The sequence below is a fragment of the Paramormyrops kingsleyae genome, chromosome 8 (genome assembly GCF_048594095.1).
Source record: "Paramormyrops kingsleyae isolate MSU_618 chromosome 8, PKINGS_0.4, whole genome shotgun sequence".
NCBI lineage: Eukaryota > Metazoa > Chordata > Actinopteri > Osteoglossiformes > Mormyridae > Paramormyrops > Paramormyrops kingsleyae.
Window position 1 is genome coordinate 18,805,069 of NC_132804.1, and position 70,286 is coordinate 18,875,354.

Here is a 70,286-nt window from a genome sequence, read left to right on the forward strand (position 1 = left end):
ACCTCTCCCCATCTTCACTGCACAGAGCGGTGAACCTCTCCCCATCTTCACTGCACAGAGCGGTGAACCTCTCCCCATCTTCACTGCACAGAGCGGTGAACCTCTCCCCATCTTCACTGCACAGAGCGGTGAACCTCTCCCCATCTTCACTGCACAGAGCGGTGAACCTCTCCCCATCTTCACTGCACAGAGCGGTGAACCTCTCCCCATCTTCACTGCACAGAGACTCTGCCTCTCTGGGAGGTTCTTTTTATACCCAATCATCTTACTGACCTGTTGTCATTTAATCTAATTAATTGTGAGATATTCAACCAGGTGTTTTGTTTTAGCATTACACAACTTTTCCAGTCTTTTGTTGCCCCTGTTCCAACTTTTTTTAAATGTGTTGCTGTTATCAAAATCAAAGTGAGCATATAATTGTCATAGAATGATAAAAATTCTCAGTTTCAACACTTTAAATCTTGTCGTTCTGTTTTCAATTAAATATGGGTTTATGTGATTTGCAAATCAATGCATTCTGTTTTTACTTACATTTTACACGGCGTCCAAACGGAAATGGGGGTTGTATTCTGCAGGTTTATTTTAACTGTTATTTTAATTTTATTCTTATTTAGTCTTATATTTTTACATTATTATTGTTATGCATTATGTATTTCCATTCCAGCACAATGCTGGAAGCAGGTGGAAAAAGCATATCATTACAAGATTAGCCATACAGTTTATGTTTGTGTCTTTCTGTGTAAGAACTAAAACTTGAAACTACTGTACCTTGTAAGCTACTCACACAGCATTCCTTTGTTATGTGTTGCATTTTTAAGCAACGTTAATGTTTATTTTGTGACCAGGTTTACTGGATTTTTCTTTTTTTCAGGTTCCCCAGGTGCTCTGACTTGGCAGCCAGTGACACTTTGTCTCAGATGGGGGGTGGGGGGGCGGTGCTGGGGGTGACACTCATCTAGGGCCCCGCATTGGCTAGAACCAGCCTTTTTTTTTGCAGTCACAGTTACTTTTTTTTTTTTTTTAAAAGTACAAGCTGCCAACCCAGAATGATGACGGTAAATGTTGCCTCAACTTATTCTTTTGCGTCCACTGTGCAGCCGAGATAAATGTTGTCGTCCGAGATAAATTCAAATACACATTTATACGAAAAACACACACAAAAAATACCCTCCAATTTCTACTTAGTGGTACGTTGGATGCTCATCAGCAGCCTGCAGTGTGTATATGGTCACTGATCCTGCTTCCCATCTTATCAGTGGGGCATGCATGGATGCAGGAGGCATGGCTGTAAACAGTATGAAAACGGCCACAAAGGGAAGAAATAATAATGCTTGGCAGTTGGCTAAGTATTATGTCATGAAAAAATAGACATGCAGATCACCTGTCATTAAGCAGCTGGTGTTTTATTTATAAAGGTAAAAGTAATTTCATTATTTTCAGTGGTAATTTATGCAATACTTGTCATCCAATAGATAGGTCAAGCATAGAGTAGCTAGAATAAAGATTGGAAATCTTAGCAATATAATATAAATAAAACAGTATTAAATATATATATTTGCTGGATTTTCTGCCCAGCTGGCCCTTTTTTGTCTAAAAGCTTATAAGTTCATTTTGAGTCAGGTACTCATTGCTAAGGATTACAGTTTGTGTGTCAGACTGCTGAGTCCGGACATGACATACATTTACAGTTTACTTATTTAGCAGAAACCACTTAACCTTGCAGCAAATCGTCTTCATGGAGGCCTGGGCTTCAAAATGAACTTTAAGCAAAGGGTGAGTTTTGGAATCGGTTTGGCAAGTCGTATCATGCAAGTTTAAAGGTCAGATGACAAGATGATAGACCACTGCAGGTGGGTGGGGTTGACAAACGTTGACTTTGTAAAGCTGGGAGCCTTTCAGCACCTATGCAGAAACTTGCGATGAAAGGGATGAAGTATGCGGACGAGCCTGTGAGTTTAGTACCTGCCCTACAAAGGGATTGAATACATTGAATATTCTTGACTCAAAGTAACTTCAGTCATGAATGAAGCATTAATGTGGTTCAATATGACATATCCTCATAATGATTAACAGACAGAAATATTGTTTTTAAGAAGGTAATTACTTTCTAATAAATCGCAATGGGGTATATTCATTGTAGGTCCTATGTGCGTCCTTTGTACTTCCATGAGGCACTACCCATTCGCTGGAATGCCACAATCAAGATGTTTAGCAAAACAGGACATTAACCTGCAAAGGACTTTCAGGCTCAAATAAAACTGTGCGGACCTTTAATGGAGAAAAAACCCTAAAAGATGTCACAGTGAAACGGCAGGTATGCGAGTGCATTCTTCAGCAATTAGGGTCAATCGAATCCATGAATGTGTCAGGTCCAAGGTTTCTAAATATGTCACTGTCCTTGGGTGGTAGGCGTGAAGTAATCAAGTTACAGTGGGATTATGTATGTCATTCTCCACACCCAGATCTATCAAGCTTCTCAGGAAAGAATAGCAAAGAATAGCTAATCTGCGTGGTATGACATTCAAAAAAAGACCTCTTAGTCTGCTGGCAAATTGCCTTGTCAAATAACAAGAGCAGGGGGAAAAATGCACAATGAAATTAACTTAAATTCAGTAAAAACACTGCAACATACTGTCATGGGAACAATTTAGTTATGTTTGCCCCTTTCATACTGTAATTACAAAACTCACACTATGGAAAGATGGAAAGTAGTTATGTTTTGAGTTTAAAGAATTATCTTGGGGTCCACAAGAAGGGAAAAGATGGGGCTAGGGTTTGACTATTCTATAAAATCAACCTGGGAAAGGTCACTGCATTGGTGCTAATTTCACCCAGCTAAGGTTTAGTGTTGTGCTTTATGTTCAAGAGGAGCATGAGTAATTTACATTTGCATGCAGGGATGGAAGAAGCAGGAGAGGAGTGTCTGTCAGCAGAACTCTACCCATCTTCACATATGCTGGCGTACTGCTTTTGTAATTAAGATAGCGAGGCCTTTCATAACATGGCATTCCTGGTACTTGTGTAGTTAGTAATGATCTGTTCCCCTCTGCTCGCTGAACATTATAGAATTTCTTGCATAGCGTCCATGGTATTTGTCTCAGCAGCAGACGGCTCGATGGGCTGAACACCAGGTGTGACCGAGCTTCATTCTGCTACAGCACATGAACCTTCACTTTTTACCCCATCGGCCAAAAACAAGTAACGTGCTAGTAAGCTCTGCCCAAACCTGTCTGGCTTGTGGGGCCTCAGCCAGACCCTGATGCTTCACCTGCTGAAGATCGTATCTCTGTACTGGGAGGGGAAAAAAATGAAGATCGTTTTCTAAGTTCAATTTTTCTAACGAGAGCAGTGCTGAAGTAACAAATTTTGGCTTGGAGCTGCATCTCCAAGATACATCACAGCACTGGAAAATACAGTTTACATCTGCTGCACTGCCACTTTAAGCATGGACCGTACTTCCATGCATTCATTTAATAATGTTATGTTATGTTAAAAATATAGGCAGTAGTTTTCTCTCTGTCTCACTTCCCATTAAATTATTGATAATTAAATAATTTTGGTTTTTTTTTTCTAAATTATTTCAAAACTGTCTTTAGCGCTGTAAAGTCTGCTCTGTCATGAATGTTGAGCCATGGGTGCAGGAGGAACGATATTATGCTAACACTTCACTGACTACGAAACAATGCATGCAGCCCCGTTCATCCTAAGCTCTGACCAAAAGATCTAGATCAAAAATACGTGGACCACAACTGAGTGAAAAAAAAATTAAAGAGGCTGTTTATTACTACCAATTCAAAAACACCCTTTCATCAATCCTTAACTGAAAAATAGTGGAAATGCTCTTCACGGTGTAACCACCTTCCTGGCTCTCTAGTGAGTCATTTGATTCATCTCTCTTTACACATGCTACCTTCTTTCCATTCATTCAATCAGAATGTTTGGCTGTTTTAAGATGGATTTTTATTTATTAGAGCCGTCACGATCACTCAATTAAACTCCATTACTCGATTACAAAAAAGTATTGATTAAAATTTTCCTTCTCGATTACTCGACAATATGGTGGAAGGGAGACAGCACATAGTGGATGAAGGTTAAATAAAGAGTGAAAATCATCAGTTTTGTGGATACACTTCACATTAAAAGTGAATGAAAATGCAGTCGTCTGTCAGGATTGCAAAGCAGAACATGAATATCATCACAGAATGACTGCAATGCAAATACATCTTAAAGAAGACTCATCCAATAATGCAAGGTCAACCATAGATATGTGCAGTTTAGAATCTCGAAGTAGGTCTGTCGTTGTCATCACGTGCACTTAAATTATTATTTTGCTTAATTTATTTCTACGATTCCTCTATGTCAAAAAATTAATAATTGCTGCTAAAACAAACATTTAACCCTGTCATTTTGCCACATCATGTTACATACTATGGTATATATTAACCATATAAATAATTTTTGTGAACATATTGTGTGTTTTGAGTAGGGCTGAATGATATTTGATGTTTTCACGACATTTAAAAGTTGAGAATCAACTATATAACCAAATTGAACTTATCTACCAACAAAGTCTGTCAAATAAGTTGGCGGTATTACCGTTAGTTGTGCGAACAGATACAAAGCAGTGCTGACAATCACTTGGTTTTGCTCAAAATGGTCTCTATGAAATACAAAATATTTCTATACAGTGGAAGACGAACTGTCTTTTTCTGACCAGTTCTTGTTGGCTCCAATCCTCTCCATTTTTAATTTCGCATGAACGCACCGCATGGTCTATAAGTGAGTCAAACAGCAGGACGAGAATGATTATGATTCTCAGAGCGCACATGCAGAGCTCATGCAAAAGTGGTAAACTTCAGACGTATTTTTTAAACATTTACTAAATAATCTTGAAAAGGATCGTTAGAATTGCAAAGTTTGCTAAATTCTGTTTCCTATGACTGACCAAAAATGTTTTAGCGTAACATATTAATGGTGTGAACCCAGCAGACTCCTGCGGTCCTTGCGATGTGACAATTGCATGTGCATGAAATGCCATGCCGAAATTAACATCGCACATCATGCAAGCCGGTTAGCGCTGTTTGCGCTGTTGCTGCACACTGCTGCTTTGTGTGTGTGGAGTTTGGACGATCACCCCATGTGGGTGTGGCTTTTAGGCAAAGTCTACAGATTCCTTCCACTATTCAGAAACATGGAACTTAAATGCCTTAAATTGACCATATGAGTGACCCTGCAATAGCTGGTAGGATTCAGCCTTGCGCGAAATGCAATATAGCTATTATATTATATTATATTGTGAATGATTACTCAATGATTCGTCAGATTAATCGGTGGATTACTCGAATATTGATATAATCGATAGTGAAAGCCCTAATATTTATATGGGCAACAAGAAAATCAAATGCTGATCCAGTTACCAGTTTCCCATATACCGCTTTCTACACTGGATCTCACTGGAACCTCCTCTCCATAATCTTTCTCTCCCACTGACACTTAATATTTAAACCATTTTAAAAAATCAATGAAGTTTTAAGTCAAAGTAATTTTTTCAGGCATTCTCATGACAAACAGGTCGTTCACAGGAATTATCAGTGTCCCAAGCACAGATTAATTAGCACTGAAAAGCATTCTTTACAGGCCATAGTAATTGATCTGAAAAAAAAAGCTCCGCCCCGAGTTGTGGCTCAGGGACGTGTACCAGCGTCCTGCCGGTTCCAAAACCAAGAAAAGAAAAGACCTGTAAAAGATCTACGGGCACAACACCAATGTAGTGCTTACAAACAGGTGTGGCTGGGTCCAGATGCCTGAGTGGCGACGCTGCGGGATCAGTTCAGAGTTTGTGAATAAATACGCAGCACCTTGCAGTTCTGCAAAACAAAAAAATAGAAATTTGAAATTTCAAGCAAAAGAGAAACTTCTATAAAAGCTTCCATAGTGCTGTTACATTCCTGCTCATTCAGATGATTGTATTCTTAATATTATGTACCATTTCTAAGCACATTTAATTAAAATGCACAAAGAACCATTGCACAAGAGAAAATGAGTATCAAAAAAAGGAATTTTCAGAAAGGCACCATCCTTGCCCTTACAATAGCCCCGGGTGAGGCCGACACCTGACAGCCCTGGACTGACTCAATTTACTGTGCACCTGCAGGGCAAGTAAGAGGAGGAGATAAATTTGGTGGGCGGAACAAGTAAATGGGCGCAAACATGTTCAGGAAAGGCCACGCCCACTTTAGAGCAGGAGATTTAAAGCGGTGGATCTGAGCTGATACCCACACAGAGGGACTCGTCTTCTCTTTGTGAGCCAGCTCACTGGGCACTCCTCCTGCTCTCAGCTCTTCAGTTTGCTACATCGCTCATACTTTCTTTTTTTACTGTCACCCTTAGAAAGAAACAACATTATAATGATCCAGACAGGTTTCAAGAGCGGAATGAGCATGAGTGGGGGACGCAGCTCAGGCGGGACGGTCCGGCAGAGCTTCTCCAGCTACTCTGCACATGCTGCGCCAGGGGGCTCCGCCCGTATGAGCACCAGTGTCAGACGCTCTGTAGTCGGTGGCAGCAGCGGGGCATTCGGTGGCAGCAGCGGGGCATTCGGTGGCAGCAGCGGGGCATTCGGCGCAAGAAGCAGCTTCGGAGGCGCCAACTTCGGAGGCGGCATGGATGCCGGCTTCTATGGAGGCAGCTTTGGTAGCAGTGCTGCCTTCGGTGGTGGTGCTGGTTTTGCAAGCCCCCCCATCACAGCTGTCACTGTGAACCAAAGCCTCCTCGCCCCCCTCAACCTTGAGATCGACCCCAACATCCAGGTCGTCCGCACTCAGGAGAAGGAGCAGATCAAAACCCTCAACAACCGCTTTGCCTCTTTCATCGATAAGGTTTGTCCTTTTCTGTGCTTCTCTAAATATCCTTTATTGACTGTATAAAAATTGTAGATTGCAAGACACTTGAATGACCAGAGTTTTGGTCCTTAGACTAAGTCATTTTAAATCCCATCACTGATGTGGCAATTGTCTCCCTTCTTTGTACAGTTTGGAAGTTGTTGAGTACTTGAGTGACCACCAAATTGCAATACGTAAAATTAAATGAATGAATGAAATACTATGTTGTGCCATATCAAGGGTGTACATTTGTCTATAGACGGTAGGGATATATCCCTACCAATATTGTAGAAGTACTGTGGTCCCAATCGTTGCTGAAACCAAACCCACGTCCTTGTACCACATTGGTAGAGGACTTTCCCCTACTGTTGTAATGTCCCTCTTCCCCCTTTACAACTTTGAAACACAGCTTAACATAAAAATCCCCACTTTTCATAAAGCTATTATTAAATATCATTTATCCCTCGATTCCTCTTGGTCCTCATCACTGTTCTGTTACATACCCCATGCAATGCTAATCCTCTCACTCCCAAATAGGTACGCTTCCTGGAGCAGCAGAACAAGATGCTGGAGACCAAGTGGAGCCTGTTGCAAGAGCAGACAACCACACGCTCCAATATCGATGGAATGTACGATGCCTACATCGCAAACCTGCGCAGGCAGCTTGATGGCCTGGGCAACGAGAAGGTCAAACTGGAGAGCGAACTGAAAAACATGCAGGGACTGGTAGAGGACTTCAAGAGAAAGTGAGCTTTGACTTACCTGGTGTAAATGTCCACCATCACTGTACCTGGCTAGTAGGAGACCTCCTCTCTTACATATCTGTATGTTCTTCTTTGTTTCCAGGTATGAAGACGAAGTCAACAAACGTGCCACAGCCGAAAATGAATTTGTCCTGCTGAAGAAAGTGAGTGTGTAAAATGTCTGCAAAAAAACTTTGCTATAAGCACAAAAATAACATACCATGCTCACTAAAAAAACTTTTCTCTCCTGTTGGACAGGATGTTGATGCTGCCTACTTGGGCAAGGTGGAACTTGAAGCTAAGGTTGATTCTCTTCAGGATGAAATCAATTTCTTGAGGACGATCTATGAAGCGGTGAGGCCCATCTACGATCTTCCAGATTGTGGCACAAATATTTAGGACAAACCAATATTAATAAGGGTTTAAATAGTAATATCCTTCTTTTGAACAAACATTTTTGTTCCCACCATCAGGAGCTTATGGAGCTCCAGGGCCAGATCAAGGACACCTCAGTGGTTGTAGAGATGGACAACAGCCGTAATTTGGACATGGATGCCATCGTGGCTGAAGTGCGTGCCCAGTATGAGGACATTGCCAGCCGCAGCCGAGCTGAAGCGGAGACATGGTACAAGCAGAAGGTGGGTTTGACTAAGAACCAAAATCCTTTATTTTCCTTTACTGTCACCTTTGGTAAGGTCTGATGAATGGCACTACAACAAAGGAATGGTTTTGAATTTTTATTCTGAACAATCTGCCCAATATATTACTAGTTTGAAGAGATGCAGACCTCAGCTGGGCAGTACGGTGAAGACCTGCGTAGCACCAAAACTGAGATCGCTGAGCTGAACCGTGCAATCAGCCGTCTGCAGAACGAGATTGAGGCTATCAAGTCACAGGTGAGGTGATGTTCTCACATTCTGGTTATCTGAGATCTTATACTGCCTGGATTTACCAGGTTTTCCTTTGTAACAAGTAATATACTGAAGAATACATTGAGGTTTCATCTTCATTCCCAGCGCGCTGCACTGGAGGCACAGATCGCTGAGGCAGAGGAACGTGGAGAGCTGGCAGTCAAGGATGCCAAACTGCGCCTTAAGGACCTGGAGGAGGCCCTGCAGAGAGCCAAGCAGGACATGGCACGCCAGGTTCGCGAGTACCAGGAGCTCATGAATGTCAAGCTGGCCCTGGACATTGAGATCGCCACCTACAGGAAGCTGCTGGAAGGAGAGGAGACCAGGTGAGTAAATACATTTAGAAACAAGAACCCTGAAAGAATTAGTGTGGGTTACTATACTCATTTAACTATGTCCACCACTCCAGAGTCTGATAACACTGGGAGAGTATTTTGTGGTTGATCAGCTACCAACCATGTAAAGTCTCATAGCATCAGAAACACCAACAAGAATTCTGGACACTTCAGTCCTGGGTGGAGATGGATCTTCTTCATGAAGAGTTATGATGCTGTCTGGCAAAAGCTGAGAGTCTCAAAGAAGCCATGAGGCCAACTTTCTACTGGGGTTATTAAGATCAAATGATGATTTGAAACCTCTCCACAGGATTTCTTCTGGTGGTGGAGCCGCAAGAATCCACGTGCAATCCTCTGGGGGCAGTGGTGAGTAATGACACATTCACACATTTTAACCAACTTCCCTCTCATTCTCCAGTCTGTAAAGTGCAGCTTTGGTAAACTTTAGGTACTAGACCAGCAACTCAAAACAAGTTGAGTTCATAGAAATGCTGCAGCAAGCTGTACAGAATATAAAGATGGCTTTCATAGGATAAATCGATATCATTGTGATGATATCCCTTATGTGTTCTCCTCTGTGTTCTTATGGTCGATGACAGCAGCAAGCTCAAGTGGGTTCAGCTCTGCTGGTGGATTTGGCTACGGCGGCGGCCTGTCCATGGGCGTGGGGGGCTCAGGAGGAGGAAGCTCATCCATCAGCAGGTCTTCGATGGTCACCACAAGCAGCGCCCGCAGAGTCTTCTAAAAAAGAGCATCTTCCATCTACACCTTATCACAATGGCTAACTACAGATACTTAAATGGTCAAACCCAAGCTGCTGTCCTTTGTATGAGCACCTCTAGTTTTCCAGGTTCTCAAAATTTCCCAGTTTCTGGAAGAACACCCCCAGGTTTTCTTCATTTAAGACACATGGTGAGAGAATCAGCTGATGTGCACAGTAAGCAGCACCAGAGGTCTAAAATCGCAAGACTAACATTTTCAAAGACAACAGGAGAATAACAGCTGGAGAGAATCATAAACGCTGTTCTCCATGATTGTCCATAATGCGTACTGCTCTGACTCAGTAGATTTCTCTCATTCTCACACTCACATTTTCTTGCATTCAGTTAAAGTCCAGCTACTGCAGGATGCCCAGATTTTAACTTCCAGTCTATCAAACAGATATCCCATAGGCATATGGTGAAAGTGAAAACAAGCGGATGTCGAAACAGACATACCAAACACAAAGAATGTATTTCATTTCCTTCTGTTGCACATAGGATAAAATAGCTATTGTGGAATTCTACTGCTTTTAAAGAAGAGCGGTCATATTATTCTCATCTTAGTTGATCTGTTAGGTGAATTTTCTGCTCTGCAATGAAAACAAACCTTGGATTTTCAATCCTTTCCAGTCCTGGATAAGGCATTTCTCACGGAGGTTATGAAATCATTTTCTCAGTTTGGTTTTGTGTTGTTTCAGTGTAAAACCCTGTCGTGACCAGATTTATTGACAACTGAAATTGTAACACCAAACATGTTAATAAATCTGAGATCTGAATTCATTGTATGTGGTTTCTTGTCTATTCTCCACCTGTCTTTTCAGGATTCAATTCACATTAGAAGTGACATGATGTAGTGAATGGGATCCACACAAACAGGAGTAGTGGGTGAAATGGGGCTAAAAAATCTAATTCCATTTTGACGGCACAGAAAATTGTGATAGAAACAAATGACAATCATTCAACAAACAAATTTCATGGATTAATTGGACATGATCATTCACATAATGTCATTCAGTAGTGCAATGTACCACCTACTGGTGCATGCAGGTATTTACAGAAAAACAAGCTTTAAATTACAAAATGTATTTATTACTGCAAGATTTGCGGATTCAAGGGTTCTAAGGGTTTCCCACTATTTGTCACATGCAAGGTATGTAATCCAACAATAATCTGCAGTGAAATGGTAAACTTTGCCATAATAAAAATAATGAAAACCAGAATACATAAAAGTAACAATAAAATAATTATGAAATAAATAAAGTAAAGTAATACTGAAAGGGGAGAAACAACAGAGGAAAAACCAGAGATGTGCAACATAGTTCCATTAAAGTGCATGATGCGTAAATTAGGCCAACTCTGACAATAACGTGAACTTTTCAAAAATAACCTCACTGAGTAAATTATTAAGAATTGCCTCCAAAGTTCAAATATTCACCCAAAATGTAAGAATAATTAATACCAATAAATGTTTTATATTTTATATTATTTTGGGATTCCTTAGTTTAAATGCTTAATTCACTTTCGTGTAGTACATTTTAAGTAGCTAACTCTCTTTGCCTGATCTCTGAAATGTGATCTCCTATTAGCTATTACATGCCTTGTTTTGATTCAGTCTAGCGCTGATCTCTCGGTGCTCTTCATAAGGCTACATGACACTGACATAATCCCTTCGTGACAGCTTACATATCTGGAGAATAAAAGCATTTATTAAGGTTCGTTCCAACTTTTTGTCATTAATTCTGACTCTGGTGTCAAGTTGACATATCACCTATGTGATATAAAAAGTTATAAGACCCACACTTCAGTAATTATGAGTGACATAGAGTGACATTATTTGTCATGTACAGCCAGCTGTAAAACAGAAGGTGAATACTTTTTAAAGGAGTGTTACACATGGCCACAAAGGAACAGCAGCATAGCTTCACACCTCCAGAGGCAGGTGGTTTCTATCTTGCCTGTGTGTGTCTGTGGTTCTGCGTGTGCAGAGGGTACATGTTCTTCCTGTGTTTGTGGTGGGTTCGTATCTCATCCCTGGTTCTGGGTGTGCAGATCTTACATGTTCTTCCTGTGTTTGTGGTGGGTTCGTATCTCATCCCTGGTTCTGGGTGTGCAGAGCTTACATGTTCTTCCTGTGTTTGTGGTGGGTTTGTATCTCATCCCTGGTTCTGGGTGTGCAGAGCTTACATGTTCTTCCTGTGTCTGTGGTGGTTTGTATCTGATCCCTGGTTGTGTGTGTGCAGAGCTTACATGTTCTTCCTGTGACTGTGGTGGCTCTACTCCAGGGTCTCTTGTTTCCTCCCATGGACGAGATTATGAACAATCGGCAATGGTAAAAAAAATGTGTTCCAGGCAACAACACAGAAGCTTTCCTGGACTTTCCTGGTCACCCATGCAATGCACCTACATGCATCAGAAGGTATAGGGCTGCCGCAATGACTTGACGTAGTCAATGACATTGATGCTGAAAATGGGTCGACATCAATATTTTAAAGCAATGCATCATTTTAAAACATTTTACCTTTATGATTTCTAAAATCATATTCATTATAAGAAATCTTTTATCACAGTGGTTTTTCCACTGTGCAAAGCTCGATGGCATACCTCAGTGGCACAAGCACTATGCGTGAGCACTTGAAGAGAAAACACACAGACACTATTCTGAATGATGGACCACCAGAGTAGGTTTAACCATGTTTATTGAATTACCATTAGCAGAGAGAGCTTTTTAATATCTTTTGTCCTTGTAGCTGCTAAATACACTCATTATGAAAGTGATAAATGTGTCTGCCTTCTACATTTGAATCTCCATTGAATAAGTGTTTGTGAAAATGTTTAGGCTAAAATCTGTGCTTATTCTACAGTATGTTGATTGATGATGCCTGTGTGTTCGTGCATGTTGGACTTGTAGGGTCCAGTGTTATTATTGTAAACTAAAACTGAAATGAAAACGGACGCTCAATAAAATAATTTGTGAACTGAAAACACGTCGGACATTAAGTAAAGTATTACCGATCTCTGTCGTGGAGCTGTACATGCTTTGGCTCTCACCTGTTTGTTTTGCTGTAATATTAAAGTTTAAATTCACTTTTATGTCATGAAACATATTACATTACCTTTCTGTTTTCCACTATAACTTCTACTTGTACCACCTTGTCCTCAGCTATGAGATCAGTGGGTCTGTGTAACAGATGAATCAATGTTCAACGTGGCCAAAGACCCCTGGGGGAGCTCCCAATAAATCATGATAAACTAATAGGCATAAAACTTTTTCTTCTCTTAGCGGCCTACTTGGGCAATTAATCATTAATTGGGGGTCCTGGATTCCCCCCCAGATCCCCCATTCCATCCATCTATTCTCCATCACTCATCCGGTTCCGGATCGTGGGGGCAGCAGTCTGAGCAGGGATACCCAGACCTCTGTTTCCACAGTCACCTCACTTGGCTCCTCCCTCTAAAGAAATACCAAGATTTAAGATCAGCCAAGAAATGTAATCTCTCCAGTGTGTCCTGCGTCTGCCCCAGGGTCTCCTCTGAGTTCGGCATGCCCAAAGCACCTCCCAGAAAGGCACCCAGAAGGCTTTCTAGCCAGATGCTCAAACTACTTCAGTTGGCTCCATTCAATGCAGAGGATCAGCGGCTCTACACTGAGCCCCTCCCGAATGTCCGAGCACCACACCCTATCTCAAAGGCTGAGCTCAGACACCCTGAGAAGAAAGCTTCAAGCCAAAAGCTTGTGACGTGAGGTTAGGAACATATATAGACCAGCAAATCAAAAGCTTCACCTTCTGATTCAGGTCTTTCTTCACCATAACATACCTGTACATCACCCACATGACTGCTGACACTGTCCCAATCCACCTGTCAATCTCCTGCTCCATTCTTCCCTCACTTGTAAACACCACAAGGTACTTAACCTCCTCCACTTGAGGCAGTAACTCATTCCAAAACCAGAGGAGGCAATCCACCCTTTTCCAGGTGAGGACATTAGCCTTCTACTTAATGGTGCTGATCCTCATCCCAGCCACTTCAAATTTGGCTGCAAACCATCCCAGTACACACTGGATGTCACTGCTCCATGAAGCCAACAGGACCTGAGGTCACCAAACTGGACACCCTCTACCCTTGGTGGCACCTAGAAATTCTGACTTGCTAGACTTATGGAAACTTGACCAAACTCCACTGCTTGAATTGCAGCCGATAGTATCTCTATACCTGAAGAAAAAAATGAAGAACAGAAATAAATGCTTGTTATGGCGGCTCCCTGGTCCTGTCATCAAGCTCTTTGATTAGTCTCTCTTTACACATGCTGCATATGATTTCTATTTCCACTTTCCTTCAGGATGGCTTATCTTCTGCACCTCATTGTGTGTAGCTTTTAACAAGTGCTTTTGTCATGCCAGCACTCTGCTCTGGCGCTCCAGGTCTACAAAGTACTAGCCGGGGCTTTGTGTTTCCGTATTTCCCTCATTATGGTTTCCTTTCCCTATTTAGTTAATTGGTTAACTACCCTCATTTATGGTTTAGAGCTCCTCCTGTCATTACCCTCATGTCTTTCACCGGTGTTATTGCCTATTTGATCAGCATCTTCTCTTGCACTCACTGCTGAGCATTTTTGCAGCACCTGCTGCCTCCTGGTACTGCCTGTTCAGCCATTCTTTTTAGAGATCTTGTTCTCTTCTCTAGTTCCGTCCCAGCCGAGCCCAGCTCCTGCCTCTCAGCATCTCCAAGTGATGTTGCCTGAGCAATCCAGAATAGCCAATACAATCTCCTGGTTGGCTGGGAGAGCACTTTACTGGGCTACTGCTGTCTAAGGTCATGATGGGGAGCTGGTCTCCAGCCACGATCGATTTCTCTCAGGGCTTCAGGAGTTCTCAGGAGTTCAGGGCTGTTTCTGATCACCCGGTCAGCGGTGGGGAGGTGAGTGAATGGCTGCTGCGGTTGACCCAGGGCGAAGGAGTGATTTCCTCACTCTTGCAGTGGAGAGCCCTGTGCACCATGTTCAGGAACAGACTGAGCTCTGAACTCTTCCTCCATTGTGGCAGTGCTGCCTGTTCCTGCAGATGATGGCAGATGGTGACTGGATTCACTCCCTGACGGTCATGCAGGACTTGGGAGCTGCAGCCAACGTCCTCAGCCTAGTGGTCAATCAATAGCTCAATAGATGATCCATCCCATGGCGACGTCCCTCGTGGCCAAGGCTCTGGACAGTATTCCGCTTGGTATCACCCAGACAACCTCCCCACCCCTGGCTCTACTCCTAAACCCCACTGAGCTGCTCCTCTTCCTTCCCACTCCCCACAGTTCTTGGCCTCCTGTGGCTCACCACCCACAATTCATACACTGAATTTGAATTTGGTGATCAGTGATCATTGTTGACACACCACGGCACAGTGAACAACAACAAAATGTGTCCTCTGTATTTAACCTATATGTGACTTCATGACATAGCAGGGGGCAGTTAAACCAGCGCCCGGGGAGTAGTGCTTGGGGGCGGTACCTTGCTCAGGGTAACTCAGCGGTACCTTGGTGGTTGGGGATTCAAACCAGCAATCTTTCAATTACAAGTGCGCTTCCCTAACCATTAAGCCATAACTGATTGACTAGCCAGGCTGCATTACTGCCTCTTGGTTTGCATCTTGTGATGCCTCATTTCCCCTTACATATACAGTCCACTATAGTGGAGAGCCAAACATAGGTGCCCATACCAGAGATTCTTCAGATTTATGGCAACCTCCAGTCAGTGTTCCCCAAGGTCAAGGGCATGCAGCTTCTGCCATCCGACTTCTTTTTGTGGCAAAGAACAATGGCAATCTTAGGCCATGTATTGACTACCAGGGTCTCAACACTGTCACCGTTTGCTACCCTAACCTATGACATCTAATCCCAGCTGCCACTGAGCAGTTGTGCAACGTGCAGGTCTTCACGAAGTCGGACCTGTGGAGGACATACAACTTGGTGCACATTCAGGAGGGTAGTGAATAGAAGACCATGTTCAGCACGACCCAGGGGCATTATGAATAGCCCAGGATGCCTTTTGGCAGTGTACCCTCTGTCTTCCAGGCTATTGTCAATGATATCCTTCAGGACATGATTAGTAGATTTGTGGCGGTATACACTGATGTGCTTATTTATTCCAGGTTCCTTGCCGAGCACATCTGGCACGTACAGAGTGTTCTCTCCTGCCTGTTTTATGACAAGGCTGAAAAATGCTCCTTCCATCAACCCTCATTGTCCTTCTTAGGATACGTCATCAAACATCTCTGGATTATTACTGCAGATTCATCAGAGAGTTTAAGCTCTGTCATGGCCCCTCACCTCACTGTCATACCAACCCAGGTTAAAAATGTCAAGACTGATGCTACTTTCCATCAGTTTGAGCTAACTATGACCCTGAACCAATTCTCCCTTCATTGGTCTTTTTAGCCCCAGTTTACTATGAGATTGCAGCCCTCTCAGAAGGCTCCAACCCCTACTGAGTGTCCTCCTATTACAGTCTACAGAGTCAGCATGACTGGGTAAAATACCCCTATCAGGCTGAGTGTGCTCACAACTCCCTGGTCTACTCCAGTATTGGGTTAACCCTTGCATTGATTTTCGCACATAATGAGGCTTGTAACTTTGGGTGGGTATAACGCACAGACATGAATCTCATGTCAATGGAATCAAGAGAACTTATCCAATCCAGTTATCCAAGTTGCAAATGCACTAAAGTATCTCAGAGCAATTCTGTGCACGAGGCATATATTTTGAACATTGAATACTACCAACTATCTTCAAAACAGCAAATATAAACAAAATTAATGTATGTTACTCCTACAATTGTTTGTTTTGAGATTATATTAGGATTTGGTGTGCATTTTTGCTTTGTGTGTTTGTTTCCATGTCTTCACTTCAGTGGATCATAAACTAAACAATACTTTTCTATTTCAAATTCTTTCCAATGTTATAAAGTAATAAATAAACAATATATAAAAGTATTCATTCCTATCAGACAACTTCAATAAGTTACTAAAAGGATGCAAAATCAAAGATATTTATCTCTGCCTGGCACTAACCATGTATTCCTTCACAACACTAAGCCATAAAAAAGGTCCTCAATGAAACCCCTGCATTCCCACATCACAGAGATTCTAATCTCAACATTTATTGATTATATTTGTAGTGCCTGCAATTTTTCACATTAGACGAGACTAAAAATTGAGAAATGTCAATAGGCGCAAGTAGGTTTTCCTCATAAAAAGGATTTCAAGACTCTTTCAGCATGTACACATCCAATTATGACATATCTGTGTAGCCCAGAATGTCCTGAAAACAAAAACATAAAGCGTATGTGACTAACTCATGTGCATACAATGTAATAAGCCTAAAATCAAAGGGTTAGAAAAACACTCAAAAATGAAAGGTTTAAAGGGTTAACCCCCCTTCCAGTGTGTGTTGGGACAACACCACGACTCAGGCCCCAGTCGTTGATGCCTGATTCCACTGGTCAGGGGAGGTAAAAGTTGCGCCAAGAGCCAGGCCAATCAATGTAGGTGTGATGTGCCAGTGTTTACCTCAAATTACAACTTCCCTGCCAGAAGTTGTCTCCACGGTTTGTGGACCCGTTTCATGTTGTAGTGTTGTAGTTCTCGAGACCGGTCTCGAGACCAATTTTTTGTGGTCTCGGTCTTGTCTTGGTCTCGACTCTATTTGGTCTCGGTCTTGTCTTGGTCTCGACTCTATTTGGTCTCGGTCTTGTCTTGGTCTCGGACATAGCGGTCTCGATGGGATGGGGAAAAAAAGAGAAAACTGCACATCCTCACAGAACAGTATCATTATTTATTACGCGCCTCAATTCAAATGCAACCAGTCAGATGCATCCATTTCAAAAACGTTACATTTTATACATTTTCTCCACGGACACTGCCAGTGCTTCACAGTCCACACACATCATACACATCGTATCATACATTGGCAAAAAAATGTCCAAAAATGTCCATGAAGTCTATAGCTGTCACATCCCGCTCCGTACGATCCCGATGTGTGCCACGCCCCCCTCATTACCTCGTGTTCAGCCCTAAATGTGATCGCCTGTGTCCTATTAAGTCTAGCTTGTCTTGTGTATTTAGTCCTCGTCTGAGTCAGTCTTCCCCAGACTTGTCATTGTAGTGTCACGTTGGATGTCCGTGCCTGTCCTTCCCTCCCTCAATAAAACCCCTTTACCGGACTTCCTGGCTTCGTTCGCCTGCTTCCTGGCTCGCCTCCCGTCTGAAGCTGACAGAATGACAAGTCTCCCGGAAAGCACGAAGCAGCAGTCCGAGCACCACGGGCTCGGACTGCTGCAGGACTTCGTGTACTGGCATTCCCAGCCCGAGGTACAGGAGGACCCAGTAGCCCTGGAGCTGGCTAGCCGGGGCCGGGACCTGCTCCTGAAGGAGCGCCCGTCGGGGCAGGACTACCCGCTTGGCAAAGCCCGGAAATGCCTCCGTCGGCTACAACGCCGGCTCGCCGAGCGAGGGGAGAAGCTGCAGGAGGAGACTCCGTCGCTCTTCCTGGGAGCCTGCTATCTCCTCCCCGCCTGGGATGACACCATCGTTACGAGCCTGGCCAGCTCTCATCCGGAGCAGCCCCCTCCGATGGAGGCTTCTTTCTATCGGCCGGAGCGCCTGGGTCTCGGTGGGATACGCGCCGTGAGAGACTCTATTCCACAGGTCTCTAAAGCCCAGAAAGGGACAGCGCCAACGCGCTCGGCGCCCCTCCTGCCTGCTCCGGACCTGCATGTTCCGGATCTGCCCGCGGCTGCGCTGGCTGCTGCCGCTGTCGCCGCTCTACCCGCGGCACCGCCTGCTGCTGTTGCTGTCGCCGCTCTACCCGCGGCACCGCCTGCTGCTGTTGCTGTCGCCGCTCTGCCCGCGGCACCGCCTGCCCCTGCTGGCCGCGTGATGGCGGCGCCCGCTGCGGCGCCCCCTGCTGGCCGCGTGATGGCGGCGCCCGCTGCGGCGCCCCCTGCTGGCCGCGTGATGGCGGCACCCGCCGCGGTGCCCCCTGCTGGCCGCATGAGGGCGGCGCCCGCCGAGGCGCCCCCTGCTGGCCGCACGACGGAGGTGCCCGCTGAGGCACCCCTTGCTAGCCACGTGACGGCGGCGCCCATCCTGCCGGCACCGGAACTGCCTGTCCTGCCGGCACCTGAACTGCCTGTCCTGCCGGCACCTGAACTGCCTGTGGTGGCCGCGGTGGCGCCCCCTGCTGGCCATGTGATGGCGGTGGCCGCGGTGGCGCTCCCTGCTGGTCGCGTGCTGGCGGCGCCCGCCGAGGCGCCCCCTGCTGACCGTACGCCCGAGGCGCCTGCCCAGGCGCCCCCTACTGGCCACACACCCGCGGCCATGTCCAAGGCCGCCTCTCCTGTCCTGCCCGCGGTCCCGCCTGAGGCCGCCTCTCCCGTCACGCCCGCGGCTCGGGCTGCCCCGCCTGCGGCCACTCCAGCGGCTCTGGCTGCCCCACCTGAGGCCCTGACTCCCTCACCTTTACCCCGGCAAGGCCGACGCCCCCCAGGACCCCGCCTCTCCGTCTCCAGCAAGGGACGGGGACATAGGCGTAGGGCCCGGGTCCCGCCCGCCCTGCCCCCGGGCTCGCCCGTTCGGCCCCTGGCGGTGGCTAGGTGGCTGCCTGCGGGTCCTCCGGCTCGGGGTCGGTGGTCGCCGCCGGGTCCCCCCCTGGGTCCTCGGTGCCGGTCCTCGGTCCCGCCTCCGGGTCTGTGTCGGCCGCCTCCGGGCCCCCCTGCTCTGGCGGGGCGTCGGACGGCGCCTTCCCCGGCTCCGGCTGCACCTCCGCCTGCCGCGGCTTCCCCCTCCTGCCCGCCTGCACTGGTGTTCCCTCCTGCTCCCTCCGTGTCCCCTCCGTCACTCCCTCGTCCCGTTCCCTTGGCCCCTGGGTGGTCCCCTCCTGCTCCCTCCTCCCTCTCCCCTGCGGCCCCTCCGGCCGCTGCCCGTCGCCCGCCTGGGCTCCCTCGGGCTCCCCTTTGTCCCCCTTCCGTTCCTGTCTGGTCTCCCCTGTCTGCTCCTCCTCCCTTCGTCCCGCCTGTGTCTGTTCCTCGTCCCTTTGTTCCTCCTCTGTGCACTCCTGGCCCCTTCGTGTCGCCTGTGGGTGTCCCCTCTGTGTCCCTCTTCTCTGTTTGCTTGTCTGCGTTTCCCGTCCTCTGTCGCGTCTCGTCCTTGTTCTTGTTCTGCGTCTCCGTTCTGTTCCCTGTTTTTGGTTGACGTTCTGTTTTGTTTTCCAGGTCCTGTTTTCCCGGTTCGTCTCGTCCGTCGCCTCTCCTCTGGCGCGCCCGGTGTGCGCGCCTTTGGGGGGGGGTTCTGTCACATCCCGCTCCGTACGATCCCGATGTGTGCCACGCCCCCCTCATTACCTCGTGTTCAGCCCTAAATGTGATCGCCTGTGTCCTATTAAGTCTAGCTTGTCTTGTGTATTTAGTCCTCGTCTGAGTCAGTCTTCCCCAGACTTGTCATTGTAGTGTCACGTTGGATGTCCGTGCCTGTCCTTCCCTCCCTCAATAAAACCCCTTTACCGGACTTCCTGGCTTCGTTCGCCTGCTTCCTGGCTCGCCTCCCGTCTGAAGCTGACAATAGCATAGTTATAATTCAAATAAATTAGGTATTTTACATTGATTAGAAAGCACGGTCTTGGAGGTGCAAGTCAATCTGGAGGCTCATTCTCTTCAATTCAAAGCAAAGGATCATTACATAGCTGTATTCATAGCTTACACAAGGCCTCTGTCCCTGGTATAAGAGACTTAATATGAACATCTTTCTGGTACATCCCATCTCTTTCCCTTGACGAGGTCTGATAAAATGGTTATAGGAGAGGATTGCTGAGAATATTATTTTCTATCAGGTCTCGTAACTATGACAAATCTGGGAGATTTTAAATGAGAGACATATGGACATACGGACAATATAATTGAAATGATAACATGAATTTGATTTAACGAGTGACACTTTACAGCAATGCCTTTTTTCTCTACAGTTGATCTGAGTAATGTGATGTCGATTCTAGCCCTAGTCTGTTTTCGGTCTTGGTCTTGGTCTCGACCAGACTTGGTCTTGGTCTCGCCTTAGTGTTCCTTGGTCTTGGTCTTGGACTTGGTCTTGGTCTTGGTACGCTCAAGTCTCGGCAGTGTCTTGGTCTTGATACCCTCCGGTCTCGGCAATGTCTTGGTCTCGGTTTAGGCGGTCTTGACTACAACACTATCATGTTGTCTGTCATATCAACTTATGAGTTATGAGTTGGAGTTTCCCTCACAGTACCAAATCTCACTAACCTACTATGTCTCCCTCCTCAGGCCTGTAGTCACGGTTTTGCTCCAGTGCTCTGGGTCTCCAGGGTACCTACCCAGGGCTTTGTGTTTACCTTCTGTGTTTTCTCCTTGCTTGTGTCCCACCACTATGCAATTCATCAAGGCTCATAAACTCATAGGAGATGTTTATTATATTATATTATTATTATTTAATAATGAATTATTATTATTCCTTATTTGAAATGCATATAATTATTGGTTACTGGTATCACTGTTTTTATTATTTAATTAATTTTGTTTAGGCTATTTTCCCATTTGATTTGTGTATTTTAGCACGCGATTATAGTGAGCGCGAGGTTTTTCAGTAATGCAAAGTGTTTAGGACTGAATGCGCGTGTATTGTCTCCTTGCCACGCCCACAGTGCGTAACCCGGGCAAACACTCTAATTAATGTATCAATCAAGAGAAGTGGGTTATGCCCACAATAAGTCTGGCAACAAGGATAACGTAGAAGATTTAGTTTTTAATTTACCATGTGAACCTAACTTCCCTGCCAGAAGTTGTCTCCACGGTTTGTGGACCCGTTTCATGTTGCCTGTCATATCAACTTATGAGTTATGAGTTGGAGTTTCCCTCACAGTACCAAACCTCACTAACCTACTATGTCTCCCTCCTCAGGCCTGTAGTCACGGTTTTGCTCCAGTGCTCTGGGTCTCCAGGGTACCTACCCAGGGCTTTGTGTTTACCTTCTGTGTTTTCTCCTTGCTTGTGTCCCACCAACAGTATGGTTTTGCAGTTTTAAACTCAATTTCAATTGTCTGTAAGATATTCACAAGAGCAACAAGAAACACATATGCAGCTGCAGTTATCAATTTCCCTTGTACTCCTTTCTGAAATCTACACTGGATCTCACAAGAACCCCCCGCCCCCCCCCAAAAAAAAGAGAGAAAATCCTTCTCTATTCTGTTGACCCTTTACTCTTTCGAACTTTAAAAAATATATCAAAGTTTTAAGTGAATGTAATTTTGGTTGTATTAAGCTGGATTAAGCAACAAGAATATCAAGTGCAGTTCCAGTTACCAGTTTCACATTCTATACTGGATGTCACTGGAACCTCCTCTCCATAATCTTTCTCTCCCACTGACACTTTATTCTTTATAACATTTAAAAAAAATCAATAAAGATTTAAGTCAAAGTAATTTTTCAGACATTCTCATGACAAACAGGCCTTGGAATTGTCAGTTTCGCAAGCACAGACTGAGTTGCGCTAAAAAGAATTCTTCACAGGCCATAGTAATTGCTCTGAAAAAATCTGATACTTGGGAGCTCCACCCTGTGTTTGTTCTGCTGAGGGACTGCACCGGCCATAAAAAAGACGAGCTGTCAGAGGTCTCCAGGCACAACGGCAATGTGATGCTGACAAACAGGTGTGGCTGGGTCCAGATGCCATGGCGCAAGAGTAAACCCCGCAGGATGGGAAGGCTCCACCTTCAAGGAGCGCCTCAAGACCCATCTGCTCCATGAGTTTCACTACTAGACTGATGCCTCTTTCCCTGAATGCTTGTATGTTGAACCTCTGGTCCTTGAATAGTGTTATCAGGCTCTTGCTTTATTGGAAGTTATTCTGCCATTCAATGACAGCTCAGCTTACCTGCGCTTATGCAAAGTTGACTCCTTGACAGCATGTATGTCTGCAGCATGCCATTTGCACATCGCTTTGGTCAAAAGCATCTACTAAATGTGCAAAATGTAAATGCTAACCTAAAAAGCTGCCTTGGTGGTGTCCATTTCTGGTCATTTAGATCATTGTATGCTTAACATTATGTACAAATTGTAAGCACGTGTATTTGAAATGCGCGGCATTTTTTCATAAGAGAAAATGAGTAAAAAAAACAGGAATTTTCAGAAAAGCATGATCCTTGCCCCTACACCTTAGCCCCAAGCAAGGCCACCAACTGACAGCCCCAGATCTGATTGGTTTACTTTGTACCTGCAGGAGGCAAATTTGGTGGGTGGGCCCAGTACATAGAAGCAAAGACATTCTGGTAGGGCCACGCCCCCCATTAGAGCAGGAGATTTAAAGCAGCAAACCTGAGCTGATATCCACACAGAGGGACTCCTCTTCTCTTTCTGAGCCAGCTCACTGGGCACTCCTCCTGCTCTCATCGCTCCAGTTTGGTACATCGCTTAGAATATATCAAGGCCACAATGATCAAGAGAGGCTTCAACAGTGGACTGAGCACAAATGGAGGGTTCAGCTCAGGTGGAACGGTCCGGAGAAACTTCTCCAGCTACTCTGCACATGCTGCGACAGGGGGCTCCGCCCGAATGAGCACCAGTGTCGGGCACTCTGCAGTCGGTGGCGGCAGCGGGGCATTCGGTGGCGGCAGCGGGGCATTCGGCGCAAGAAGCAACTTCGGAGGTGGCAACTTCGGAGCCGGCATGGATGCCGGCTTCTATGGAGGCAGCTTTGGTAGCAGTGCTGCCTTCGGTGGTGGTGCTGGTTTTGCAAGCCCCCCCATCACAGCTGTCACTGTGAACCAAAGTCTCCTCGCCCCCCTCAACCTGGAGATCGACCCCAACATCCAGGTCGTCCGCACTCAGGAGAAGGAGCAGATCAAAACCCTCAACAACCGCTTTGCCTCTTTCATCGATAAGGTTTGTGCTTTTCTGTGTTTCTCACAAGATGCTGGAATCCAACATCTAGTAAATATACTATATTGATTGTGAAGAAAATGGTACTTGCATTTTTTTGACAACTAGAAACATACAAGTTCAGACTTGTTTAGACTAAGCCTTGTCTAATCTGATGTGTTTGTTGCTAAGAGTGGGAAGTTTTCATGTCCTTGAGTAACCCCCAAAGTGCAGTAACCTCTACCATCCTTCTGACCAATCATACATTTAGAGCCATACTGTACCATTGGGCGCATAAGTGCTTCTGAGCGAAAAAGTTAAGTCGCATGATATCACACCGCATATCTATTCTAAAGCGATTGAAATATTTTACCCAAGTCCAATACAACACGGAATCATATTTGTATTTACACGATTTTTGGTTGAAGAGGAAAGCACTACACAAACTACAATGGGACATGGCCTTAACAAGAAACACTACTTGCAGGCAAAACAGCCATCCAAGTGAACGATACTGATGCGTGATTCGTGAACGAATCGTTCTTTTTAAGCGGCTCTTTTCAGGGAATCGGTCGGACTGGCTTTCAAATCGAATCTGAAAGAATCAAACTTTTTGTACATCCACGCATTGCACAGGTCAAAGTCTTAGATTCTAAAAAAACTAAAAATACTTCACTTATCATAAAAAACACACAACAACCTTTTTAAATTCACTTACATTTGCTTTTCGTCGATTGTCTGTAGCCACGTTGCTTTCAGTGGCCCTGCATGTATCATAATCCGTTGTATTTGTGCTGTGCTCATGCCCGGACGCAAGGAAGCTGTGGCTCATTCCTCACTTTCGGCACGTTCAGTTGAAACGGTTACTATGCAATTCATCAAGGCTCATAAACTCATAGGAGATGTTTATTATATTATGTTATTATTATTATTATTTAATAATGAATTATTATTATTCCTTATTTGAAATGCATATAATTATTGGTTACTGGTATCACTGTTTTTATTATTTAATTAATTTTGTTTAGCCTATTTTCCCATTTGATTTGTGTATTTTAGCACGCGATTATAGTGAGCGCGAGGTTTTTCAGTAATGCATAGTGTTTAGGACTGAATGCGCGTGTATTGTCTCCTTGCCACGCCCACAGTGCGTAACCCGGGCAAACACTCTAATTAATGAATCAATCAAGAGAAGTGGGTTATGCCCACAATAAGTCAGGCAACAAGGATAACGTAGAAGATTTCGTTTTTAATTTACCATGTGAACCTAATTGAAATCCACAGAAATCCGTTTGTTTAGATATTGAAAGTTTGAGAAGTTTTGGAAAACAAAAAAGGAGATACAGTGTTAGGTTTTTTTTGTGCAGCGCAGTTGACATTACCGTAACATTTTTTTTCGGTTTATTAAAATGTTGTCTTTTGTTGCTCTTGTTTAATGATTTTTAAACCATCATCCCCAAATAAGTAGCGACTACTACTGTTTCAGTTTTAAGATCAAGTTAAAAAAATTATTAAATGCTTTTAAACCTTTTAATTTTTTTTGCAGCCAATCCGCAAAAACAGTCAATTTGTGCAACTATGTATATTTTTGTTAGTTTTGCCATTTTTCCTCCGCAAGTCATTTATTGGATTTGATTAGGCCTAAATAATTTTTATTACAGAAATAAATATTTAATAAAGCTGATTAATTACTCCCTAAGGCATTATCGATAAAGAAATCATTTAACTGCATATTCCAAACAAGATTATATGCTACAGCGTAGGCTGAGTTGTATTATTACAAACCAATTTGTACTCATTGCGACTACAAACCTACAAATTTACACCACTGAGCGTTGAATATTTGCTTATTAGCCTAGACAAGTGTCCGGGTCAAGCAGTTCCGCTCGGGATCCCTAACCTAGTATATGTATGGAAAAACACAAATCGTATCCCGTGCTGTTTCAAAATGGAGTCGGAACAGAAAGTCATGTTTCATGAGCCACCCGAAAGCATGTGATGCATTCGGTGTCAGTTGAAATGCATCGAAAAGAGAGCGAATATTCTTGGTCGTCTCTGTCTTTGCACTCTTCTCTGTGTGCCTCACTCATGCAGGAGTGCAAGTAGATGCACTGTGAGGGAACCCAACTTCCTTTGAAGCTATTTTAACTCATTAAAATTGAAACAATTATTTTTTAAATGGACCAGTCTTTTAACCTAACTATGCAAGTTGACAAGACAGATATCTCTTAAATCTAGCCTAATGGTAATATATTTTAATTATATTTTAGCATACTAATATATTTTTATATACTATTGTTGCGATATGATTATTATATAATGAAATATTTTTTTCTGATGCGTTTTGGATTGCAGCATTTATTTATTAGATGCATATTAAATGTAAAAAGTTTTTTGTTACATTAGGCTTTCAAATAACTGCAATTTTGCGTTTGGCCACGTAAGGGCGCTTGACATTATACAGCCCTCCAGACCGCGTAGGGAAAAATGTTGTGCCATATCGCCAAGGGACCCTTTACTGCCAGTGCAATGTTCCTCATCTTAGGTTACTTAGAAATGGGACACACTTGCTTTGGGTAGTTGGCATTTTTAAAGTCTAACATAGCTTAATATGTAAATCCCCACAGGTACGCTTCCTGGAGCAGCAGAACAAGATGCTGGAGACCAAGTGGAGCATGATGCAGGAGCAAACCACCACCCAGTCCAACATTGATGCTATGTATCAGGCCTATATTACCAACCTGCGCAGGCAGCTTGATGGCCTGGGCAATGAGAAGATCAAGGTGGAGAGTGAGCTGAAAAACATGCAGGGAATCGTGGAGGACTTCAAGAGAAAGTGAGCTTTGATTTAACTGGTGTAAATGTCCACCATCACTGTACCTGGCTTGTAGGAGACCTCCTCTCTTACATATCTGTATGTTCTTCTTTGCTTCCAGGTATGAAGACGAAGTCAACAAGCGTGCCACAGCCGAAAATGAATTTGTCCTGCTGAAGAAAGTGAGTGTGTAAAATGTCTGCAAAAAAACTTTGCTATAAGCACAAAAATAACATATCATGCTCACTAAAAAAAATCTTCTCTCCTATTGGACAGGATGTTGATGCTACCTACTTGGGCAAGGTGGAACTTGAAGCTAAGGTTGATGCTCTTCAGGATGAAATCAATTTCTTGAGGTCGATCTATGAAGCGGTGAGGCCCATCTACGATCTTCCAGATTGTGGCACAAATATTTAGGACAAACGTTGGTTCTGCTGGACGATTACCAATATTAATAAGAAGGCTTTAAATAGTAATATCTTTCTTTTGAACAAACATTTTTGTTCCCACCATCAGGAGCTTATGGAGTTCCAGGGCCAGATCAAGGACACCACAGTGGTTGTAGAGATGGACAACAGCCGTAATTTGGACATGGATGCCATCGTGGCTGAAGTGCGTGCCCAGTATGAGGACATTGCCAGCCGCAGCCGAGCTGAAGCGGAGACATGGTACAAGCAGAAGGTGGGTTTGATTATGAACCAAAATTTCTTTATTTTCCTTTACTGTCACCTCTGGTAAGGTCTGATGAATGACACTACAACACTAGTAAAGGAATGATTTTGAATTTTTTATTCTGAACAATCTGCCCAATATTTTGCTAGTTTGAAGAGATGCAGACCTCAGCTGGGCAGTACGGTGAAGACCTGCGTAGCACCAAAACTGAGATCGCTGAGCTGAACCGTGCAATCAGCCGTCTGCAGAACGAGATTGAGGCTGTCAAGTTACAGGTGAGGTGATGTTCTCACATTCTGGTTATCTGAGATCTTATACTGCCTGGGTTTACCAGGTTTTCCTTAGTAACAAGTAATATATTGAAGAATACATTGAGGTTTCATCTTCATTCCCAGCGCGCTGCACTGGAGGCACAGATCGCTGAGGCAGAGGAACGTGGAGAGCTGGCAGTCAAGGATGCCAAACTGCGCCTTAAGGACCTGGAGGAGGCCCTGCAGAGAGCCAAGCAGGACATGGCACGCCAGGTTCGCGAGTACCAGGAGCTCATGAATGTCAAGCTTGCCCTGGACATTGAGATCGCCACCTACAGGAAGCTGCTGGAAGGAGAGGAGACCAGGTGAGTAAATACATTTAGAAACAAGAACCCTGAAAGAATTATTGTGGGTTACTATACTCATTTAACTATGTCCACCACTCCAGAGTCTGATAACACTGGGAGAGTATTTTGTGGTTGATCAGCTACCCACCATGTAAAGTCTCATAGCATCAGAAACACCAACAGGAATTCTGGGCACCTCAGTTCTGGGTGGAGATGGATCTTCTTCATGAAGAGTTATGATGCTGTCTGGCAAAAGCTGAGAGTCTCAAGGAAGACATGAGGCCAACTTTCTACTGGGGTTATGAAGTTCAAATGATGATTTGAAACCTCTCCACAGGATTTCTTCTGGCGGTGGAGCAGCAACAATCCACGTGCAATCCTCTGGGGGCAGTGGTGAGTAGTGACACATTCACACATTTTAGCCAGCTTCCCTCTCATTCTCCAGTCTGTAAAGTGCAGCTTTGGTAAACTTTAGGTACTAGACCAGCAACTCAAAACAAGTTGAGTTCATAGAAATGCTGCAGCAAGCTGTACAGAATATAAAGATGGCTTTCATAGGATAAATCGATAACATTGTGATGATATCCCTTATGTGTTCTCCTCTGTGTTCTTATGGTCGATGACAGCAGCAAGCTCAAGTGGGTTCAGCTCCGCTGGTGGATTTGGCTACGGCGGCGGCCTGTCCATGGGCGTGGGGGGCTCAGGAGGAGGAAGCTCATCCATCAGCAGGTCTTCGATGGTCACCACAAGCAGCGCCCGCAGAGTCTTCTAAAAAAGAGCATCTTCCATCTACACCTTATCACAATGGCTAACTACAGATACTTAAATGGTCAAACCCAAGCTGCTGTCCTTTGTATGAGCACCTCTAGTTTTCCAGGTTCTCAAAATTTCCCAGTTTCTGGAAGAACACCCCCACTGCCCTGTAAGGTTTTCTTCATTTAAGACACATGGTGAGAGAATCAGCTGATGTGCACAGTAAGCAGCACCAGAGGTCTAAAATCAGCAGACTAACATTTTCAAAGACAACAGGAGAATAACAGCTGGAGAGAATCATAAACGCTGTTCTCCATGATTGTCCATGATGCGTACTGCTCTGACTCAGTAGATTTCTCTCATTCTCACACTCACATTTTCTTGCATTCAGTTAAAGTCCAGCTACTGCAGGATGCCCAGATTTTAACTTCCAGTCTATCAAACAGATATCCCATAGGCATATGGTGAAAGTGAAAACAAGCGGATGTCGAAACAGACATACCAAACACAAAGAATGTATTTCATTTCCTTCTGTTGCACATAGGATAAAATAGCTATTGTGGAATTCTACCGCTTTTAAAGAAGAGCGGTCATATTATTGTCATCTTAGTTGATCTGTTCGGTGAATTCTCTGCTCTGCAATGAAACAAACTTTGGATTTTCAATCCTTTCCAGTCCTGGATAAGGCATTTCTCACGGAGGTTATGAAATCATTTTCTCAGTTTGGCTAGTGTTCTTTCAATGTAAAACCCTGTCGTGACCAGATTTATTGACAACTGAAATTGTAACACCAAACATGTTAATAAATCTGAGATCTGTATTCTCCATTGTATGTGGTTTCTTGTCTATTCTCCACCTCTCTTTTCAGCATTCAGTTCACGTTAGATGGTAGCTGTGACATGGGAATAGTTACGGACACTTGGTTAATCCGGTGTAGTGACTGGGACCTACACAAATGGAAGCAGCGGGCGACATGGAGCTAAAAATCAAATGACATTTTGATGACACAGAGAAATCTGTGATTCAGGTGCCAAAAGCAGCGTGAGGAGAAAAGGAAACATATAATTTGTTTCAATCGTTCAACAAACAAATTTGATAGTTAAACAGGACATGATCGGTCACCTAATGTTAGCGCAATGCCACCACCTATTGGAGGAGGTGCGGTATTACTGAAGGACAAGCTTTAACTTACAGAATGGATGACTGTGAGATGAGGCCATCTGTGACAACAAGGTGAACTTCTCGGGAATACCCACACTGAGCAAATTACTAAAAATTTCCTCTAAATATCTTAAAAGTTCACATATTCACCCAACATGTGAAGACAATCATTTAACATTATTCAGTTTCATAGGAGCATATACTTCACATCATTATATTCTTAAACCTATCAAACTTCAAAGCAGGCTGAAATCTGTGCCAGAACTACAAGGCTTAAAAACCGTTTTTATCTGAGTGCTGTCAGGCTGTTGACCTCTGAATCTTTTTGAATAACTCTGTGCCACATGACATAAGACCTCACTGCTAGTAACTATTGCTTCTTTCAGTACTTGTGCACATTATATTACAATTTTGCACACACACAACACCAATTGTCTATTGCACTATTTGACTACTTCCTGCTTGGATCCCATGTTGTGCACTATGTACAACTTACTGTTTGTTTTGTGCATTTTATTGATTCCCTTTTAGTTGTTGTTTTATTACTCATGGTTGTACCCTATACCCCCATCTGTACCAGGCTTCCAGAGAAGGTCATTCTCATTACCTTGTGTTTTGCAGACAGACTGACAATCTATCTATATGCTTTGCTTACTTTGTGATTGCTTTAAATGCTTAATTCACTCTCTATTTCCTATCTCTAAAATGTAGCCAGTGGTCACCCACAACAGAGGAAACTTAGCCAACTAGATAAACAATAGCTTCAAATTAACCAAAATAAACCTTCATTAGCAAAGGAATAGAAAATGATCATCTCTCCATGTTAATGGCAGGAAAATCATTCATTACAGTTTTCATCAATTGCTTTGGCACATTCTATGAAACAAACTCAACATTCTCAACACTATAAGAGCATTTCTCGAAACATGCATTTAGTACCATTCTATGGTTTAGCTGCAAAAGCCTGTAACTTACCCAAACCAAGTAACTCATGCCTTAAAAAATCAAATAATTCCACCAATTAATTAGTCAGTGCCACCAAATTGAAAAGTACAATCTGCATTGTTTTAACCATGACAATCAAAATGCTTAGATATACTGTCAGTGTGTCAGTGTAAGTTTGCTCCTGAGCTCTACAATTCTGAATGACAGTTAGTTCCCACTTTCTCATTGTCACTCACTGATCAATTTTCTTTAGCAAACTGATACTTATTCATGTAAAACACACCAGTTTCAACATTGCAAGGTTCTACATTATAGTATGCAAAGTTCACTGGCAAGAGCAAGCACTCGCATATACATGTAATTTCTTCAGATCTCAAGACACAGTACAATAGCAAATAAAAAGTCACACAGCAATGTATAACACAAAATAGCAAAACGGCAATACAATGACAACGAAATCGTGAAACCAGAAACACAACAATGCCATATCGTTGCATATTATGCAGTTTTTCTCAACTGCTTTGTCACATCTCATGGAACATAGAATTTTTCTTCAATTGCTTTGCCACATTTCATGAAACATGTTTAACATTCTCAGGACTATAAGGGCATTTCTGAAAACAGTTCATGCACACAGCACAACACTATGATATTGGTGTAAAAGCCTGTAACTTACCAAAAACAATTAACTCATGTCTCAAAAGCAAATAATTCCACCAATTAATCAGTGCCACCAAAATGAAAAGTACAATAAGCATCGTTTTAACCATGAGCGTCAAAAAAAGCGTTTATATATTGTCAGTATGTCAATATAATTCTGAATGATAGTCATTGTCAATGACTGATGATTTTTCTTTAACAAACTGATACTTATTCATATCAAAGACACCAGTTCAACATTGCAGTGCTCTACATTACTGTATGCAAAGTTCACTGGCAAGAGAAAGCATTCGCATGCACATGTAACTTCTTCAGATCTCCAGAAACAGTATCATACCACACAAATAGTCACACAGCAATGTATCACAAAACAGCAAAATGGCAATGCAATAACAAAATCATATATTGAAACACAACAATGTCATATCACTGCCATTTATGGAATACATTTTTAAATCATTTTGACAGTTTGATTAACCGTTTTGCATGTGGTGAAACTAAAGCAACTGAAAATTGTACCAAATGATGATAATTGTACAAAATCATTTGGAAAAATGTGTGAAACAATGAGAAATGATGTTCTGCTGTGCAGAAGTGACATTATGGTTTGGGGATTGCACTTGTTTTGCAAGTGTAAGTTGTCATTTGAGAAATGCTCAAAAGCAAAAAAAAAAAACTGTGTTTTTTTGTTAGATGTTTACACATGCAATGAAAAATGTGCAGTTTCAGTTACCAGTTTCCCTTTTACTACATTCTGGATACTACATTGGATCTTACTTTCTCTCTACCACTGACACTTTTTAAGTCAGGGCAACTTCTTCAGACATTCTCATGAGAAACAGGTCATGCACAGGGATTGTCAGTGTCCCAAGCACAGACTAAGTAGCGCTAAAAAGAATTCTTCACAGGCCATAGTAATTGATCTGAAAAAATCTGATACTTGGGAGCTCCACCCTGTGTTTGTTCTGCCGAGGGACTGCATCAGCCATAAAAAAGACGAGCTGTCAGAGGTCTCCAGGCACAACGGCAATGTGATGCTGACAAACAGGTGTGGCTGGGTCCAGATGCCATGGCGCAAGAGTAAAGCCCGCAGGATGGGAAGGCTCCAGGGTCACCAGAGCTTGCGGATACAAACGCAGTACTGTTACTTACAAAGCAGAACCACCAAGATTTGCAGCACGAAAATTTCAAGCAAGGCAGAAATCTGCTAATTCAGCCAATGTAAAAGAATCTAAAAAGGCTGCCTTAGTGGTATTCTGTTTCCGGCAATTTAGGTGATCGTATTATTATGTTCCAACTGTAAGCACATATATTTAAAATGCATATAGTACTATTACATAAGAGAAAATAAGATGGGAAAAAAAAACAGGAATTTTCATAAAAGCATAATTCTTGTCCCTGCATCTTACCCCTGGGCAAGGCCAACACCTGACTGCCCTGGACTGGCTCAGGTTACTGTGCACCTGCAGGGCAAGTAAGAGCGGGAGGTGGACCGGGCTAGTAAATGGGCACAAACATGTTCAGGAAAGGCCACGCCCACTCTAGGGCAGGAGATTAAAAGCGGTGGATCTGAGCTGGTATACCCACACAGAGGGACTCGTCTTCTCTTTGTGAGCCAGCTCACTGGGCACTCCTCCTGCTCTCAGCTCTTCAGTTTGCTACATCGCTCATACTTTCTTTTTTTACTGTCACCCTTAGAAAGAAACAACATCATAATGATCCAGACAGGTTTCAAGAGCGGATTGAGCCCAGTTGGAGGGCTCAGCTCAGGCGGGACGGTCCGGCAAAATTTCTCCAGTTACTCTGCATATGCTGCACCAGGGGGCTCCGCCCGTATGAGCACCAGTGTCAGACGCTCTGCAGTCGGTGGCAGCAGCGGGGCATTCGGTGGCAGCAGCGGGGCATTCGGTGGCAGCAGCGGAGCATTCGGCGCAAGAAGCAGCTTCGGAGGCGCCAACTTCGGAGGCGGCATGGATGCCGGCTTCTATGGAGGCAGCTTTGGTAGCAGTGCTGCCTTCGGTGGTGGTGCTGGTTTTGCAAGCCCCCCCATCACAGCTGTCACTGTGAACCAAAGCCTCCTCGCCCCCCTCAACCTTGAGATCGACCCCAACATCCAGGCCATCCGCTCTCAAGAGAAGGAGCAGATCAAAACCCTCAACAACCGCTTTGCCTCTTTCATCAATAAGGTTTGTCCTTTTCTGTGCTTCTCAAAAGATGCTGGATTCTAGCATCTAGTAAATATACTCTAATGACTGTAGAAAATGGTATTTAGATGTGTTTGACATCTAGTAAGATACATAGAGTTCAGACTTTAGACTAAGCCTTGTCAAATCCTCTGACTGATGTGTTTGTTGCTAAGAGTGGGACGTTTTCATGTCCTTGTGTGCCTTCAAAAGTGCAGTTTTCCTTTGACCAATCACATTCATTAAGGACCATATTCTACCATCAGGAACATAAGGGCTTTTTGTGCATAAAAGGTTCTATGCTTTTGAGATATGCGTATTCTCCCCTCTGCAGCATGGTCACAACCACAGCTGAAGCTGGATTTTTAGATTAGCAAGATTACTTGTCAGATTTAAGGTAGACTGGGCTAAATGTAAGTGAACAAAGTCCATTTAAACTAGGGTTCCTTAAATCCGACAAGTTATCTAGCTCACCAACACGTCTTGCTTTGTGATACAGGCCTCAGTTCATGTTTGCTTTTTTCCTGAATAACGGTGACTGTTTGAATGATTTAATCATTCAAATACCTTTTCTTAATAAGAATAACTCAAAACATCTTACAACAACTTAGTGTTTAACTGGAATGACAAAGGTTTTTGAGTAAAGCAAGTGAACTGTTAATCTGAGTATTACCAACAAATTGTTAATAATTCAGTTTACTTAAAATTGACTTCAGTTGAATTTACTTGAAAAAAACATTGCAAAACATTGTCTTACATTTTTAAGTAATCACAGCACATTTTTTTCAATGCAGTCACATGAACTGAAAGTTTAGAAAGCATTTCTCATAAATGGATAATGCAATCAACCACATAGTTCAGAAAATGTTATATGCTACAGTGCAGCCTGCAATGTATTAATCCAAACAAATTGCTAGTCACTGGCACTAAACCCCCACAAATCCACACCATTAAGCGCAGAATGGTTACCAGTTAGGCAAGTGTCCTGGTCGGGTAGTTACACTGGGGAATGCATGTGTATGAATATACAGAACAAATTGTTCTAAACGGAACTGATACAGAAAGATTAGTGTTTCAGGACCCACCCCGGAAACATGCAATGCATTCAGTGCCTGTCAGTACATCAAAACAAGGGCAGAATATTCTTGGTCGTCTCTGTCTTTGCTTTTTTCTCCCACTCCGTCTGTTCCTCTCTCACAGGAACACAAGTACATGCACTGCAGCCTAGGGTTGCAAGGACACACTACTTCCTTTTAACCTATTTTTGACTCATTTTAATTGAATCAGTTATTTTTTTAAATGAACAGACGTATGTCACTGGAATCTAGCCTAATGGTAATACAACCACATTTCCAAAAATGTTTGGACGCTGTGGAAAATGTAAATGAACAATCATATAAACCCATATTTAGTTAAAAACAGATCAAAGTCAACATCACTATTTTTATTGTTTTATGACAAATATATGCTCAATTTGAATTTGATGCCAGCAAAACGTTTCAAAAAAGTTGGGACGGGCCACAAAAGACTGGAAAAGTTGTGTAATGCTAAAACAAAACACCTGGTTGAATATCTCCCAACTAATTAGGTTAATTGGCATCAGGTGATTGGGTATAAAAAGAACCTCCCAGAGAGGCAGAGTCTCTGTGCAGTGAAGATGGGGAGAGGTTCACTGCTCTGTGCAGTGAAGATGGGGAGAGGTTCACTGCTCTGTGCAGTGAAGATGGGGAGAGGTTCACTGCTCTGTGAAACACTGTGTGGGCAAATAGTGCAACAATGTAAGAATAATGTTCCTCAACATAACATTGCAAAGAATTAGAGAATTTCGTCATCTAAGGTACATAATATCATTAAAAGATTCAGAGAATCCAGAGGGATCTCTGTACGCAAGAAAGAAGAAAACCAACACTGGATAGCCATGATCATCAGGTCCTCAGGTGGCACTGCATTAAACACAGACATGATTCTATAGTGGAAATCAGTGTATGGGCTCAGGAACACTTACGAAAACCATTGTTTTTTAACACAGTTCATCACTGCATCCACAAATGCAGAATGAAACTCTACCATGCAAGGAAGAAGCCATATCTAAACATGATCAAGAAACACCACCAACTTTTCTGGGCCCAAAGTCATTTAAGATGGACTGAGGCAAAATGGAAAACTGTCCTGTGGTCTGACGAGTAAAAATTTCAAATTCTTGAAAATCAAATCATGGACACGGTGTCCTCCGGGCTAAAGAGAGGAGAGACCATCCAGCTTATCAGCAGATGGTTCAAAAACCAGCATTCAAGTTGATATGGGGGTGCATTAGTGCCCATGGCTTGGGTAGCTTGCACATCTGAGAAGGCATCATTAATGCTGAATGATTTATACAGGTTTTGGTGCAACCCAAACATTTACAAAGTATTGTTAAAAGAAAAGGTGATGCAACGCAGTGGTAAACATGCCCCTTTTTTTGAAAGATGTTCATGGCATCAAATTGAAATAAAGTGTGTATTTGTGAGAAAACATTTAGACTTCTCATTTTCAACATTTGATATGTTGTCTTTGCTCTATTTTTAATTAAATATGGGTTTATATGATTTGTAAATCATTACATTCTGCTTTTACTTACATTTTGCACAGCGTCCCGACTTTTTTGAATATTTGTATATATGGCTGTTATATACAGTATAATTCTTATATAATTAGATAACTATTCACATGCATTTTGGATAGTGATTCCTCTTGGTCCTCATCACTGTTCTGTTACATACCCCATGCAATGCTAATCCTCTCACTCCCAAATAGGTCTGCTTCCTGGAGCAGCAGAACAAGATGCTGGAGACCAAATGGAGCGTGATGCAGGAGCAAACCACCACCCAGTCCAACATTGATGCTATGTATCAGGCCTATATTACCAACCTGCGCAGGCAGCTTGATGGCCTGGGCAATGAGAAGATCAAGGTGGAGAGTGAGCTGAAAAACATGCAGGGAATCGTAGAGGACTTCAAGAGAAAGTGAGCTTTGATTTAACTGGTGTAAATGTCCACCATCACTGTACCTGGCTTGTAGGAGACCTCCTCTCTTACATATCTGTATGTTCTTCTTTGCTTCCAGGTATGAAGACGAAGTCAACAAGCGTGCCACAGCCGAAAATGAATTTGTCCTGCTGAAGAAAGTGAGTGTGTAAAATTCCTGCAAAAACCATTGCTACAAACCCAAAAATAATATACCATGCTCACTAAAAAAATTCTTCTCTCCTGTCGGTCAGGATGTTGATGCTGCCTACTTGCGCAAGGTAGAACTTGAAGCTAAGGTTGATGCTCTTCAGGATGAAATCAATTTCTTGAGGAATGTCTATGAAGCGGTAAGGCCCATCTACGATCTTCCAGATTTTGTGGCACAAATTTAGGGCAAACTTTGGTTCTGCTGGATGAATACCAATATTAATAAGAAGGCTTTAAATAGTGATATCCTTCTTTTGAACAAATATTTTTGTTCCCACCATTAGGAGTTAATGGAGCTTCAGAGCCAGATCAAGGACACCTCAGTGATCGTAGAGATGGACAACAGCCGTAATTTGGACATGGATGCCATCGTGGCAGAAGTGCATGCCCAGTATGAGGACATTGCCAACCGCAGCCGAGCTGAAGCAGAGATATGGTACAAGCAGAAGGTGGGTCTGATTAAGAACCAAAATTTCTTTATTTTCCTTTACTGTCACCTCTGGTAAGGTCTGATGAATGACACTACAACACTAGTAAAGGATTGATTTTGAATTTTTTATTCTGAACAATCTGCCCAATATTTTGCTAGTTTGAAGAGATGCAGACCTCAGCTGGGCAGTACGGTGAAGACCTGCGTAGCACCAAAATTGAGATCGCTGAGCTGAACCGTGCAATCAGTCGTCTGCAGAACGAGATTGAGGCTGTCAAGTCACAGGTGAGGTGATGTTCTCAACATTCTGGTTATCTGAGATCTTATACTGCCTGGGTTTACCATGTTTTCCTTAGCAACAAGTAATATATTGAAGAATACATTGAGGTTTCATCTCCGTTCCTAGCGCGCTGCACTGGAGGCACAGATCGCTGAGGCAGAGGAACGTGGAGAGCTGGCAGTCAAGGATGCCAAACTGCGCCTTAAGGACCTGGAGGAGGCCCTGCAGAGAGCCAAGCAGGACATGGCACGCCAGGTTCGCGAGTACCAGGAGCTCATGAATGTCAAGCTGGCCCTGGACATTGAGATCGCCACCTACAGGAAGCTGCTGGAAGGAGAGGAGACCAGGTGAGTAAATACATTTAGAAACAAGAACCCTGAAAGAATTAGTGCGGGTTACTATACTCATTTAACTATGTCCACCACTCCAGAGTCTGATAACACTGGGAGAGTATTTTGTGGTTGATCAGCTACCCACCATGTAAAGTCTCATAGCATCAGAAACACCAACAAGAATTTTGGACACCTCAGTTCTGGGTGGAGATGGATCTTCTTCATGAAGAGTTATGATGCTGTCTGGCAAAAGCTGAGAGTGTCAGGGAAACCATGAGGCCAACTTTCTACTGGGGTTATGAAGTTCAAATGATGATTTGAAACCTCTCCACAGGATTTCTTCTGGTAGTGGAGCCACAACAATCCACGTGCAATCCTCTGGGGGCAGTGGTGAGTAATGACACATTCACACATTTTAACCAACTTCCTTCTCATTCTCCAGTCTGTAAAGTACAGCTTTGGTAAATTTTACGTACTGGTCCAGCAACTCCAAACAAGTTGAGTTCATAGAAATGCTGCAGCAAGCTTTACAGAACATAAAGATGGCTTTCATAGGATGAACCGATAACATTGTGATGATATCCCTTATGTGTTCTCCTCTGTGTTCTTATGGTCGATGACAACAGCAAGCGCAAGTGGGTTCAGCTCCGCTGGTGGATTTGGCTACGGCGGTGGCCTGTCCATGGGCGTGGGGGGCTCAGGAGGAGGAAGCTCATCCATCAGCAGGTCTTCGATGGTCACCACAAGCAGCGGCCGCAGAGTCTTCTAAAAAAGAGCATCTTCCATCTACACCTTATCACAATGGCTAACTACAGATACGTAAATGGTCAAACCACCAAAACTACTGTAATTTCTGTGAGCGCCTCTAGTTAAATTTAGCTTATTTCCCACTCAGTTTCTGGAAGAACACCGCAGCTCTGTAGGCTTTTTTCCACATACAGCAGGTGAGAGAATCAACTGATGTGAATCTGCAGATTGCCGTTTTCAAATACCGCAGCTGGTGAGAATCATAAAAACTGCTCTCCACGATTGTCCATTATGCGTACTGCTCTAAATAACTTCTCTGATTTACACTCATATTTTCTTGCATTCAGTTGAAGCCCAGGTACGGCAGGATGTTCAGATTTTAAAACTTTGTGACTACGAAACGCATATAACATAGCCAATATGGTGAAATTTAAAACAAGAACACAGAGATGCAGCAATACAGGATACAAAGAAAGTATTTCTCTTCCGTCTGTTGCACATAGAACATCGAAGTCTTTTGTCATTTCAATACATACTAACAAAAGCTGTCACATTATCCTCATCCTAGTTGATCTGTAAGGCGATCCCTCTGCTCTTCAATGAAAACAAAGACCCTGCATTTTCCGTCCTTTACACCATTCTCATGGAATAGAGTTTAGAGTTAGGACATCATGTTCTTTTTGGTTTTATGTTGTTTCCATATAACATGCTGTCGTGATCAGATGCATTAACTACAGCTGATATCGTAACACCAAACGTGTGAAAAAATCTGGGGTGCATGTTCATTGCTTGTGGTTTCTTACTGCCCCCGCAGGACTACTTTATAAGGCAGCAGGAAAAAGTTGCGATTATTACGGAAACATCGTTGGCTTATATGAAGAAAATGTCGCCTTCACATTAAATGTGTCTAAACAGGCCTGATCATCCAGGTACGGTTGCGATTATTACGGAGACATAGTTGGCTAATATGAAGAAAATGTCGCCTTCACATTAAATGTGTGTAAACAGGCCTGAAATAAAACTGATGAAAACTTCACATCTTTCAACAAACAAATTCATAGGGAGGGGGGGGGGGATCAAGATTTTCGTTCACTTCACGTCACTCGGTAGTGTGAAGGTACCACCTACTGGTGTGTGTAGGTATTAACAGAAAGACTGACTTTTAATTACGTAATAAATTTAACACTAGTTCATAATCAAATTGTCCACGTGCCGTTATTACTATAGAATTATACAAGTGTGACCGCGATACCTTACAGAGTCAATTAGTAGAATGTTCTCGAAAATTTCCCCATAATTCCCGTATTCACTAAATATATTTATAATGTATGTGTATAATTTAAGTCTAATTTCACAGTAGCGTATATTTTGCACTTTAAAATACTCATACTTTGGGCTGGCTTTAAATGCCTAAATCGCTTCAGCGTCGTACGCTTTGTGTAGGTAACGCTATACCTGATCTCCGCGCGGCCAGTGGTGAACCACAACAAAGAAACCACAACGTTAGCCAGCGATATAAACGATAGCACAAAATAAACCTTTATTAACAAAGCATTTCATTTCAGCACGTTTGTGGCGTTATGGAAAGTTGAATACATCGCTGCTTCCATATTCTGGGTATATATACAGTACTGTGCAACGGTCTGTCAAGGTAAATTGTGTTTAAAATATCTTCCCGCTGGTGCAAATGTCATGACCTGCTCGTCCGATCCTCCTGTGTGCCACGCCCCCCTCGTGTTACTTCCTGATTGTGATCACCTGTTGCCTGTTATTTTCGGCTTGTCCTGTGTATTGTCCGCCTCTGAGTCCGTTTTCCCCAGGTCTGTCACTGACGTGAGTTTGCAGTTTGCTCCCCTGTCGTCCTGTCAGCTCGAAATAAACCCCGTTTGACCGCATTCACGGCTCTCTCAACTGCTTCCCCGCTTGCCGGTCATCACAGCAAAACCTTGTCCCCGTCTTGAGTGTTTCAGCTTCGCCGTTTTAAAAACCTTTCCCAAAGTCACCTCAGTATTTGCAGTAACTATCCAATATACTAATGTAATTTTTTTACTCAACCACTAGCATGCCATGTAAGTTATATTTAAGTTAATAAATTAAGCTGGTGTAATGGATAGATGGATAGATTGGATGGCTGGGCTGCCAAGTTTGGGAAGGGAAGCAGCAATACAGTAAGATGGAAATAACTTTGGAGAACACATGAAATTCTTGTAACGTTTTATTGACTTACTGTTCATTGCCATATATTCTAATGCTCGTTTGTGCTATATCCTGTGTGTGTGTGTATGTATATATATATATATATATATATATATATATATATATATATACACACACACTCACCTAAAGGATTATTAGGAACACCATACTAATACGATGTTTGACCCCCTTTCGCCTTCAGAACTGCCTTAATTCTACGTGGCATTGATTCAACAAGGTGCTGAAAGCATTCTTTAGAAATGTTGGCCCATATTGATAGGATAGCATCTTGCAGTTGATGGAGATTTGTGGGATGCACATCCAGGGCACGAAGCTCCCGTTCCACCACATCCCAAAGATGCTTTATTGGGTTGAGATCTGGTGACTGTGGGGGCCATTGTAGTACAGTGAACTCATTGTCATGTTCAAGAAACCAATTTGAAATGATTCGAGCTTTGTGACATGGTGCATTATCCTGCTGGAAGTAGCCATTAGAGGATGGGTACATGGTGGTCATAAAGGGATGGACATGGTCAGAAACAATGCTCAGGTAGGCCGTGGCATTTAAACGATGCCCAATTGGCACTAAGGGGCCTAAAGTGTGCCAAGAAAACATCCCCCACACCATTACACCACCACCACCAGCCTGTACAGTGGTAACAAGGCATGATGGATCCATGTTCTCATTCTGTTTACGCTAAATTCTGACTCTACCATTTGAATGTCTCAACAGAAATCGAGACTCATCAGACCAGGCAACATTTTTCCAGTCTTCAACTGTCCAATTTTGGTGAGCTCGTGCAAATTGTAGCCTCTTTTTCCTATTTGTAGTGGAGATGAGTGGTACCCGGTGGGGTCTTCTGCTGTTGTAGCCCATCCGCCTCAAGGTTGTGCGTGTTGTGGCTTCACAAATGCTTTGCTGCATACCTCGGTTGTAACGAGTGGTTATTTCAGTCAAAGTTGCTCTTCTATCAGCTTGAATCAGTCGGCCCATTCTCCTCTGACCTCTAGCATCAACAAGGCATTTTCGCCCACAGGACTGCCGCATACTGGATGTTTTTCCCTTTGCACACCATTCTTTGTAAACCCTAGAAATGGTTGTGCGTGAAAATCCCAGTAACTGAGCAGATTGTGAAATACTCAGACCGGCCCGTCTGGCACCAACAACCATGCCACGCTCAAAATTGCTTAAATCACCTTTCTTTCCCATTCTGACATTCAGTTTGGAGTTCAGGAGATTGTCTTGACCAGGACCACACCCCTAAATGCATTGAAGCAACTGCCATGTGATTGGTTGATTAGATAATTGCATTAATGAGAAATTGAACAGGTGTTCCTAATAATCCTTTAGGTGAGTGTATATATACACATACACACACACACACACACACACAGTATTGTCTTTGCTGTCAATTGGACGCCACTGATTTTAACATTTTAAGTAAGAGCTGGAACCAGTGTGGTGAAAAATGACAGGAGAGAGCATTCAGTCCCTCGGAGTGTGGTGGTGGTCTCTTCCATGCCTTCTAGCGCTTCACACCTATTGGTAACTGACCCTCCATATGCAGAGGTAGGTTAGAATTCCAGCTCCCAATAAAACTGAAATAACAGCTCCAGCAATCAGTCCGCGATTTGGGGGCGCTGTAAGGGAAAAAAATGGAAGCAAAAAGAAAGCTTGGTCATACTCGTGCATTGCCTGGGGCACATGAAGGAAGTTATTTTACAGGAATCCAGACCTGAGTACCACCCTGGATATTCATAAGAAGTGTCTCACTGTACCTCTGAGAAAAACTGTACCTCTTTGTGTGGCACAACTGTCTAAATCTGACTGGATAAGGGGAAGGTCTAGGAATGCAGCATAACACCATGAAACAGTGATGCTATATTGTTGGAGAATAGGGACATTCACAGCTGTTGTGACAGTACAGTGGTACACACTTAAGGGACACGGGCCAAAAGCAGTTCTTTTGCCTCACAGAGCCTTACTTGTAGCTCCCAGATGTCCTCCCTCCCCCTTGTAACACATTACAGCAATGGAAGTATCAAAGAAAAGACTGGATGTGCTCACTGCTAACAGCAATGGTCACAACATTGCTGGTTATGGTATCTGTGGTCCGGTGGAAGTTCCTGAACCTTCCAAAGCAGGCATATTTCCCAGGAGGTATCGGAGCCCATAGCTTTACCAATATTGCTTCCCCAGACTGAACCAACTTGTAATCAATTATCCGATATTTGCTTAACTCCATTATACGAATCTCCACCTGGGGGGGGGGGAAACAGTTAAAATCATTGTTAGGCATCACTACAGGAAATGATTTTGCCATATTGCATTCAAATTCAATATTTTGGTAGATTTAGAAAAGCATATTGGATATAGCTAATACCTTACTATCACCAAGCCAAGGTGCACTTAATGTGCAGATCATCTCAAGCGAAGTGTCATTATAGATGGAGATATAAGACGTGTGCTCATAACCAGTGACTAAAAACCTTGGAGGTGGAACAAAATCTGCAGCAAAGGGAATGAGGACAAGAAGGAATTTAATGACCCATCACTCGACAGAGATTCAGGTAAGTTTTAATTCAACTGTGAGAAGCATTGGAATCAGCATGGACCAGCAACCTTGTGGAAATCTTTCAAGATAATGATGCTGAGGTCATTCTCCAATGTTTTGAGGCTGCTTTGAGGGCAAACAGGGATGTAACACAATGGCAGAATGGTGTCCATAACACATTACACACTCCGTGTATTTTGCCAGTGTTTTAGTGGATGGCAGTGCGCTGAGTGGTATTAAGAAATGTAAAAAAAAACAGCAACAGAAAGCATTAACACCATACCTGAACAGATGACCTCCAGCTGGTCATTATTGTAACAATCAATCTTGTTAAGCAAACACTCCCGTAGCCGTAGTTCATTGCCAGTGCACTGCAGGGGCCCCACCAGTGATTGCTGTGCGGGCAACCCAAACTCGTTCATCCACACTTTGCTCACGCCGGATACGGTACCACAGCCCAGCTCCCTGCAGGTCACATTGGCCATATTCCACATGGCAGCGATGGCGTCTTCTCCATGGCAAACAGGACCCCAGCGGCCCTGAATGAACATCTCCAGGCGGCCTGCACACTTCAGCCCCTGGAATTGGGGGACGAGGCGCACAGGAGCCATTTCTGTTAAGGTGGCAAAGGGATGTTCGGCTGTTCAGACTCTGAGAATCTCACGCCTGGTCACTGGGAGCTAAGCACGAGGCTGTCACTAATAGTGCGCCTACCCTACCAACTGTCAATAAGCTATATTCTGGTTTGGTCCATCTCAGATCTCTGTCATGGACCTGAATATACTTCATCTATAACCAATTTATTATGCTGCCATAATTAAGTTTCACCAGGGCTATTTCCTACTGCATATCTGTGTCTTATAACCTATCAACATATTACTTGGCACTCTGTGTATGTTCATGGGTGCACTCTGTTCTTGCTGCTGTATGTACCAGAATTTCCCCCTGGGATCAATAAAGTCCATCTTAATATAAGAATAGTGATACTTTAATGATCCCTATGGGGAAATTCTCGTTTCGCCCACCCCATCATGCTCTCCATGAGACACACAGACACATATACAGGTGAGAACAAGCTTGGGTTCACAGTGCAGGGTCTGTCAGGGTACAGTGCCGCTGTTTAAAACAGGAAGGAGTGCGCTGCTTGTGAGTAGTAAATGTCATTAACTGACAGTAATTTTGCTTAGTAAAATGTATAACATTGTACATTTTCCCAATGCTAAGTTTAATTTCCCATATTTCCACCTCTCACCTGGCGTGACTCTCACAGCAGGGGACAGAGGAGACCTGTAGGTACGATGGTTGTAGTCGGCTTCCAGGTCACAGAAATATTCCAGCCTCTCCTGTGGAGGTACTTTCAGCCTGCTGTACTGGACGCCGCTGGTGTTTGCTGTCAGGGACCCAATTGGCATCCCTGGTGCTTCGCTGGCCGTGTCTGTAATGTTACGGCAGTATAGTCTGAATGTGGTATTGTACACCACATAAGGAGCATCACAGAAGATGGTGTAGTTTCCTTCAGTGAAAACGACAGCAGGCTCCAGTCTGGTTGTGGGCTGAGGTAGAGAGGCTGGAAGCAAGAGAAAGAGAGAACATTTAATTTGTGTGAGAGAGCAAACAGAATTTTGACTTAAGGAGAAGAAGCAGCAAAAAATACTATTGGGAAGAATGTGTTATAGTGTTCCTCTATTGTCGTTTAGTTATATATTTTTATATAGCCAATTATCTGCCACCAAACCACTTTTCCTAGTGAGGGTCCTGGCCATTTTACATTATAATTTATCTATCATGATTATTTATCTATTTAGTTGTCTGCAAGACCAGCATCTTCTTCCAGTAAGCCTCACTTCTATTTCAGAAAAGAGAGAACAAGAACTGTGACCCCTAGAGAGGAACAAACTATGCAGAGTGCATTGAGAAACCTAAATGTGTAAAGTAGAGGACGAAACGTGCAATCTAGAAATTTCCTTCCTTGTAGCAATGATTGCAGAAGAACAGACATGCAGAAGAACACGGTTTGGGCCACTGACCGCTCAGAAAAGAGGGTAATGGTGGAACCACTCACAGATGGTCAGGTTGACAGGTGAGCTGGTCGGAGACACCTCCCCCGTCCTGCTGACATTGTACCAGCAAACGAAGTCGCCCTCATGCTGAGCCACAGCAGTGACGGAGTACAGAATGGTGTCAGTGGAAGTGAGTCTGTGAAACAGCAGGGCGGAGAGGGGCTGCTTGGGCTTCCCCAGGTTCAGGGTGAGGGGATATGGAGCTGTCTTCGGTGGGGTGCAGGCAATGACCACAACCGAGAAGAGCCTGATGTCTGTGCCATTTACCGGCTTGCTGAACGTCAGTGAAGGGGCGGCGAGGGGCCCTGTGGATGCAGAGGAGACACTCTCGCTGATGCTGGCCATACTGGATGTCATCACTCTAAATTCGTTTTACTGATTTAGGCGTAAAAATATATCAGATCTGTTTGAGCCAATATTCATGAAGGCCATGTTTTTATTTTGATGACATATCCCATTTTGATATCGAGAAAGGGATGATTATTTCAGTCTCAAGTTTCATCAAAAGACATAATAAAATGTTCCAGGTATGTGATCGTCCTCAGTGTAAAAGTGTTAAATCAGGGACGACAGAAGGCAGTAAAGACTCAAAATAGCCATCAAGATGTACGTTCATGATTTACTCTAATGAGTGTAAAAACACAGTCAGACACCAGCTGGCACTTAGAGCAGGATTTGGTTGTTTCTGTTTGCCATTTTGAATTGACAATGAGGTGCTGTCCTAAATAGATATTCTTATAACTGATATAATCAACACACTTACCTGCAGCTGAGATTATCCCAAAATACTGGACACACCACAGAGCACCACAAACTAAGCAAAGAAAGGAAGTCTATTATTCTTCAGCTGCTGGATGACTATGGCTAAACATAACATTCATTTGCAAGCTCAGGAATCTCTGCATTGTGGGTAAAATATCAAAGGCTGACCTGTAATGTGGAGAAAGGCTGCAGGATGCATGACTGAAGCACCTGAAGGATGGATGGGGGCTTGCTGGTCAGGCGAATGTCTGGCAGGAGTGAATCTGGACCTGAGTCTTCACAAGTTCTCCGCTAGGAGGAAGAGAACTCTGAAATGGGGAGGAGCCGTCCGTATTTCCTTCATTATGGAGGTTGGTTGGGTGGTGCTGGTTGCTACCATCCAGTTATTTCCTTCTACTTCCTCATTCTGGCCATAATTTACATCCATCATACAAATGGATGATGCACTTTACAAAGTATGAATTATTTCAGAAAAATGTCCGGATTTCAAAACACAGAAACATGAGTGTAAAATAGAGTACCTATTATTTACATAGGAATTAAATGGCTTGCTTGTCTACTGATTTATTTTAAAGGTGTACCAGGTAGCCAAGCAAATAACAATGCCGATCCATAACAAAGAAGGTCCCTGATTGGATTTACGTATGTAAACATCCAGCTGAATGAGCAGGAGGTACAATTTTAAGTTGTAAAGCCTTTTCAGCCTTGACCTTCCGCACAACCCGACCTTAGGATGAAATGTAAAATAGTTCAACTTTGATTGTTCAAATCAGCCAGAGTCCCCATAAGCAAAATAAGATGATTTCTCAGCGTTTGCGATCAGAGAAGACTCAATTCAATGGAAGTTCACACTTAAGTCATTTGTTTAAAAGTGTGATTATGTGAAATGTAGCTAATGTAGGTTTTGAGTCACAGGAGTAGCTTACTCAAAGATTGCTAGTCTCCAGACACAAATCAGGGATTCCCCTCTGCGTCACCAGAGGTCCACATCCCCCCCCCCCCCCATGAAAATCAGCTCCATGGTTACTGTTCATTGCTCTCACCAGTTCCTTGTGTCTGTGGTGCTACTCATTAATCCCAGTACGTATATCCTCCTGAGACCCAAGGAAAAAAATGTCCTTCAATTGTAGGTTATTTGTCTTTGGAGGAAATAAGACATCTTACAATTTAGATTTTTTCAAATTTATTCTTATTTTAATTTCACAGCATGTCCTCTTTAGTGCATAACAAGAATAAATACGTTTCCCAACATCTGTGAAAAAAAAATACAATGTCCACTACAATGGACATAAATGAATAGGTCAGGTCTCAGGAGGATATACATATACCTGAATATACCGGTTTTGTCCTTCAGTTCAGGGTAGGCAGGAGGGCAGGGGCTGGGAGTGCCTGAGAACCTCAATCAATGAAAGTGCCTCTACCTTGATGGTCCTAGTGCCCTTTTTACCAAGGGGGACCCTCTCCCAGCTGGCAAAAAGTACCGGTCCCCCCCCCCCCCCCCCCGTTTGGGCAGCTGTCCCTCAGAAAGTCTGGTACCCAGTGAAGTCTTACTTGCCTGGTCAGAACACTTCTGAGTTGGTGTTGAGTTTAACGCTTATTGTGTTTGATCCCAGAATGTATAAGCTGACAGTGTGTTTTGAATTTTGTTCATTACTAGTTCTCTTTTCCCTATTGCTCTTGACTCTAGACTGGTGTTTCATGTTTTTACCAATTTTGGACTATGACCGGGCCATTATCAATACCTGGAATAAGCTTCCTGTACACATCTCCTTGTATTACAAGAACATCAAAACTAACATCTTCTGAGGGTGTTCAATTAGCAGTGTCCTCAGTTGCAATTGAGCAAGTAGATTCTGTAATCAGATTTTTGAAGCATGCTGCAAATTTAGGGGGTGTTTGATGTCTAACCTGCTTGTCAGTAAATAACTGTATGGTGTAACACTAAGGTTTTTCTTTAAACAAAAGGTCTTGTCCTGCAGAAAGGTGTGAAAGTTGAACAACCACACACACAGACACACACGCACACAAACAAAGACACACATACACAGACACATAAAAAAACATTTATCAATTGTATCAAAGGTAGTTCACATTTTCACAGAGAAATTAATATGAAATTTAATTCCTTCATTACTGAGGCTGCAACATTTGCCAACAAATATGATTTCCTTTCATTTGAAATTTACATTGACATTAGAGCATGCAATTTTGCACTGTTGTCTTGTAAAAGACTTTTCGAAACCTATACAGGCTGAACATCCGGTAGCTAGGTGATTAGCTGTGGTCGGAAATTTTGATTCTCATGTTTTATGCGGTTTCAGCCATGTGTCTGTGGGCCCTATCTCAACTGAAAATACTTTGACTCTTATCTCTGTGGATGATCTGCAACACAGATGCACAGAAGAGTTACTCTGTGTTCCCTAAATATCCCAGGAACCTTAGTTTTGTGCTGTAATTAACAACTGCAACTCATTTATGCAGAAGGCACATAGGGAAAGAGGACAAACACAAGTCAGTTTAAGTCAGAAATAATTCCTGACAAACACGACGTGCAGAATACATAACATACAGCCATGAACTATAGGACAACATGTAGACTAACAAGGACAAGTGAATATATGAGTGTACATGCATACTATCTGTAAATAAACAATTACATTTTTATAGAATAAAACTATGCTACAACAGTTTCATTTACAGCTTATACACTTCATTTTCATGTAAAACAAAAGATCCATGTAAACTACAGTGTGAGTTTAAATCAGTGAATCAAAATATGTAATGGATGTAAATTACACGGTAGCCAGTTTTATTAGTTTTTAAATGCATTTTTTTAATGTTTTTTTTATTAGATCTGTGTGCTTCTTGTTTTGGGCTGACTGCGGCCTTGGTTGATATATATGGCCGTGTATATGACATCTTCATGTTCTTCCTACAAAAAAAAAATATATATATTTTAAAGAATAATAAAACAAACTATTAGTGACACAATGATGTCACTTAGTAAATAATAACTGAAGAGTGCAATTGTGGTGATCTATTCTAAAATGTTTAAAAGGCAATTTTAAAAAATGCTCTGTTTGGGGATGATTACTCTCTAAAGGGCGATGGATGGATGGATGGATGTATGTATGTATGTTCTACCCCCTTCACCACTGCAGCTCATGTTGAGGAGAATATATCATCAGACCCATGCCTAACATGCAACTCTTCCACATAGACATAAAACATAGCTGTACCAAACTCAACACAGAAACACATCATTTGCATTTAAATGCACAAGACAATATTTCCGTCCTGAGACGAGGGTCTCGCATAATAATCCCCTTCGTAGGCGAGCCGCTGTGATAATGACTCATCTTTTCTTACTATTTCATTTAATTTCCTTCTGCTTTTCCTGGTGCAGGTCATTATTTATCTTAGATCATACTTAACATGGAACAGAGATACAACAAAGGAAGCAAAAAAATCTACTTCAAAATAAAAAAAATCATCTGCATGAAAACAAGACTGTACATTATTGCCTCCATGATAGGAGGAAATTTAAGATCTGTTTATTATTGATAGCCAGCCCTGCAACTGTGCTCAAAATAAGCGGTTTGGAGAAGAATGGATTGACGCACAGTTTTCTTAACGCATCTGTGTTTTTGAGCTCAGTAAAAGACGCACTTTATACAGTATATGTCAAATTATGTACTTTAAACTTCCTCTCGCATTGAAAACCTGTGCTCAGACACAAGTTGTGTTTATGTCTAGGAAAGAACGAAAAGTTACACGAATTCTCACTGAATATAGAAAAACAACAGGAAAAACATTTTTGCTACAGAAGAAGCTGCTATGCTGCTGATTTAGCTTGACCAGCTGCTGGCTGATATTTTTAGCCAACTAAAAATACTAAAAACTATATACTAAATTTTGATTTGCCCCACTTGATTTTCTACAGCTATTTTTTCCCTGTTTGACACCTACGTGTAAATACAATTTTAATAAAATGATTTTGGCTTTACTGCCACATTGGTATGATTATGAAGGGGCATTACAAACTGTTGGCATAATTATGAATTATTTGTAATACCTGAACCGTTCCTTCCTTTTCATCCTGGTCATTTTGCTGACGGTCAGTTTCTTGGTTCTTGTCACCATCTAATGTCAAACAGGACAGAGTTATTTTTTATATTCACAGCCTGCATTTTAAGTTTGTTGTTTTTATAAGCTTTGCATTATGTGTTTGGCTAATAGAATGTGCATAAAAATTGTATAAAAATTTATAATTTTTTTTTTACTGTAGTACAACAACTGTAGGGAAAAATGGTTTGCGCTTGCTCAATAAGTTTTTTGTCCGGGTAAAAGCAGTGATCACAAAAACATCAACTGATAGTCGGTTTGATGTAAATGCCCCCATGTGTTGCTAAAATTCTTGCCTGGTCTTCGACAGAGGGTATAAAAATAAAAACCAGCAGAGGAGAGCAGGCCGACCACCAAAGCAGAGATTAGAGCGGTCACCACAGTCTTGGACAGATTCCCGGGGTCAGTGCACGCCGCTGGGTGATGTGGCACTGTGGTGAGTGGAGGGGTTGAATTTTCATTGAATTCTCAATAAAAAAGGGAAAAGGTTTCTGTATTAGCCATACCTACTGACAACACAACTGTGTATGTCTTGTGAATTTTACAAGATCATATTATTTCACATCATCACATATCATATATTTACCTGTAAGCGTAAGATTGTAAGAAGAACCTATAACCATGGAAACTTTGAAAAAATGTTCCGCACAGTAGAACAGTCCCAGGTCTGAAGCAGTAATGTTGCAAATCTTTAGGCTGAACAAATTACTGGTTGTGTCATGTACAATAGAAAAACGTTTGTCATAGCCTATGAAGTATCTGTCAATGTTATTTTCCTTAGTCAGTATAATGAAAGGAACCTCGCCCCAGCGCTGTCCAAGCCACACAACTGTGCTATTCAAGAAAATCAGATCGCAGTCCAGTACGACTGTTTCCCCAACACTGACTGCTCTGACAGCCGAGTGGACCAAGTTGTCTTGACCTGAAGAAACAGAGGCAGAGGTGAACAGATACCAAGCAACCAATGAAACACCCCAGCAGATGCATTTCAAAGGTCCTGAATCAAATATACAAATAAACAGAGCTGCAAAATAAGTACTTACAACACAACGCAAAGACCACAATGAGTCTCTCCATGATGACAACTGCTGTCACTCAGTGTTTCATGCTGGAAATTTAGTGAGGTGGAAATTGCCTTATAAGGGCAATAACAAAGCTTTTGATCACATGTGCACTCTATTCTGCTCAGACATGAAACTCAATTGACATTTAGGTGGTTGTGATCAGAGGCTGCTTAGCCAACACAACAGTGCTGGGTCTACATTTAGCACATGGCACCGTGGTTTGACTGCGCTGCACAACCCGCATTCATCAGCAGGTTTAGTTTTGTGGTCCCACAAAGTTTAACTTGTTCTTGGTTTGCAGGGAGCTGTTGATATGTTTGTAGACTGGAACACACATATTCACCTGCTGCTTTATTTCTATCCTCAACCTAATATCTGAAATTTAACATACACAACCCAGTTCAAGTTTCCCATTTGGCACCTACAGTGTTTATGATTTATGAAATCATTTAAATGAAACTCCTACTTTATTATTTGCCATTTCTGCAAGTATGAGTACAAGTCCATTGGAATGCTACTCTTCGCCTACCCCACATCGCTCTCCATGAGGCACACAGACACATATACAGGTGAGCACAAGTCTGGGGGTCGCAGTGCAGGGTCAAACTGCGTGCAGCACACCTTGAGCTGGGGATTAACCGCCTCGCTCAAGGGCCCACGGACATGTGACTGTACTGCGTCAGGAACTGGCAATCATCCAATCACAGGCAAAGAGGCTTCGGCCACAGAGCCAATCACTTTGTTGTTATTCAGAAAAAAAAAGTGAAAGCTAAAATGTTTACAGACAGGAACACACATATTCACCTGCTTTATTCTTAATAAAGGTATGACTAATGTATTTATGTTTAAGTTTAGATAACTTGTGGATTTAAGCTAAATCAAAGCAAAAATACATGCTGAAACTCACAACTTTATTTGGCTTGTGCTTTTGAACCTCAGATATGTTTCAGCTTATATTTGTTGTCACAAAGTGAGCTAGTTACCATCCTGTGGGTCAACAGTAGGGCCGTCGTGTGGATTTGGAGTGAGAGTTGGGTTACCTGTTTACAAAAAGCAGCATACCATCAGTCATCCCAGATGTCAATAAGTAGGCCTATAATAGAAATGATTAATTTAGGATATTTTTTAAGAATGTATTTAAGATATGATTTACTGATGGCAAGTTAAATTTAATCACAAGTGTAACTCAGGTTATTTGGGATCCCCTGCTTTGCCCCAACACAGTAACAAACAGCCAAAGTCATGCGGCTTCATTACAATTATAGGGGCAAGATTGACATCTATTGGTAGATTTTAGTACTGCATGAAAGTGAAATATTTGTACTTTTTCCAAGGTCTGCACTGTTTTAAATTTTTTTGTTTGTTAGTTTCCAGCATTACTGAGAAGTAAATGACAAACGAGTGAGGAGAATCTAGACGCAAGAAGCAAGCAGATACAAAAGATACAAAACCAGTAGGTGACACTTTGAAAAGCTGACATATATTCATAAATACAGCCTAGTAGTCGTGGATCATATTCGAATCCTTCACCTTTGAACTTCTTTCACTCTGATCACAGAGAGGCAACAGAGCCTTTCAGTCAAGCAAACCAGGGGCAAATGCATCAGTGGCTACACCGCCTGTTAATCGCTCGCACAACTGTTGTTTCCTACCCCAAGTATGTCTTGACTGTACCGCAAAGCTACTGCATCAAAACAATGGCAGTAATATGCTGGCTTAAAGGGCGGGAGCTTTATCTGTTTGTGTGTATCCCCATGACCCACAAGAGGGAAAAGAAAGTTCTCAGTTTAAAGTTCAGACGCTATAATCGTTTCATGCGTAAATGCTAAAATAAAAATGTTATTTGTAAACCTATAGAGTGCATACTTATTAAGTTATTAATGGTTCATGGTTGAGATTAGTTGACAATGATTTTAACAGTTAAAAACAAATTTTAAAAAACATCATGTCCCACCAACTGTTACTCCAGATTATAAATGCGAACAGAATGTAGGTGTCTCTTTCTACAGTTTTCTGCAGCACCTATTTATGCAGAATAATGTCTGTTGAATTGGCTGTGGTCTCCCGCCCCCCGACACCCCTCATTCCCCCTCTGCCTGCGTTGATATTCAGCGAGGCAGGTTGGAGGCTGGGGCCGGATGAATGGCGCAGTGTTCCGGACATGAATGTGGCTGCCCTGATGGACAGGCGCGCCCATTCACACAACCTAACGCGCACTTCTGCACCCTTGAATGGGGGGCAGTGCTTAGAGGCAAGCTAGATAGGGCTGGGAAAAAATAAGACTTTTTTCTCTCTCAGGTTGCTTCTTTATAATCACTGTGGGCCACCTCCACCAACTGTCCATTTATTTCGGCATCCACTCCGTCAACACGCGTTTATTTAACAGGGAAGTACCGCCCTGCTCTTCGATATTTTGAGGGAGGGAAAGGAGAGTATCTCATGCCTTGTCCACACATACATGGGTATTTTTTAAAACGTACCTTTTTCCTATACGCCTTGGGCTTTTGTCCACACGTAAACGGCGTCTTAGGTCACTGAAAACGGAGCTTTTGCAAAACTCCATCCAGGGTGAAGATTTTAAGAAACTCCGTCTTCAGCGTCGACATGTAGACAGGGAAAACAGAGTTTTTGGCTCAAAACGTCAGATTGTGCGCCGTTGTCCACTTTGTTTAACGTCAGAGCGTGCGCTGTTTGCTGTATACATTAGTGGTGTGCGATACTACAAGATTTGGTATCGATCCGATACCTAGTAAATATAGGGCAAGTATATCGCCGATACGATACCGATATCGATACTTTTTAATAATTAAGGTGGATGCATCATTAAATTGCTAAAGCTGAATTAATTTTCATTACCATTAAATGTTTTTGTGATTTTTTTTATTAATTGGTTAAAACCCAGGACAGAATTTGGGCAAAGTTTATGAGTAAATAAATACTGTAGCGCGGAGGTACCGGCGGGCAGCGCCTCATGTTGGACTGATGTCAGCTTGTGAATAGTTCTCAGTAATCTCTTGTGTGATTCTAAATGTGCTTTGTATAGCGGTTATTGCCGTTAATGTTTATTGTTGTACGTAGTGTATGTGCATGTATGCGTGCGCCCACCGTGTGTATGAGGAGTAAACGGGCAATGAGCACGGTGGGCAGTGCGAGTGTGTGTGATTGCAGTGTTATGGGCGTAATAAACGGCATATGGTGATTAAACCCCGAACTGTCTTTGCTGTTCAATTATTGTGAGCATGGCTCAGCAACCCACTATTACAATACTTTATTATAAATATTATAGGGTGACCAGATAATCCATGTCAGGGAGGACACATTGAGCTAGGATTTGTAAAATACCATTTCAATTAAAAGGACCTGGATCTCAGTTAAGCACCGAATTCTTGCTGTGTGCTGATTGATCAGTCTCCTATAATCATGCATATGCCACTAATGTGAATGTGTAACAGCTGGATGAGTTTTTCAATCAAACCAGTCAAAGCACAAGAAGAAATGAGCTATTTAGCCAAACACAGGTGCCTTTCAGTTTTAAAGTAGTTTGTAAAACCTGGAGTAGCTTAAAGTGTCCTCCCTGACATGGATTATCTGGTCAGCCTAAAATATTATATTGTGCGCGCGCGCGCGCGAGCAGGTGAGCTTGTCTGCTTGCCTGGCGCCGCTGAGTCACGTGACAGTCGGGTGCGGCAATAGAGAGCAGCAGCGCGAACACAGACAGCCGCAGTGCATCCAGGAGTGAAACTGAAGTATCGATCTCATTAAACTGGTATTGATCAATATCAACATTATTATCGATACTTGGATCGATTCGCCCACCACTAGTGACAAGCAAAGGTACAAATCTTTACCCTTTTTTTCTGAGAGTGTGGGGGAAATGCTCTCACCCTAATCCCCACTCCTCTGAGGCAGGCCCTCCATGGACAACTGGATCCACAACCAAGGTACAAGTGGAGAAGGGCAGTTAAGTTGCCAGTCTGGACCTCAGTCAACTTCTATGTCCCATCCCTTGATGTCAAGATGGTCTCAGCTGCATGGTTTTCAACTCTGGGGTTGCAGAGACTCAGGGAATGATTTTGTCAGGTTGCCTAGAGGACTTCAAAACAAGCCAGGAACCATACTAGGGGTTTGCTGATATTGATAACTCTATGTCTTAGGCCAGACTTGAACACAGGATCTCCAGATTCATACCCTCTTGCCTTGACCAACATGCCACCAGATCAGGTGAGGCGACCTGCATGGTAGTGGGCTTGAAGAGCTCCCCCAGAACGTCTTAGCCAAAATGGTCAATAAGAGGATTGTCCACAAACCATTGCGGCATGGGGAACAGAGACTCACCCATAGGGGGGCTTCATTATCATCATGAAAAAATGTATATGCACAAAAAATCGGACTTATCAAACCCAGTGTACACACATTTCCCCTTAGAAATGTCAGAACTGTCTTGTGAATATGTGTATGATGCACGAGCCTGAGATCCTGCCCAGTTGACCATAGATGGTAAATCCAAATTATATGCGTGGTTATATAATATGCAAACCACCCCTTTCTGGTTGTTATAAATAATTTTGTTTTTGGTATTTATTGGGCTATAACTGATGCAATTATGGCTGTTACTCCATTTTATTTAATATAGCTATGTATTTCAAGTACAGTAGTACCTCAGAACTCCAGATCGTATCCTAAAAAGTTCGAGTTCTGATCGAATTTTCCCCGTAAGAAATAATGGAAAACCAATTAATTGGTTCCTGGCCCCAAAAATTACACCTATATATATATTTTTTTGGCATTTAAACACAAAATGAACCAGATAAAACAAGAAGAGCATATACTGTACTAAACACATCTAAACACATTTATCAAAACAGTAATTTGTAAAGTAAGAAAATAAATGTATCCAAACAATGTGTCCTGCCCTGATCGTCAGCTCCTTCCGTGTGCCACGCCCCCTCGTTAACCCCGTGTGGAATCCCCGTGGGATCAGCTGTTTCTGGTTGTTGTCATTAGTCCTCTGTATTTCGTCCGCGTTTCAGTTTGTTTCCCCAGTCCGGTCATTATATTGTCCGTCTGCGTTTTGCCTGCCTTACTTGTAATTAAACCCGTATTCCCCGATACCCTCACGTCTGCGCCTTTGTCTCCGTTCTGTCCCGCTCGGCACAACAATATTATTATAATTAAAGTTATTAATGGTTTATTATCAATATTAAAATAATGAATAAGAAATCTTTATTTTTAAATGTATTTTATTATATAATAATAATTACTGTTACTGTCTGTCATTGTCTAAATGTATTTTTACTGTCTAAATATACACTCACCTAAAGGATTATTAGGAACACCTGTTCAATTTCTCATTAATGCAATTATCTAATCAACCAATCACATGGCAGTTGCTTCAATGCATTTAGGGGTGTGGTCCTGGTCAAGACAATCTCCTGAACTCCAAACTGAATGTCAGAATGGGAAAGAAAGGTGATTTAAGCAATTTTGAGCGTGGCATGGTTGTTGGTGCCAGATGGGCTGGTCTGAGTATTTCACAATCTGCTCAGTTACTGGGATTTTCACGCACAACCATTTCTAGGGTTTACAAAGAATGGTGTGCAAAGGGAAAAACATCCAGTATGCGGCAGTCCTGTGGGCGAAAATGCCTTGTTGATGCTAGAGGTCAGAGGAGAATGGGCCGACTGATTCAAGCTGATAGAAGAGCAACTTTGACTGAAATAACCACTCGTTACAACCAAGGTATGCAGCAAAGCATTTGTGAAGCCACAACACACACAACCTTGAGGCGGATGGGCTACAACAGCAGAAGACCCCACCAGGTACCACTCATCTCCACTACAAATAGGAAAAAGAGGCTACAATTTGCACGAGCTCACCAAAATTGGACAGTTGAAGACTGGAAAAATGTTGCCTGGTCTGATGAGTCTCGATTTCTGTTGAGACATTCAAATGGTAGAGTCAGAATTTGGTGTAAACAGAATGAGAACATGGATCCATCATGCCTTGTTACCACTGTACAGGCTGGTGGTGGTGGTGTAATGGTGTGGGGGATGTTTTCTTGGCACACTTTAGGCCCCTTAGTGCCAATTGGGCATCGTTTAAATGCCACGGCCTACCTGAGCATTGTTTCTGACCATGTCTATCCCTTTATGACCACCATGTACCCATCCTCTGATGGCTACTTCCAACAGGATAATGCACCATGTCACAAAGCTCAAATCATTTCAAATTGGTTTCTTGAACATGACAATGAGTTCACTGTACTAAAATGGCCCCCACAGTCACCAGATCTCAACCCAATAGAGCATCTTTGGGATGTGGTGGAACGGGAGCTTCGTGCCCTGGATGTGCATCCCACAAATCTCCATCAACTGCAAGATGCTATCCTATCAATATGGGCCAACATTTCTAAAGAATGCTTTCAGCACCTTGTTGAATCAATGCCACGTAGAATTAAGGCAGTTCTGAAGGCGAAAGGGGGTCAAACATCGTATTAGTATGGTGTTCCTAATAATCCTTTAGGTGAGTGTATGAATTCAGTTAGTGTAAACATGCATGGTGCTATCACAGCTAATGCGAGGCTGAGACTGAAGCTTTACCCTTTGTTTCGTGCTGAGAGATGGTTTGACTTCTGAGATTCAGATCGAGCTCTAGGTAATTTTTTTCGAACTGGTTGGTTTGACTTTTAAGAAATTCAAGTTCTAATGAGTTCGAGAACTGAGGTACCACTGTATTCTATTTTCGTATGTACAGTGCGTAAAATATTAACTTGAAAATTTGTATTTCAGGTTATTAGGCTAGGTGTGATGTACAAAGGACCCTTTATGAAATGTAAATGTGCAGATGTTGCATTGTTGTGTGATTACAAGCTGGAGGAACTGCTGAGGAGTTTGATAGCACTAGGGAGTAAGCAGGACTTGAAGTGTGTTGTTTCTGTGGTGCGCTATCTGTTGTCTGCCTGAAGGAAGCAACAGAAGCAGATCACACACAGGATGTGAGAGGGCCTCCGTAATCCTTTTGGCACTTTTAGTGGTACGTTGGATGGAAAAACATTCAGTTGACAGAAGGGCAGCACCAGAGATCTTTGAGGCACTTGTGACAGTTTCGCTGCAGGCTTTTCTTAGTGACGGAATCTGTTCCACCAGATCAAACTGTAATAGAACATGTCAGGATGAAGGTGTAGAATTGTACAAGATGATGACGACAGGACAACATTGCCTGAGGAAATGGACTCTGATTTGCCTTCTTGATGAGGTGTTCCAAGTGTATCTGCCATTTTGGAAGCACGTAGAAGTCTATTATTGTTATTTGCTGACCATTGGTATCGAGTCGGGATTTGTTGTTCAGTGAGTCCCTGAATCTGGTGTAGGTTTAACACCACATCCCTTCTGTCTTTATGTACCTGTAGGCCTTCCTCTTTTAAGGTCAGCATGGCAGCATAGATGCCTCATACCTCCAGGGGGGTGACAGCATCAGCCCCCCAGTTGCACCCCCTGGGAAACACAAGGGCTAGCTGGGCCAGTCCTGTGAATCAGCGCAAGGGGAGCACTTCCTGCAGCAGCTGTCATCTTTGTCAGGCCGGTGAGACCCGATAGAAACAGTTATGGCAGCAGGTTGCCAAATTCCAGAGGCAGCAGGCCCTGCTGACTCCCTACCACATCGTGTCTATGCAATTTCCAACCCAGATCTGGTAAACCCCTCCCCATTTGCCCCAACCGCACCAAAGCTACGATCAGTCGTTTTCATTGGTTAATGTTGTGCCAATTAAACATTGTTTTTCAAACTTGATGGCTGATAACTGCTCTCAGGTAATTTGGCTTCTAATGGGTTGTTTTTACCCTGAGATGTGCCAAGTGTACTTTACATCAACTTTGTGTAGATGTGTAATAAAGAGATAATGATACTTGATGCTTATAATTTCCCTATTCTATGACTATTATTATTATTATCATTCAATTTTTACTGTCATTCACACAATGAGCGGGCACATGTGTAAATGAAAAGAGAGTCATGGCTTCACCATGCCACACGTAGGGGGCAGGGGAGGTGGAGGGAGGGAATATACATAGATTGGACATACGAAGCAGCGAGTAGTTTTAAGAGGCTCAATGTCACAGTGGGCCTGCGTTCATAGTGGGGTACCGCAGGGTTCAATTTTAGGACCACTTTTGTTCCTAATTTACATAAATGATATAGACACCAATATATACAGTAAACTGGTGAAATTTGCAGATGACACCAAGGTGGGTGGTGTAGCAGATACTGAACTAGCGGCTCAGCAGCTACAGCGGGATCTTAATTTAATTAGTGACTGGGCTGACACCTGGCAGATGAAATTTAACATAGACAAATGTAAGGTACTCCATGTAGGGAGCAGAAATATAAAGTACAGGTATTTTATGGGACCTACTGAAATAAAGGTAGCTGATTATGAGAAAGACCTTGGTGTGTATGTTGATGCTTCCATGTCTCATTCTCGCCAGTGCGGGGAAGCAATAAAAAAGGCCAATAGGATGTTGGGGTATATCTCCAGGTGTGTGGAGTTTAAGTCAAGGGAGGTAATGCTAAGATTATACAATTCCTTGGTGAGACCTCACCTAGAATATTGTGTACAGGTTTGGTCACCATATCTTAAAAAGGACATAGCGGCCTTAGAAAAGGTGCAGCGTAGGGCCACAAGAATGATTCCTGGTCTTAGAGGAATGTCATACGAGGAAAGGTTATTTGAGCTAAATCTGTTCAGCCTCAAGCAAAGGAGACTGAGGGGGGACATGATCCAGGTCTATAAGATTCTAACAGGTTTGGATGCTGTTCAACCGAATAGTTACTTCAGCATTAGTTCCAATACAAGAACTCGTGGCCATAGGTGGAAATTAGCAGGAGAACATTTCAAACTGGATTTAAGGAAGCACTTCTTTACACAGCGTGTAGTCAGAGTATGGAATAGTCTTCCTGATAACGTAGTGCAACCTGAATCCTTGGGTTCCTTTAAATCAGAGCTAGATAAGATTTTAACAACTCTGAGCTATTAGTTAAGTTCTCCCCAAGCGAGCTCGATGGGCCGAATGGCCTCCTCTCGTTTGTATAGTTCTTATGTTCTTGTGTTACATACATCATATCAAATTATACATACATTATGTACATTATATATAAATTATACATACATAGATTGATATACATTACCAACATTTATACATAAGTTATCGAGTAAGTGCTTAAAGTAATTAAAATGTATTATTATTATTATTATTATTTTTATTATTATTTATTATTATTATTGCAATTCTCATTTTGGTACGTCCCACCATTGTGCAGTAAATGTGTGCCAAGGTTTCACAGGCTTATCATGTCATATACACGTATACAGATCCTTGCTTGTTGAACCTATATTACACACCGTAGTTTTAGCTAGCCTAGTAGTACAGGTGCATGGTTTTTAGCAAAGTAGATGCATCATTTTGGGCTCTACCGCGCTTTGTGACCTCTGGTCTGTGAAAGGTGCTTTATAAATGCATTTTAATTACTTACTTAATGTAGCTCCGCATCTAGCCTTCTCTTGGCCCACTAAATTAGCCTCTCTGTTAGAACAGAGCCATGTAATGATTTTTTGGTGTGGGTGACATACACCTTTATCGCTTATGAATCTAACATTGGCTTATTTTGAATCAGCTTGATGTGACCAGCATGACATATAGTGGATTTTTGTGCCAGCTGCCAATCAGCCTATCACAGTGCGATCTTGTGTCCCTCCAGCGGATACAGTAAGGGGCGTGGTTTACTGGAACTGGATTGGAAATTGCATACACCCTGACACAGCATATCCATGGCATCCCAGCTACCCACAATTCCATCTCCTATTATTTATACACACACCCTGGCTACAGTGTGATTATATGCAGCCAACACATACTTATATATAAACCATTTTATATACGTGTGTGTATGTATATGTACATATACAACATTTTCCCATCATTCTGTTAATTAAATAAAAATTACATTTATCTGGTAATATGTTAGTTTACTAATTATTGAACATAATTATTCCATATCACCCGTATTTCTATTTAAGCTTCATAGTAAAACTAGCAGTAAAATGCACTAACCCCAGGCTTTGCCACGTACCAATCGGGTTGCCCCTTTAAGCGCACGGTCGGCGTAGGGGGTGGGCCCCTCGGCCGCCGGGCCCTTTTCACTCCATATGACCCAACCCCCTTTAAGTGCTGTGAATTTCGAGGGCGAACGGTGAGGTAGTCCTGTCCTCAGAAACGCCGTTTGCCGGTTTCTTGAGCTCATCGCTGCCTTAGAGAAGTGTGTCACAAAGCCATGTGTGTCCCACAGCGTTAGAACAGGCCGGTTTTAAATTGAAGAAATCTAAGTTTTTCCTGAGAATGGGATTTTTTTCGTCATCCTTAAAATTCCGGGATCGTTTTTGCGGATGGAAAACAAATTTGTCCGGAGCTGAAACTGCTTGTTGCTAACAAATTGCATTAGTCGGCGTTCAGATCCTCCGCACAGCCCCCACCTAGGTCAAAAGGACTTCTTTTGGAGCGATATTGATTTAAAATTATAAACAGGAGTCAGTATTTACAGTCATTGAGGTAAGAAAATTATCCGCATTTTCGTGAAAGCTTTCCGATTGCACCTTTTGTGGAGAGAAGAACTTTCTTATGGTTGGTTTGATTAGGTTTTGGATTTTATTCTGTCCCGCACGCATTAGCGATGCCAGTAAGTCCATGTAGATGTCCACTTTTGATTTGCTATGCGTTCATGACGTTCAATTTGGAACTCACTTTTTAAGATGAAACTTAATTTGAGCACTTTATTCTCAATGCGCCACAGTCCGGTAGCCTTGTGTTTCGTTTTCTGGTATTTGGTGTTCGTTCTGATCGTGTCTCATTCACCTGTTCACAAAGTAATTGAGCAGGGAAACACTGAGCCTAGTGTTTGTTGTAAATGACCTATTCGGTCAGTTTTTCTTTTTAGCTTATCTGCAAGTTGTAACAAACTAGATGGTTTAAAATTACTGAAACAGGTTATACTGTTAAGAAAGTAACGGAGCAACTTGTTTAACTTTGCAAGGAGACTGTACATTATTTACATATTGAAAACAAGCAGTAGCAGTCTGAATAACGTGTTTTAAGGCGTTTTAGGTGAAGGTAGCGCCACTGCTTTTGTTGCAGCCCGGTTCAGCATTCACTGATCGGCGGCAGGCGCCGGTCAGCGCTCCGCTCCGGTCGCGGATGGCTTAGCGGCAGCTGCGGTTCGTCTCCAGCAGGGGGCGCTGTACCGGGCGCCGTTGAAACACTCCTCGTGTAGGACAGGACAACGCATGCAGAAGAGAACAGCATCGTTCAGAAACAAATCGCCGACAGTCTGACTGCTGTCTTTTGGATTTAAATATTTATTGTGTCTCTCTAAGACACCAGCTTTGATTTGCGGCTAGCAGGAGACACCTGGTAGTTTTCGTATTCAAACTCATGTATATTTATTTAAATGGGGGTAGCCATTTCGAACTTGGACCGAATGATGCGATTTGAAATTGCACACCATACGGTAGCAGGAAGGGGAGGAATATTTTAGCACAATTCCTTCTGGAATTATGGGGTGTAGCTTCTTTGCTGTTGCTGGAAGTTTGGCTAGAGCTGAAAGATTAAGTATAGGCTTGTGGTTAGAACCAGCTCTCCACTGGGGCTTTGCTATGGATGTTACCAGTGAATGTTTCAGGGGAAAGAGATCTGACCTTGGGTTTGCCTTCCTATTCCTTGTGGGCTTTACCTCTTCTGCTATAATTGTATAAACAATAGTTAATGTAATTCTTGGCCTTAACATGTTTACATGTCATGGACAAACTTTGTGAGTGAAGCTGTTCACTCAATATCATGCAACTTACTGTTTGTCTGAAGGACCTGCCTCAGAGAGCTGGTAAATGTTTTGAAGAGAGACTTGTAACCCCCCCCCCCCCCATATAAACACTTCTCTTTGGTGTTGGGTTTATCTCCTGTTCTGTCCTGGCCGTCTTGAAAAGGCACTCGATGGCTGCGTGAGGTGTTTCGGTATGAGCTCACGGTTATATAAGTCGGCGTGATCAGTGATGTCTGCCTCAGTTTGAATTTGTGCCAATGAGGAACAGGCCAGGAGAAGTAGAATGAACCATGTCTGAAAAGGGCCCAGGAATTTGAAATGTGACACGCTGGCCTCCACCACGGAAGTTCCTCTCTAACCGATGTCCCCTGTGGTGAAAACAGACCGTCTGACAGGCTGCCCACCGGAGACTCGGCCCCCATGTCGGTGCTCTGGGCTGTGAGCTGCCCATGTGACGAGGAAGACGCTAGAATAACCTGGGTTCACTTAATGGCCCACTGTGGGAAGCGTCTCCTCCCTCTTAATCCTTACATGAGGATTTTTTTTTGCTTGTTCTTATATTTGTCAGGTTAAAACTTCACCAATAAAATGGCCTGGATTGTAAATGGTTATCAAGGATCAAAGTGTCCCATCAGTGCAGTTCAGTTAGGTAGTGTGTAAACCGGATAATAAAGGTTATTTTCTTGCAGTAGAGCTTTGGTGCCGGGTCGGTTTTCCTCATGCTGATTGGCTCGTTCCTCTTAAATGCACTTCAACAGGCAGCTATTTCAGGGGTTAATATGTAGCGTTCCAGCTCTATCAGGAAAGGCTGCTTACTGTGCCTGTTGTGAGCAGGCAGCTGATGCTTCTCTACTCCCTCGTATCTGAGGAGGGGTGGCAGGGCAGGAGGTCTGGTGATTCACACCCCATTTTCATTGTGTGTCTGAAGATGTTTCTGTTTCGCCGGTGAAATCCACAGTATGGGATGTCAAAATGACACGTGCATAGTAATGATGGTCATTATCTCCCAGGTGCTTTTTGAGAGAAATGATTTTAAGTTTTTGAAAGTTTTTGAGCTGTTGTCTGAGGGTGACATTTTGGTGTTCGTTGGCATCCATGTATAGGTCAAACAGCTGGGGTTTGGGGGTGTAGTACAAGCAGGTCCATCAGCAATTTAACTTTAGCTTTTCACATTGTCTTTCTGTCTCCGTCCGTTCCTCCATAAATCCCAGATGCAAACAGAACGCACAAATGTGAGAGATCATAGAAATATTGAAAACATGTAGTTTATTTCTGATAATGAACCAGCCCCTCTCCTCTGCCAAACCGGCAGTGCTTTATGGCCTGCTGGGATACAGGCAGGTTCCGCTCCCCCTCCACGCCGATTTTGGGTGGCGTAACTCCTTAAATATTTTGCTGCAGCTCTAGCTACATCAGGTGATGCCATCTGGCATGGATTGTTTTGGTTGCTCTGTGCAGTGGTCCGTACATCAGGCTTCGTTGCGTTTCGCCACAATGGAAAGCACAGGAGATTCCTCTTGTAATGCTTAGGATTGATCCTTCAGGCGAAAACATTCATCGTCTGTCGCCGGCCTTGTGCTGGCAGCATATTACCTTGTTTCTGTAAATGGTTTGAAGCTTTACTCTCTGATACCTTTAGCTCAAGGCTGATAGCCGCATGACTTGTCAGTGTTTCACTCGCTAGTTCTGCCATATTGCATTAGAGTAGCCTCTCAGTATGCTGACATCTCGCTCCCATTTGATATGCTTGTTTGATGCCCTTTGTGGTATTTGATTAGGTCCCAAGGTCACTGTTTGTAAACTGGGGACACCAGATTGCATCCTCTGGGCAAATCCAAACCCCCCCAGCCTAACCCTAGATCATACCACATGGCCCAGGCCAGACTATTGCTAGATCCCAAAGCCTCTGAGGACTGCAGTGCGGACTTGCGGCTGTTTTCACACAGCTGGGTGAGCCAGCTCTTGTGGGGCTTGTGGTTTTGGCTTCTTTCCTTTTGCAGCTGCATTTTCCTTAACTGTCCCATCCTGGGGAGGGCTGATGAGCATCTGGGGCAGGCATTGTACAGGAGACCTGGGCTCGGCGTGGAGTACTGGGCGTGTCGCATCACACACCTGTGACGCCTCATCTGCCCTTTCCCTGCCGCATTTGGACTTTTCTGCCTCTGACGGGACACTTGAAAGTTCAAACAGAAGCGGTTCAGCTTCTGTGGTTAGGCTGCTGGTTCCGGTTCTATTTACCAGGCTTCACCCACCCCACCCCCCCCCCCCCCTCTGCTAACGTCCCGTGGCTAAACTGCCAACTGCTTCCTTCCTGGTGGGGGATATTTGTTGTGCGTGGGTTGGCACTCCTGTTGCTTTCCCATTGTCAGTGGGTCTCTTGGGGGGGGGGGGGCATTCCTTGGGACTGGATATCTCCTGAGCAGCTGTGTGGTGTCCTTTACGGAGGAGCTGAAGTACCTAATCTACTTTGCTGTCTAATTACAGTATAGTGAAGATGGAGGAATTTTAAGCTTTCATACAGGAAGGGGCAATTCTTAAGGTTCTCATGTGGCATTTGGTTTTACACTCTGGCCACTGTAGCCCTTAGCTCACAGCAGGTAGGAGCAAATCTTTCCTTCTGGGGCATTTCAAGGGCAGGCGGAGCTGTGCATTCAGAGAAGTCTTTCTGTAAACCACTGTACTGCGCTTTTATTTTTGCACATGTCTCGCCATTCTCCTCTGACCCCTGTCTTTAACTAGGTGTGTTTGGCAACAGAACTGCCCCTGACTGCATATTTTGTGTTGCTCACCCTCCTTTATAGTCTCTAGACACACTGTAGTGTGTGAAAATCCCAGGCCAGTTGCTGTTTCTGAGGTGCTGGAACCACCATGTCTGGTAGCAACAATCGCTTTGTGTTTAAATGCCTTAGTTGAGGCACCTTAGCCCTCCTAATGCTGTGCCACACAGTAATGGGACGTCTTGTTCCTGTCTGCATGCTGTGTGTGTTGCAGTCACACGATTGGCCATTTGCGTTAACAGTCAGGTGACCTCAAACTGGCCACTGAGTGTAGGTCATAGTTTCACATCCAAGCAGCGCCTCTATAGTTCACCATTGGTAAAGGTCTTTTAACACTGTTTTATACAGCTGGAAATGTGTCTGATAATCACTTAGCCCTGTGCACTTTGGCTGGTTTGTTTAGTGCTGCCTCACTGAATATGAAATGTCCAGGGTGAAGGCTTGGATGGTGGTTGGGGGGAGGGGTTGCTGAGTCGGCCTGTTTTTTTTTCTTTTTTTTTTTTTTTCTCTTCCCCCCCCCCCCCCCAAAAGCAATTGGCATCCCCCCCACACACCCACCTTTTGTTTTAGCAGGCAGGAACGTGTCCCCCCCCCCCCCTCCTGGAATTCTTGTTAGCACTGGTGGTTGCTGACTTTTATCTCCCTCCCCCTCCTCTGTGTCTGCTTCATTAATTTTCCTCATTAACTGAAACAGAAAGTGAAGCATGGTTCATTCGCTCAGACCTTAAATGATGCGGCAGGTGTCTGAAGCCCTGATGGGCTTTGCGTGCTGCTGGGTCATTGTGCAAGTGACTTCCCTGCTCGTACCCCTGGGAATGAAAGCGTCTGTTCACTCTCTGCTGGGATGGGGGGGGCAGTTTGTGGTTCTGCCTTGGACTGAAACCAGGCCAGCGGGCGCTGAAGCTGAATGATGTCCATTGGCCCACTGGCCAGGACCTCTCTGTGGTTCTCATGGGAAGAGTACCTGGCCTGATTTAAAATGTTTTTTGTTTTTTTTTTTTTATTTAAAAAAAATAAGTCTCAGTCAAGTAGGGGAAATTACAGATAAGATGGATGGGAGCGGAGGTATTTGGTATCCCTGTGGAACCGCCGTGCTGACAGATCTCTGAAAAGCAGCGCTGATGTTTCCAGGGAAAGCTCTGTGTCTTTTTGGAGGCTGAGGCTCACAGCTCCGTGTGGAGCGGCGTGAACACCCTCACGGGGGAAAAGCGGCCCGTGAGAGCGTTTCTGTCCGACTGGGGTGGCTCTTCTCCTCTCGGGGGAGGGGAGGTGAGCCATTCTGGCCTGCTTTTGTTCCCTTTGTTGAGGAGGAGGTTGAAAAAGCCAGTGAGTGCTGGTGGGTTAGTGGGGGGAGGGGGAGGTGGTGTTTACAAAGCCGCCCCCCCCCCAGTCACTATGGAAGAGCATTTGTGGGTGGGTGAGGGCACAGAGGTGACATAAGAGGTCCCAGTAAGAGCAAACTTGAACTCCAGTCTTTTAATATTTCCTAATTGGCCCTGACTCTGTACTTTGGGCGTGTGTAATCACACACTTTGAGGGGTCGCTCTGCTCTCTCCTTTTTCAGAGCTGTGTGGCATCTGTTTCGAAGACACTCTCTTGAGTTTTAAGTGTTGCAGGTGTTGAGTTGGGGTGGGGCAGCCCATACAGAGGCGGGGGGGGGGGGGGGGGTCACCAAATGACCCTGGTGTTGCCTGTGAGTGCCTGTGAGGCACTGGAGCCAGATGGGTCGTCATGGGTCTCAGCTGAAGTGGCTCTGGCTGGGAATGGGGATGCCTGTGGGCCCCAGGCACCGCCGGCCTGGTGGTTTGCGGTGTGACAAGGACGCCGCTGAGGTGGAGCGCAGATTCCGGCCGGTATTTGCCGCGGCCCCAGAGCCGGGTCGCTCCAGCCCGTTGCTACGGTGACACCGAGGAATCCGGAGACTGAGATGGATCTCCCCTTACAGCTCCCCGCTCAAAGCTGGTGCCAGGCCAGGGCAGTCACCCTGAAAGTGCTCTTTGGAAAAGAGGGGGTCGGGGGGGGGCTTCATCCTGGGAAAGTACGTTGCCATGGTGATGGAATGATTGTTGGTCTAGACTGGTGAAAGTTGCTTGGGCCAGAAAAAAAAATATTCAAGCTATTTGTGAAAGTTTTTAAATCTGCCTACCTGGAAGTCAAATTTCTGGGGGGGTTCACTGGCCGTGAGATGATGATCTGCTGGGCGCTCGTGAAAACAACCAGTCTGTGCCATACATCTGCGTGGGGCTACATATCGGATTAGGTGCTGTAAAGAGTGATCCGTGATATTTTTGGTGAGTGCTGGGGTGCTCTGCATGGGTAGGAAGGCAGAACACAGTGACTTGTCGTAGGAATAAGATGTCAGGACGCGTTTGTGGGGGATTTATTAGTTAAACTACCTTAGCTTGTGTTTCTCAGACCGTATACAAAGTTCTTCCTGGGTCTTATGCACTTCTTTGTTTTTCTAGAATCAAAATAGCCTCCAGCTCTTCTCTCTCTTGGTGCCCTGCTCCATGGGCTGCTGTTCATGGGCCCTGGTGGTGGGTCCTCCCAGAATCCTCTGTGGTTTGTTTTTTTCTCACTCATTAAAGTTCATCGGGAGCTTAGCGCTGGCTGTCGCCAAGGCCTGTTGACTCTGGAGTGCGCCGGTCCCCCCGCCCCCCCCCCCCTCCCCGCCCAATGTAGGTGTCTCCTAGCAACTTGCTGCCACTTGTTGCTAAGCTCTCCCAGGATGTCTGTGCGCACGCTCCCACAGAAACGACTCCCAGGCCGTGAGGGGCTTGGGCTTGGAGCATCCCCACTGCATCCCCCCCCCCCCCCCCCCACTCACACACACACACACACACACACACACACACACACACACACACACACACACACACACACACACACACACACACACACAAACACCCAGGGCCTTTCCGGGCATGTGTTAGCACGGAGCACTACGCTGCTGATAAACCATGCCTTTGTATGTCCCAGTGCTGAACAGCTTCATAAATAACTCTTTATTAATGAGGACCTAAAGTGTTTTTCTGAACAGCCCCCACTCACACACCGCAGTGACTCTTGTCATCGGGAAGTTTCGCTCTTTTGCAAGGAGCATGTTTTTTTTTTTTTTACTGGGGAACCAGAGGTTTTCCTGGAAACGGGAGGGTAGTTAGTCTTTGCTGTTTGTTTTTCTGTCATTATGCAGAGATTCATACTTCTCGGCTTCCTTTAGCCGTTTACTTCAATTCTTTTTATTATTATTTTTTTAATTGGCTTTGTCAAATTCTTGGATTGCATCTGCAATCCTCCACCCCCTGTTGCATCGGAATGCCTCAAGTAATCTCTACTGGCACCCGGGTGGTTTCTGTTTGTGTATGTCAGTGCACTGATTTGGATCCACACCCCTGTCATGCCGAAACCCATCCTCTACGTGCTGTCCATCCCACCACAGCCCTGTGATGCCAATGACTCACCACATAGCGGTTTGATTTCCGTCCACTGGGTCCTGGGGGAGTTATACAGCCCAGAATCCCTTGGGGCTTCATCCTCGCTGTTCCTTCACTGCAACGTTTTCACACTCCTACCTTGTTTTTGGTTTTTGTTTTTCCGTTTTTTGCTTCTTGTCCTTCATGCGGGTTGCAGTCTCCCCTTGATGTCCCATTTTGCTCCTCGTTGAAATGCTTGAGTGTCCCATAACCTGTCGGAACAGCTGGCATTGGCGCATCGCATGAGGGACAAGGGGCTCTTTTGTAGCACTGCCAGGCTGGGTGTTGAAGCTGCTTTTTCTGCCTGGTTGGGCTGTATGCCAATATGCTTTTTGGTACTGCAGAGACCACTTTGCACACAAATTTTTGGCAGTAGCATCTGCCTGTGCTTGATCGAGCATCATGATCAATCAGTTGATGTCCGGACCAATGTCTTAAGACTGCGGGTTCTACACGGAAGTCTAAGAGAATTAGCTGTGCCGCTCTAGCCATTGAACACTCGCAGGAAAAATGCGAGTGAACTCCGGATATTCCCATAGAAATGACGAAATAATTTGTCCAAATGTTGGAAAGGAAAAGTCCAAATGTCCATCCTAACAAACCAGCGTCCCTTTAGTGAGCCTCCTGTCATGTGACCCGATGTCCGTGGTGATGCTGTGGATAAATGTCAGTGGGCACCAATCGCACTGGAGCTGGGGGAGTTTGAGGGGGAGATATGGAGGAGCACAGGATCCTTCTGGACTTTGAATGCTGAGTACGGCCTAGCGGCCCCCATGGGGGAGGGGGGGGGTGGTGTCATGATAGGGGCTTCAGTTTGCTGAAGATGGGACCCCCGTGGGCGTACGAACGTTCAGACAGCACTGTATAGACCAGTGCTTGATCCAGTGCCGGTCTACACTTGCTGATACAACCATAAAAAGTATTTAAAACCACGGCCAAAGGCGGAAACATGCTCCAGCTTCCCCTGGGGTTTGAGTGGGGGGGGGGGGGACTTGGCAAGTGGCAGTTTTATTTTTCTGTCTCTGAATTCCTGGGCTGCTTTGTGTCGCTGGGTAGATGGATATGTGTGTACTTGTCAAAACTA

At 43.6% G+C, this 70,286-nt stretch overlaps 5 protein-coding genes and 1 long non-coding RNA gene across 11 annotated transcripts in view; 4 read left to right on the plus strand and 2 right to left on the minus strand.

Annotated features, from left to right (window-relative positions):
• The first annotated feature begins 6,263 nt into the window (after positions 1-6,263).
• Positions 6,264-10,407, plus strand: LOC111851694 (keratin, type II cytoskeletal 8-like). 2 transcript variants are annotated; one of them, XM_023826832.2, is made up of 9 exons: positions 6,264-6,878; positions 7,419-7,627; positions 7,728-7,788; positions 7,883-7,978; positions 8,098-8,262; positions 8,395-8,520; positions 8,641-8,861; positions 9,181-9,236; positions 9,470-10,407. In XM_023826832.2, the coding sequence occupies exons 1-9, from the start codon at positions 6,408-6,410 to the stop codon at positions 9,613-9,615; spliced, it is 1,551 nt and encodes a 516-aa protein (XP_023682600.2). In that variant the 5' UTR covers positions 6,264-6,407; the 3' UTR covers positions 9,616-10,407. The 2 variants fall into 2 exon arrangements, with proteins under 2 accessions (XP_023682600.2, XP_023682602.2); XM_023826834.2 differs by having other exon boundaries at positions 9,473-10,407.
• A 12,587-nt stretch (positions 10,408-22,994) lies between these two features.
• LOC140577575 (keratin, type II cytoskeletal 8-like) lies at positions 22,995-29,200 on the plus strand. Of its 2 annotated transcripts, none has more exons than XM_072715409.1 (9): positions 22,995-23,561; positions 26,165-26,373; positions 26,474-26,534; positions 26,629-26,724; positions 26,869-27,033; positions 27,174-27,299; positions 27,420-27,640; positions 27,960-28,015; positions 28,252-29,200. In XM_072715409.1, the coding sequence occupies exons 1-9, from the start codon at positions 23,112-23,114 to the stop codon at positions 28,392-28,394; spliced, it is 1,527 nt and encodes a 508-aa protein (XP_072571510.1). In that variant the 5' UTR covers positions 22,995-23,111; the 3' UTR covers positions 28,395-29,200. The 2 variants fall into 2 exon arrangements, with proteins under 2 accessions (XP_072571510.1, XP_072571509.1); XM_072715408.1 differs by having other exon boundaries at positions 22,996-23,561; positions 28,249-29,200.
• Positions 29,201-32,726: 3,526 nt separating this feature from the next.
• On the plus strand, positions 32,727-38,347 carry LOC111851695 (keratin, type II cytoskeletal 8-like). Its single transcript, XM_023826837.2, has 9 exons — positions 32,727-33,327; positions 36,118-36,326; positions 36,427-36,487; positions 36,581-36,676; positions 36,821-36,985; positions 37,126-37,251; positions 37,373-37,593; positions 37,913-37,968; positions 38,205-38,347. Exons 1-9 carry the CDS (start codon positions 32,857-32,859, stop codon positions 38,345-38,347), a joined length of 1,548 nt encoding a protein of 515 aa, XP_023682605.2. The 5' UTR covers positions 32,727-32,856.
• Positions 38,348-41,677: 3,330 nt separating this feature from the next.
• On the minus strand, positions 41,678-46,851 carry LOC111851678 (uncharacterized). Its single transcript, XM_023826803.2, has 8 exons — positions 46,067-46,851; positions 45,900-45,950; positions 45,139-45,441; positions 44,329-44,643; positions 43,360-43,689; positions 42,906-43,030; positions 42,590-42,782; positions 41,678-42,162 (listed from the first exon to the last, which is right to left on the minus strand). The coding sequence occupies exons 1-8, from the start codon at positions 46,095-46,097 to the stop codon at positions 42,062-42,064; spliced, it is 1,449 nt and encodes a 482-aa protein (XP_023682571.2). The 5' UTR covers positions 46,098-46,851; the 3' UTR covers positions 41,678-42,061.
• A 534-nt stretch (positions 46,852-47,385) lies between these two features.
• Positions 47,386-53,781, minus strand: LOC111851679 (uncharacterized). Of its 2 annotated transcripts, none has more exons than XR_011992624.1 (5): positions 53,568-53,781; positions 50,610-52,180; positions 50,320-50,490; positions 49,974-50,041; positions 47,386-47,871 (listed from the first exon to the last, which is right to left on the minus strand). It is a non-coding gene; the product is annotated as an uncharacterized lncRNA (long non-coding RNA). The 2 variants fall into 2 exon arrangements; XR_011992623.1 differs by lacking the exon at positions 47,386-47,871 and adding an exon at positions 47,991-48,830.
• Positions 53,782-61,322: 7,541 nt separating this feature from the next.
• Positions 61,323-70,286, plus strand: part of plxnb1b (plexin b1b) — a 61,080-nt gene continuing 52,116 nt past the window's right edge. For all 3 annotated transcript variants that reach the window (XM_072715411.1, XM_072715410.1, XM_072715418.1), the window contains exon 1: positions 61,323-61,688. The gene's annotated coding sequence lies outside the window, so the exon portion shown is untranslated. The remainder of the gene's footprint in view (positions 61,689-70,286) is intronic.

Bases quoted from the DNA above. Each gene is read 5' to 3' on its own strand.
- LOC111851694 (XM_023826832.2), top strand. From the start codon at position 6,408: ATGATCCAGACAGGTTTCAAGAGCGGAATGAGCATGAGTGGGGGACGC. The intron at 7,979-8,097 runs GTGAGGCCCATC...TCCCACCATCAG, and splicing joins TGAGGACGATCTATGAAGCG to GAGCTTATGGAGCTCCAGGG. The intron at 8,263-8,394 runs GTGGGTTTGACT...ATATATTACTAG, and splicing joins AGACATGGTACAAGCAGAAG to TTTGAAGAGATGCAGACCTC.
- LOC111851678 (XM_023826803.2), bottom strand. From the start codon at position 46,097: ATGCATCCTGCAGCCTTTCTCCACATTACAG. The intron at 44,644-45,138 runs GTGAGTGGTTCC...TCTTGCTTCCAG, and splicing joins ACCTGTCAACCTGACCATCT to CCTCTCTACCTCAGCCCACA. The intron at 43,031-43,359 runs GTATGGTGTTAA...CCTTTGCTGCAG, and splicing joins GCTGGAGGTCATCTGTTCAG to ATTTTGTTCCACCTCCAAGG.
- LOC111851695 (XM_023826837.2), top strand. From the start codon at position 32,857: ATGATCCAGACAGGTTTCAAGAGCGGATTGAGCCCAGTTGGAGGGCTC. The intron at 36,488-36,580 runs GTGAGTGTGTAA...CCTGTCGGTCAG, and splicing joins AATTTGTCCTGCTGAAGAAA to GATGTTGATGCTGCCTACTT. The intron at 36,986-37,125 runs GTGGGTCTGATT...ATATTTTGCTAG, and splicing joins AGATATGGTACAAGCAGAAG to TTTGAAGAGATGCAGACCTC.
- LOC140577575 (XM_072715408.1), top strand. From the start codon at position 23,112: ATGATCAAGAGAGGCTTCAACAGTGGACTGAGCACAAATGGAGGGTTC. The intron at 23,562-26,164 runs GTTTGTGCTTTT...AAATCCCCACAG, and splicing joins TTGCCTCTTTCATCGATAAG to GTACGCTTCCTGGAGCAGCA. The intron at 26,725-26,868 runs GTGAGGCCCATC...TCCCACCATCAG, and splicing joins TGAGGTCGATCTATGAAGCG to GAGCTTATGGAGTTCCAGGG.